The sequence below is a fragment of the Aegilops tauschii genome, chromosome 2, assembly GCF_002575655.3.
Source record: "Aegilops tauschii subsp. strangulata cultivar AL8/78 chromosome 2, Aet v6.0, whole genome shotgun sequence".
Lineage (NCBI taxonomy): Eukaryota > Viridiplantae > Streptophyta > Magnoliopsida > Poales > Poaceae > Aegilops > Aegilops tauschii.
The window spans coordinates 401,964,260-402,036,348 of NC_053036.3; the positions used below are offsets into that span (position 1 = coordinate 401,964,260).

A 72,089-nucleotide genomic window follows, 5' to 3' on the forward strand; every position below is an offset into this window, starting at 1 on the left:
GTAAGCCTCTAGTTGACTAGCTCGTTGATCAATAGATGGTTACGGTTTCCTGACCATGGACATTGGATGTCGTTGATAACGGGATCACATCATTAGGAGAATGATGTGATGGACAAGACCCAATCCTAAGCCTAGCACAAGATCGTGTAGTTCGTTTGCTAAGAGCTTTTCTAATGTCAAGTATCATTTCCTTAGACCATGAGATTGTGCAACTCCCGGATACCGTAGGAATGCTTTGGGTGTACCAAACGTCACAACGTAACTGGGTGGCTATAAAGGTGCACTACAGGTATCTCCGAAAGTGTCTGTTGGGTTGGCACGAATCGAGACTGGGATTTGTCACTCCGTGTAAACGGAGAGGTATCTCTGGGCCCACTCGGTAGGACATCATCATAATGTGCACAATGTGACCAAGGAGTTGATCACGAGATGATGTGTTACGGAACGAGTAAAGAGACTTGCCGGTAACGAGATTGAACAAGGTATCGGGATACCGACGATCGAATCTCGGGCAAGTACTATACCGGTAGACAAAGGGAATTATATACGGGATTGATTGAATCCCCGACATCGTGGTTCATCCGATGAGATCATCGTGGAACATGTGGGAGCCAACATGGGTATCCAGATCCCGCTGTTGGTTATTGGCCGGAGAACGTCTCGGTCATGTCTGCATGGTTCCCGAACCCGTAGGGTCTACACACTTAAGGTTCGAAGACGCTAGGGTTATAGGGAATAGATATACGTGGTTACCGAATGTTGTTTGGAGTCCTGGATGAGATCCCGGACGTCACAAGGAGTTCCGGAATGGTCCGGAGGTAAAGATTTATATATGGGAAGTCCCGTTTTGGCCACTGGAAGAGTTTCGGGCGTCACCGGTAATGTACCGGGACCACCGGAGGGTTCCGGGGGTCCACCGGGAGGGGCCACCAACCCCGGAGGCTTGCGTGGGCCAAGTGTGGGAAGGGACCAGCCCCTAGGTGGGCTGGTGCGCCTCCCACAAGAGGCCCAAGGCGCAGGGAAGGGGGAAGGTGGGAAACCCTAGGCTCAGATGGGCCTAAGGCCCACCTAGGGTGCGCCCCCCCTCTCTCCCCCTCTGGCCGCCCCCCTAGATGCATCTAGGGCTGGCCGCACCCCTTTGGGGGAACCCTAGATGGGGGCGCAGCCCCTCCCCCTCCCCTATATATAGTGGGGCTTTTGGGGCTGCCACAGACATGAGTCTCCCTCTCTCTTTGGCGCAGCCCTACCCCTCTCCCTCCTCGTCTCTCGCAGTGCTTGGCGAAGCCCTGCTGGAGTGCCACGCTCCTCCATCACCACCATGCCGTTGTGCTGCTGCTGGACGGAGTCTTCCCCAACCTCTCCCTCTCTCCTTGCTGGATCAAGGCGTGGGAGACGTCACCGGGCTGCACGTGTGTTGAACGCGGAGGCGCCGTGGTTCGGCGCTTAGATCGGAATCAACCGTGGTCTGAATCTCTACGAGTACGACTCCTTCATCCGCGTTCTTGCAACGCTTCCGCTTAGCGATCTACAATGGTATGTAGATGCACTCCCCTTCCTCTCGTTGCTAGATTACTCCATAGATTGATCTTGGTGATGCGTAGAAAATTTTGAATTTCTGCTACATTCCCCAACAGTGCAATGATCTAGCGTAGCAAAGATATCAAAAACGGATAAGCCATGAAAATATCATGCTAGCTATCTTACGATCATGCAAAGCAATATGACAATGAATGCTCGAGTCATGTATATGATGATGATGAAAGTTGCATGGCAATATATCTCGGAATGGCTATGGAAATGCCATGATAGGTAGGTATGGTGGCTGTTTTGAGGAAGATATAATGAGGCTTATGTGTGATAGAGCGTATCGTATCACGGGGTTTGGATGCACCGGCGAAGTTTGCACCAACTCTCGAGGTGAGAAAGGGCAATGCACGGTACCGAAGAGGCTAGCAATGATGGAAGGGTGAGAGTGTGTATAATCCATGGACTCAACATTAGTCATAAAGAACTCACATACTTATTGCAAAAAACTATTAGTCATCGAAACAAAGTACTGCACGCATGCTCCTAGGGGGATAGATTGGTAGGAAAAGACCATCGCTCGTCCCCGACCGCCACTCATAAGGAAGACAATCAATAAATAAATCATGCTCCGACTTCATCACATAACGGTTCACCATACGTGCATGCTACGGGAATCACAAACTTCAACACAAGTATTTCTACAATGCACAACTACCCACTAGCATGACTCTAATATCACCATCTTTATATCGCAAAACTATTGCAAGGAATCAAACATATCATATTCAGTTATCTACAAGTTTTATGTAGGATTTTATGACTAACCATGTGAATGACCAGTTCCTGTCATCTCTCTAAATAGATATAAGTGAAGCAAGAGAGTTTAATTCTTTCTACAAAATATATGCCCACGCTCTAACAAATATAAGTGAAGCAAAAGAGCATTCTACAAATGGCGGTTTTCTATGTGAAGAGAAACAGGCAATCTAAACTTCAAATGATATAAGTGAAGCACATGAAGCATTCTATAAAGCCATACTCAAAAGATATAAGTGAAGTGCAAAGAGCATTCTATAAATCAACCAAGGACTATCTCATACCAGCATGGTGCATAAAAGAAAAATGAAAACTAAAGCAAAAGACGCTCCAAGATTTGCACATATCGCATGAACGAAACGAATCCGAAAACATACCGATACTTGTTGAAGAAAGAGGGGATGCCTTCCGGGGCATCCCCAAGCTTAGACGCTTGAGTCTCCTTCAATATTTACTTGGGGTGCTTCGGGCATCCCCAAGATTGAGCTCTTGCCTCTCTTCCTTCTTCTCACATCGAGACCTTCTCGATCATCGAACACTTCATCCACACAAAACTTCAACAGAGAACTCGGTAAGATCCGTTAGTATAATAAAGCAAATCACTAATCTAAGTACTGTTGCAAACCAATTCATATTTTGTTTTGGCATTGTAGCTACTGTAATATAACTTTTTCATGGCTTAATCCACTGATATAAATCGATAGTTTCGTCAAAACAAGCAAACTATGCATCAAAAACAGAATCTGTCTAAAACAGAACAGTCTGTAATAATCTGAACATTCACCATACTTCTAATACTTGAAAAATTCTGCCAAAATTAGGAAAAATAAAAAATTTGTATAGAAAGACAGTGAAAAAAGAATCAGAACCGTTTGACATTCCAGTAAAAAATTAAAAATCGTGCACTACAGCCAAAGTTTCTGTCCTGCAACGTACGAACCAACAAGCATTGTAAACATCCTAAAGGCAAACCTTGGCACATTATTTTTATAATACAATGGAATTGTACAAGGGGATAATTATTTTTGTTGAGAAGTTTCTGTAATCAAGATTCACAAAGTTTCCGTGAGCATGAACAAAGTTCAAGGCTAGCTCCCACTTCAACAATGCTTGTCTCTCTCACTTTCACTTTCCTTTTTGAAAAAGATTTAGGTTCCCCACTTTATTTTTGTTGTTTTTAAACTATATAAAAGCACACAACAGAAATAAATGACTCTCTAAAACTTCCGGGTTGTCTCCCTGGCAGCACTTTCTTTAAAGCCATTAAGCTAGGCATATAGTGCTCAAGTAATGGATCCACCCGGATCCCAAGGTATATCAAAGCCAATTTTAATTAGCAATGATTTGGCATTTAGTAGTGAGCACAAGGCAACATATATCATGAAACAACGAAGTCTAACTCTCTTCCTATGCATCGGCATGTCATAAAAGAACAATTCATGCACACAAATTAAAGGCCAATGCATAGTATAAACAGTTTCTTGCAATTTTATCGTGTGGGAAACATAGAGAGGTGGAGATATAGTTCCTCTCTCATAATAATTGCAAGTAGGAGCAGCAAGCACATGCATATTATATCTATCAAAATCATCATGTGTAGTAGTAAAACGCAACCCATCAATATAATCCTTAATAAGCACAAACTTCTCCGATATAGTGTAGTCGGGAGAATTCAAAAAGATAATTGGACTATCATGCGTGGGTGCAATAGCAACAATTTCATGTTTAACATAAGGAACTATAGCAAGTTCATCTCCATAAGCATAATTCATATTGGCATCTTGGCTACAAGCATAGCAGGCATCATCAAAAAGGGATATTTCAAAAGAATCAAAGGGATCATAACAGTCATCATAGCAATCATCCTTCGGTAAGCACGAAGGGGAATTAAACAATGTATGAGTTGAAGAGTTACTCTCATTATAAGGTGGGCACGGGTGATCAATCCGCTCTTCCTCCTTTTGTTCTTCGCTCTCCTCCTCATCTATTTCATCCAATGAGCTTACAGTTTCATCAACTTCTTCTTCCATAGATTCCTGCAAAATATTAGTCTCTTCTTGGACAGCGGAGACTTTCTCAATAAGTGCATTAATATCGGAATTGTATTCATAATTCTCATAGCAATATTTGAGGATAGCTAAATTTCAGGTCTATAAACAACATCATCAAAATCTTCAAACTCTTTAAACATAGATTCAATTTCATAAGCACCCATAAAAGCAACAAATTCTTCTATTTGTTCGACATCATAGTAATCATATATACCATTAGCATAAGAAGCCAAGGTTTCATTATCATTAAATTTGCATGAAAAGGGAAGGTGTGGAGCCTTCATCCTAGAGCAACAAGTATAATCATATCTCAAGCATAGTTGCCTAGCATACCAATACAACATATAAATTTGATCCCATAATAGTTTCCCTTTTTGAGTCAAGCGATAATCCTTAAAGTATTCACGTTGATCCAACGTTACTCCCATTACCAAATTGAATGGGGTTTTCTCTGGATTATCAAAGTAGTACATAATATCTGTCACATAACGAGCATCGAGGGTTTTAGGAGGTTCCCCATCTCCATGAGCAGCAAGTACACCTAATTTTTTTGGTATTTCGTGTTCCATATCCATAACTAAAGATAGAGAACAACTAAGAACAGCAAATAAAAATTACTTAGTGATAAAGCAAACAAGCACACACAAGAATATTCACCCCACGCTATTGCTCCCCGGCAACGGCGCCAGAAAAAGGTCTTGATAACCCACAAGTATAGGGGATCAATTGTAGCCTCTTTCGATAAGTAAGAGTGTCAAACCCAACGAGGAGCTAAAGGTAGAACAAATATTCCCTCAAGTTCTATCGACCACTGATACAACTCTACGCACGCTTAACGTTCGCTTTACCTAGAACAAGTATGAAACTAGAAGTACTTTGTAGGTGTTTTTGGATAGGTTTGCAAGAATATAAAGAGAGCGTAAATAAAAAGCTAGGGGCTGTTTAGATGAAGACACAAGTAAATTAGTTTTAGTAGAGAGCTTTTTGTCACGCAAAAGTTATTTATCCCTAGGCAATCGATAACTAGACGGGTAATCATTATTGCAATTTTATTTGAGGGAGAGGCGTAAGCTAACATACTTTCTCTACTTGGATCATATGCACTTATGATTGGAACTCTAGCAAGCATCCGCAACTACTAAAGATCATTAAGGTAAAACCCAGCCATAGCATTAAAGCATCAAGTCCTCTTTATCCCATACGCAAACAACCTACTTACTCGGGTCTGTGCTTCTGTCACTCACGCCACCCACCATAAGCAAATCATGAACATATTGCAAACCCTACAGCGGGGATCCCTCACGCTTGCGCGACACGGAGAGCACCATAGGACAGCACCAATAATAAAACATGCAACTCAAACCAATCTTGATCATCAAATAACCCATAGGACAAAACAGATCTACTCAAACATCATAGGATAGCCATACATCATTGGGAAATAATATATAGCGTTGAGCACCATGTTTAAGTAGAGATTACAGCGGGTAAGAGAGAGGTTACACCGCTGCATAGAGGGGGGAAGAGTTGGTGATGATGGCGGTGAAGTTGTTGGTGAAGATTGCGGTGATGATGATGGCCACGGCGGCGTTCCGGCGCCACCGGAAGAGAAGGGGAGAGGGGGGCCCTTCGTCTTCTTCTTCCTTGACCTCCTCCCTAGATGGGAGAAGGGTTTCCCCTCTGGTCCTTGGCCTCCATGGCGTGGGAGGGGCGAGAGCCCCTCCGAGATTGGATCTATCTCTCTATCTCTCTTTGTTTCTGCGTTCTCTCTCTGCTGCCCTTTCACTGTTTCGTATATATATGGAGATCCGTAACTCCAATTGAACTGAAACCTTCGCCGTGATTTTTTACCAAAAATTAGCTTTCTTGCGGCCGAAGAAGGGCATCAACCGCCTTACGGGTGGCCCACGAGGGTCAGGGGCGCGCCCCCTGCCTCGTGGCCACCTCGGGCACCGTCTCGCATTGATTCTTCTTCCGGAATTCACCAAATATTCTCCGTCTGTTTTTATCCCGTTTGGATTCCGTTTGATATGGATATTCTACGAAACATAAAACATGCAACAGACAGGAACTGGCACTGGGCACTAGATCAATATGTTAGTCCCAAAAATAGTATAAAAAGTTGCCAAAAAGTATATGAAAGTTGCATAATATTGGCATGGAACAATCAAAAATTATAGATACGACGGAGACGTATCAGTCATATACATTGAAGTGGAATTCAAACCTATAGCAAATTCCAACTCCAAAACTAATTACCATTTATTCCATAATCATGAATTGTCCTATTCAGTGAGGTTAACTTGTTCAAACATGCATGAAAATGCCATATTCAGATTCTTTGGATTTTTTTGATCATTTTTCATATATAAAACTTTTCAATCTGAGTTATAGATTATTTACTATGAATTTTAGAAGTTTTAACTATTTTCTGGATTTTCCTGGCTATTTTAAATTAGACTAAAACCAGAAAATGCATTACTGCGTCAGCATGACGACTGCACGACGTCAGCAGGTCAACAACGCCAGTCCAGGTCAAACCTGACGGCTGGGACCCACACGTTAGTGTCTCAGGGCTGGTTTGGGTCGATGACAGGTGGGCCCGATCAACGCTGACTAGGCCATGGTCAGAGCTGACACGTGGGGTCCACGGCATTAGCACTAATCTAACAGAAAAATTAGACTAACCTAATTAGGCTCAGGGGCCAACATGGCAGTGGCTCAAGGGGGTGTTTAGAGTGGTCATTAGCAGCTAATGAGACTGCCACGTCAGCATTGCCGGAGCTCAACGCCGGCGACCTGGAAACGCGGCGGTGATGATCGGGGCGGCGGCTCCGGTGACCAAATCGATGGCCGAGCCCATCTACGAGGAGCTGGGGCTCGTGCGCATCCAACGGTGGCAGGGGAGGGCGCGAGGTGGCCGGAGTTGGCCACAGCGTCGACCTCGGCGGCGGCCGGAGCTCGGCTGTGCTCGGGCGAGGTGTTGCGGCTTGCGAGCGAGCAAACTGGAGCACTGGGCAATATCTACGGGGCGTCAGGAGCTCGTCCAGGTGCTTGGCTTGGTCAGCAGGGTGACCAGCATCGGCGAGCTTGGCGGCGGCGGCTGCGAGTGCTCGGCCATGGCGGGGCCGCGGTTAGCGGACGGAAACAGAGGGGGCGAGCACGGGAGGAGGTGTAGGAGCTCACGGTGATCCTGGAGGGAAGCTCGAGCGGCTCGGGGGCGGCTTGGTGACGACGGAACGGCGGCGGCGATCTTGGTCGGCCGAGCTTGAAGAAGAGGGCGATGCAGGCGCTGCGGTGCGTCCCCGGTTGCGTGGGGCATCGAGGAGGAAGACGGAGCCGAGGCGGTTCTCTTGGTCACGCTGGGTTGACTAGGGAGGGCCAGTGGCCGCGGCAACAGCGAGCGGCGGCGACGGGCATGCTCGGTGGCTGCGTGCGAGAAACAGAGGAGGGGAGAGAGGACGGGAGTGAGCGGGTTGTGTTCGGGGAAGGCGTGGCGACGTCCTGGCGGGTCGAGGCTCAGGCAGGCAGGGTGGAGGTGGTCAGGCGCGTGCCCGCGCGCGGTGGCCACACGCTCTGCCTACTGGCCTGGGGAGGAAGACGACATGGAGGAGGAGGTGGGCTGGGCCGATTCTGCTGGGCCACCAGGTAAGTGGGCCTCGGGTAAGTCTCTGCTTCCTTTTTTATTTCTGTTTTCTGTTATTTGCAGTTTGTTTTGATTTGATTCAAAAACCAGATCATTTCATAAACTTCTGAAAATTATTATGTGGCCTCTTTAAAAAGTATTCAAAGCCACTCACAAACTTTCAGAATTATTGGAGTTATATTTAATATATAAAAAATATAAATCCAATGCAAATAATTATTGAATTAACTCAAATGTCCAAAATAGACATTTCTCAAACTCCAAAAATATTGGTTTGAATTTTACCTCTTGCCAATATTTTTATAGCTTAACAGGAACATTTTCTTAGGTTTATTTGAAGCAATTTTTAATGTTGATCATTTTTAGAAATGATTTCTGAGGCTTTCCACTTTCCCCAATTCAACTTTCATGAATTTAAACATGATGCAAGATGATTGATGCAAGGACAAGCAGTGACTAGCTAGGGATGTGACAAAAATTGATGGAGTTAGTATTTTTGTGGGATGAGGGATGTCAATAGCTTCAAAACGAGCTAAAGAACGTCAAAATCGGAGTTCGGATGAATTAGTTATGGCCGAAACAAAATCAGCCGAAGTTGATATCCACAGGTGTCGGACGTCCGAGAAAAGTCGGAAGTCCGAGGGCTGGAGCTGGATGGACGTCCGGAAGTGACCGGAAATCCAAGGTTTTTGTTCTAGATCGGGGGTGTCGGACGTCCGGTAAGTGTCGGGCGTCCGGTGGTTCCAGGGGCGTCGGACGTCCGAGAAAACGTCGGTCGTCCGGTGGGCCTGGGTTAACTCAGGATTTAGATCCGGGACGCGATTTTACGCCGAAATTGGTGATTTGGGGGGTCAAAATTGATGAGATTTCGTCTATGGAAAGTGGGTAAACTTTGGGAGATGCTACATCCACTTGAAACCAAGCAAATCCATGGATCAAATTCAACAAAACAACATCAAACCAAAAAATCACAAAAAAAATTGGGGCTATTTTTGGTGGGGAATTTTCGAATTTGGGGAAGAACACAACAAAACAAGGCTAGAAAACAAGGGTAGGGGCTCCAATTTCGTGATCAATGTGGATCATGATACCAAGATGATGTAGGGTAGAACCCTAGATGCCCGATCTTTCACGATTGGAGCGGATCCCAAGAAGAACGCAAAGAACACGAGGGGGAAACACGAGGGGAAACACGAGAGGATTCACTCAAACCAACAAGATTCGATTACACATGTGCTAGATCCTCGAAACACAAAGAGATACACGATCCAAAGACAACAAAGAAAGATACAAAGGTAGCTAGTTCATCTCCGTGAGGAGGTCTTGAGGGGTCTTCACGTGAGGGGTCTTGAATCCACTTGGGGGATCTTCTCCGAAGAGGTCGTGAACTCCGATGGAGAAGGTATCAAGTGGATGAGCAAAGCTCTATCTCTAAAATGAGCTATCACATTGCTGACCCTCAAATGGTGGAGGTGGAGAAGTATATATAGTCTAGGGCCACGAAGGGGTAAGTGAGGGGCGAAGGGGTACATGGGCCTCGGGCCCATTACACTGTGCGCAGACAGGCGTCGGACGTCCGACGGGTGTCGGTCGTCCGGTCGCTCGCGGGCGTCTGGTCGTCCGGAGGACGACGGACTTCCGATGTTTCGGCTCGGTTGAGGTGGCGCCAGATTTCCGGACGATGTCGGTCGTCCGGTCGTCGGATGCCCGGCCTTGGTCGGTCGTCTGGCCGTTGTAGCTTTCGCCGGCTCGTCCGTCTGGCTGGTGGAGACTCCAGGCGTCGGACGTCTAGTAGTGTCCAGTCGTCCGGTGGCTGTCGGACGTCCGAGAGTTGTAGCTTCCTGGCAGCTCCTTCTCTTGCTCCTCGTGCTTGGTGTACTCGTCGTCTTGTCCATGTTCTTCCTCTTGGTTCCTGGTCATGCATAGCACATATGTTTGAGGTAGTAGCTATGTCTCACATGTGGAAAGTGATGGTTCGGAGAGGAGCGAGTTAACCCTGTGTCCAATGGAGTATACTTGAGGTCTCGTCTTATGTACTCTTGGGGCTTGGAGAGTAGACGTAGTGTAGATGGGGATGATCGTAGGATGCTCCGCATCAGTGTTTCCATTGAAGAAGAAAGAAAATAAAATAAACTAAAACAAAATCAAAATAATGAGGTTTTCTATGTAAGAATTAATTAGTGGCTTTTGGTATTACCCTTTACGAAAAAATAAAATGAAGTAAAAACTAAAACATAATCAAATTAATGATGTTTTAGAAGAAAGAATTAATTAATGACATTGGCATGCCCTTTAAGAAGAAATAAACTGACAAATAATAAAATAGATATTGATAAAATTTGCACACAATTCATATAGAAATTGTGCTTTTTTATAATATGCAAGAATAATTATATAATATTGAAATTTTCATAAAAATGAAGTTTCCTAGAAAGAAATGACTTAGTTGCATTGGTATTACCAAATGAAATAAAATAATAAACAAAATCAAAATAATGAAATTTCATAAGATAGAATGAATCGGTGGCTTTGGTATTGCCCTTTAAGAAGAAAGAAAATAAAATAAAAACTAAAGCATAATCAAAATAATAAAATTTTATAAGGAAGAATGAATTAGTGGCTTAGTGTTACCCTTTAAGAAAAATAAATAAAACGGAACAAAACTTAAAATAAACAATGACAAAATTTGCGTCTTAGAGCAGTAATCAACGGTCAAAAAAAGTGCAGCCCAATACGGGACAACACAGAACAGAAATATAAATCAGCACGCATCTTGGAGCAGCAATCAACAGTTAGAAAAATTGACTGACTCAAATTTAAAAATCAGGCAACTTACATATAGCTAAAGTGAAAAAGGTAATCTGTGGTACATATAATTGAGGAGAGTAGTGATGCATCAGCAAACAAATGGAAACTGTTTCGTGTAAACTTGTCTGAATGATGTGTCCCATAATTGCAGCATACTAGCTAGAGGGAACCGCAGTCGAAGTTGCTGTGGCTGTCTGAATTTCCTGTGAAGAGAAGCGCCAGGGCAGCTCTGATCAACGCCTTCATGAGCTTCGACGATGCGACGATGAGTTGCCCGTTGAGGAACGCCTGCACGGACAGCCTCAGGCCTCGTTTGGCACAGAGGGATTGTGGAGGTTTGGGGAGAGGGGGATTTCAGAGAATTGGGTGAATCCCTTCCTTCCACCCAATCCCCTCAAAACCCCTTGAAACCTTCAACCCCCTCCAGCCACAATCCCCTCCATATCGAAAACTTGTTTGATAGGCAGGGATTATCCTATTCAGATAAGATAGTGCAAATATCTAAAAATGCAATCTTTACAAGATAAACAATATCCTATCACAATCCACTGAGCCATCTCTCTCACTGGACAGCCATGAAAACTAAACTATGTATATATGGCACCAAGCAAGCTGTTCTGAAAATCACAATCCACTAAGCTCAACTCATGACTGAGAGTGGAAGATTGAAAATAACAAGAGAAACATCATCATACAGTACAGAGCAATAGCTGAGTGAGGTGGTTTTCAGATGTTTCTCATGCACGCACCTAAACAACAACCACCTTAGACTAGGAAGTGAGGTACCATTGGTCGAGAGCACACCCTACCAATCATGATGGATGGGTTAATCACACATAATCTGCTAGCTCAACACCAAAAGCCAGCAAGTAGACAAAACAAGGCCGCCGCCGACTAGACGAGTTCAGTTTTTCACCAAACCACGCAGGAGCTGTCAAGGTACTGCTGCTCTTGTGATGGACGCAGCGAACTGCTGCAGAACTGTCACAAGAACTCCTGCTGCGAACTGCTACAGAACGCAGTGAACCTCGGGAGGGAGAAGTTGTCCGGCCGTGGCCCTAGGGTTTGCAGGGGAGGGGTGGAGTAGTGGAGGAGAGGAGAGGAATCTCCTCGGGAAGAACCAGCGGAGGGCAACATCGACGCTCTGGTGGCGGCGGGGCGTTCAAGATTTGGCGGCGAGGCACCTGCTCTCGGTGGCGACGGCGGAGCTCGTCCTCTCGGTGGCGGCGGTAGGGTTCGTCCTCACCATGGCGGCGGCGGGGTGTTGAAGATGCAGCGACCGGGCTCGTCCTCTCGGTGGCGGCGGGTCGACGCTCTGTCTTGTGCGTCTCGCCCGTCCCGTTCCGCGCGGGTGCCCTGGAGGCTCGCCAGCCGCGTGGATAGGAGGGGGAACGAAGGGGATCAAAGGGGATTGGGCTGTGCAAACCCGGTGAAACAAATGGGCCCACGAGGATTAGCGGGGTTTCTGGGCCCCGCGGGGTTAATCCTCAGCAAACCCGGTCGATCCGCTTGTATCAAACGAGGCCTCAGGATCCTCGCCTTCCTCTCCTGCACGTACGACCTGAGTGCCTCTTCGACGCTCTTCGCCGGTCTGTGGTCACCATCGCCAGCGGTGTTGGAACTAATCTTGTTATTGGTATTAAGTTCATAGGATCAGATTATGTTTATTTCATAAGTAATGCATGTCGTCAAAGCTGCGGCCGTATATGCACGCAGAGTTGTGTTCTGGTGCACAAGGCAAAGCTAATTAGGTTGTATTAGTTAGCTGCATGCATTATGTTCCGCAGGAGTCCGAGCGGCCAAGTCGCGTAGCAGATAGATATGGAGAAAGAAGTGGGCGTAGTAGTTGTGGCATGCGCAAAGTGAGCTCCTAGTTTGTTATCTGCGTAGACTTGCAAGTGATTCAAACATGTACGTGTAGCTAGCTAAGTGGAGTAGTAATCGGATCTAAGCCGATGTGTGTGGCTGGACCGTTGTGTGTGCATGCATGCATGCAAATAGTGGGTGCGTGTGTGCATGGTAGTTAGTAATGGGTTAGTGGCTGCGTTTTAGCCGTGAGTGTCCGGCTATTTAAGCCATGTAATCGCATCTGGTGAAAGCGAGAAGAAATACAAGAAAAGGCACAAGATGTGTGCGTGCCAAGCCTGCGTGTGTGTTCTTCTACCTCTACTGTGCGTGTGTGTCCCTTCTTCCCTGGAGCAAGGCCAACACTTGGTATCAGAGCCATGGCCGGAGAAGGATCGCGCACTCCGTCACGCTCGCCGGGTCGCCGGAGGGGCTCAACCTCACCCATACGGCGTGGGCGGCATTCTACGCGGCGCGGCTGCCGCGAGGCCCTTGTGTGTGGAGGTCCGCTTCTCCGTCAAGGTCAAGCTACGTCACGATCGATGGAGGACATGCTGCCCGGTAAGTTTTGCCACCCGCGGCAAGGAGTTCGCCATCAACGTCGGTGTCGTCGACAAGGTGTGTTGTCGGCGACGAAGATGGTGAAGGCGTATAGGCTTCTAGAGAAGAATAAAGCATAACAAGATTAGAGAGGTGATTGTTGGAACTAATCTTGTTATTGGTATTAAGTTCACAGGATCAGATCATGTTTGTTTCATAAGTAATGCATGTCGTCAAAGCTGCGGCCGTATGTGCACGCAGAGTTGTGTTCTGGTGCACAAGGCAAAGCTAATTAGGTTGTATTAGTTAGCTGCATGCATTATGTTCCGCGGAGTCCGAGCGGCCAAATCGCGTAGCAGATAGATATGGAGAAAGAAGTGGGCGTAGTAGTTGTGGCATGCGCAAAGTGAGCTCCTAGTTTGTTATCTGTGTAGACTTGCAAGTGACTCAAACATGTACGTGTGTAGCTAGCTAAGTGGAGTAGTAATCGGATCTAAGCCGATGTGTGTGGCTGGACCGTTGTGTGTGCATGCATGGATGCAAGTAGTGGGTGCGTGTGTGCATGGTAGTTAGTAATGGGTTAGTGGTTGCGTTTTAGCCGTGAGTGTCCGGCTATTTAAGCCATGTAATCGCATCTGGTGAAAGCGAGAAAAAATACAAGAAAAGGCACAAGATGTGTGCGTGCCAAGTCTGCGTGTGTGTTCTTCTACATCTACTGTGCGTGTGTTCCTTCTTCCCTGGGGCAAGGCCAACAAGCGGCGGACACCGTTCGGGCCAAGCACCGGGCGACCACGACGGCGTCCTCGAGGCTGGACGAGCCGCCCTGCCCGATGAAAGGCCCCATGGCGTGCATGGCGCCGCTGGCGACAGTCACCGTGCCCTCCTCGAACGGCTGGAACACTAGGTGCCACGGCGTCCGGTAGCAGAGCTGCGTCAGGCTCATGGATGACAGGTCGCAGCTTCGCACCACGTCGAGGACATCCTCACGGTACCCCTGCATTGCCTGCAGCCTGGCGACTGTGGTGTTCATCGGGCGGGAAGGTCCGCTTTGATAGCCGAGGCGGGGCGGTGAGCGGCTGGGACGCATGCGGTGCCTGCATGCCGGGCGATGCGTGGCGGGAGTGAGCGGGGCACGCGTAGCGGTGTCTTAACTGTGTCGCCCGTGAGGCATCAATGGAGGCTGATGGACGCGGCAGTGCGGCGGGCTTGTCATTGATACTCACGGAAACCAAGGCGATGAGGACGACGAAGCGGCGTATCGCTGACTAGGCGTGCCCATTCCGTTCGCGCCAAAAACGCTTTCCTGATGCCCAAGGCGCCCCAGCACGTCGGGTTCGCCCTGGGTCCGCCGACGCCAGTTTCGGTTCAAACCAGCGAAAAGCGGGCTCCTGGAAACGCGACTGGACCGTTTTTCGGATGCCGGCGGCAAAAAATGGCCTCAGGGGAGCCTGTTGGGAACGCAGCTGGAGATGCTCTCAAAGACACAAAACCAATATGTAACAGTAGCTTCTAGTTGGATTTACAGATTTCTAGTAATTTGTAAGGTTGGGGGCAGTAGTCTCTCCTGAACTACATGTAGCTCCGCGGGTGCTGGCTAGTCAAATTAGTGTTGTCATGTCCGTACTCACCTGTATGAAACCTTACCAATCAGTGAAACCAGAGTTGTCAGCATGAAAACAACGGAACAATCAATAGCTTCGAAACATAGTTTCTGCTCGATAACACTCTGCCTGTCAAACATGGCCATTGTCTGCCATAATTTGTGACTAGTTAAAAGTTCACAGCAACAGCAATCAGGCTCAGACATACCCAGTAAGATTTACGGCCAGTTTTCGCAGCTCCTCGCCAACCTTCAGCTGCTCAAGCGCACGCCATCCATTGACATTTATGCTGATTCCTGCCCCCGTTGCCCTCAAGCTCTCGGCCTTCTCGAGAACAAGGCTGTCTATACCTTTTCTGCATTTGACATTTTCGGCTAGGCTACTGAAATACTCCAACACTATTCCTAATCTCATCGAGTAAAAGAAACATACTCCCTCCGTTTCAAAATAGATGACCCAACTTTATACTAACTTTAGTACAAAGTTAATATAAAGTTGGGTCATCTATTTTAAAACGGAGCAAGTACATGTGCAGAGCAAGCGCAGTTGCGAGGCCACAGATTCCGCCGCCGACGATTAGAACGCCGTTAAGCTCCTCTTCTCCAGTTGCCATCTCCTTCGGGACTGCCATACAAGCTGCAAGCGAATCAAGAAAATTAATGGAGTTCCGTAGGTGGGCAGTGGACAGTCCGTAGTGTGGCACAGCTTCAGAGTTCAGACTAGCTGTGAATGATGCAAAAATGGGGGAAATTGTATGCCTCCTTGACCAGATCAATGACGGATCAACCACAGTGAGCATGTGACCATAGGTTGTCGCCATCTCGAAGGATTCCGCTACTGACATAAAGCTACCAATCTCAAGTCAAGATCCAATTTGATTGGATGCAGTGACAAAGCCAGCACGAGGCAAAAGCGGTCTCCACTATTACGGATCCAAGAACAGGCTACATATTCCATAACTTACTTGGATATTTACTTCTACTCATCAAAGCCAAATGGCTCGAACTAAACAGTACAAGTCGATAATACAGTACTTCCTCCGTCCGGGAAAAGTTGTCACGCGCACAGTACACTGGGTTTTTTGCAAGAAAACCCTCGTCATTTTAAAACAGCAACAAACAGGACCCCTTCTTCCTCTGTCTGTCGCCCGCGCGTCGCCGTGGGATTCCGCCGCCGTGCTCCGGCGCTCGCAGCGTCCCGCGACCACCCGCCGCCGCCTACCCGCCACCAGCTGCCCGCCTCCGCCGCCCACCGCTGCGACCACGGAGGCGAGTTGGTCTTCGATCCGCTAGGACCAGCCGGCGCCCAGCTACGCAATTCCACCGCCCAGCCGCCGCCCATCGGCGCGTCCAGCCACCGCGGCGCCGCCCACCTCCGCCGCCCACCTGCGGCTGCTCTGCTCCGCAGCCTCCGCTGCTGCGAACCTGCGCCGCACGGAGGCGAGCTGCCCCGCCGCCCACCTGCGGCTGCTCCTCCAAAGCGACCACTTCGACGGGCTTTCGTCAACTAAATTTTCTTGATGTTCTAAAGATCAAGGACTGCTAATTAAACTTCTTGATGTGACATTATCACCACTAAGATCATCTTCACTAAAAAAATTGTTTCTCAACTGGAGCATTAAAATGATCATGGTCTAAAATGGGAGAAGGAAAACAAAATATGGATGTCTTAACAGTTTGTTGTCAATTTTAGACTGAATTTTACTGAGCATAATCCATCACTAGTGACTGAATTTTTTATTTTATTTGAATTTATTTGGATTAATATCAACAGGGATACTACAAGGACTAAGAAGAAGCTGCTCCTGTAGAATAAAGATCAGGAGCAAATATGCTCCTACAGAGAGAAAAACAAAAATAAGCATCAATAATTGGCATGTTCTGGTATTAATCTTAGCTTATTTGAATTAGCTAACATTATGAATTATACTCCATATTATGAGTAGGAGTAACTGGATTCTGTTGTAATCTGAATTATATTTGGCCACACTTAATTTAAATGAATCTATACTTATGTTCACCAATACTGAAAGCATACAAAGTGCAAGGCTAACTGAATTTATACTGTATGTTCATCTCAAGTACTCCATGGCTAACTGAATTTTGTCAGTACTGTACTCGTACTCACAATACTCCATGGCTCACCTGCACCAACGGAAGCAGCATCCGTTCCTCTGCAGTACTCCATTGCTCCTCCAATCGCTGCACAAACCAATCGCTGCACAAAATCAGCTCACCTGCTTGCTTCAACAGACAGACATCACCTGTAAATTCAGAAGACAGACCTGCGCTGTGTGCAAGCGGGGAGCAGAAGCAGAAGTGGTAGCGGCAGCGCCGGTGGAGCCAAGAGTGCAGGTCCTCCATCATCAGCCCGCCAGCTCGAGGAGCAAGGCGAGCACGGGGCAGTGGCATGTGGCTGGAGCAAGTCTTCGTCTTCCCCATGCCCTGGTCGTCTTTCCCACGCCGCCGCCGCCGGAGCTCGAGGTCTGGAGGATGTGCTCGAGGACGAGGAGCGGGTCATTGAGCGCCGCCGCCGGAGTCGGCAAGGCACGGCCTTTGCAGAAAAGGGGATCCCTTCCCTCTTGATCTCCTAGTGCGGACGGAGAGAAGCGGCGAGACGAGGGGGAGAAGGCAGCCGACGTGCGGCGAGGCGGCGGAGCATGCGGAGAGGCGACAGAGTAGGCGGCGAGGCGACGGAGCAGGCTGCCGGCGCTTGGCGAGGCGACGGAGCAGAGAAGCAGTCGGAAGGAGGGCTGCGTAGTTTGTCGGAAGAAAGGGGAGGTGCTTTTTGCAAAATGTCGTTGGGGACAACTTTTCCCGGACGGAGGGAGTAATACTTACCGAAGAAAAGCTGCTCTCTCTGGCCGACGTCCCGGATGCGGGCCGACGCCCGGCTTCCACACGCAGGTCCCCTCTGCCCCGTCTTGCCGTACTCTCTATCTTTTTCCCAAGAAAGATATAACCTGGATTTGAAATTTTAAACTCCGGAGAGCATGGGCATCCACCTTAGATTTGAAGTTCTAAAACGAAATTGGCAAGGATTCACAAAGCCTTGCTTTTGTGGTAACGAAGGAGTCTTAGAGCATGTATTTGTTCACTGCCCACTTGCCAAGCTATTATGACAATCTATCCATATAATTTTTAATCTAACTCCATCCAGAGTAGTACGGATATGTTTGGACATCGGTTAGTTGGGGTGCCTCAAGGCCCCTCTGAGAAAACACCCCGGCATTGCCCTCCTTTGGCGACATGGCCACCGAAACACCCCGCATTCCAGCCCAGAGATCAAGTCTTATGAAATACGGCATTGCTCAGCATAGAACAAATCAGCTCTTATTACAAAGCATAAAGGATACAATAGTATGATATTACAAAAGATCACATCAACACGACGACACTACGTCTGCTAAGATAGTTCTATGCTAGCAGCGGAATAACTCGTAGCAGTGGAATAACTTCTAGCAACGGAACAACGACGACCATGGTGAACTCCACTCCGCAAGGACTCTGGCTGGGACACGATCTAGCTCGCACACACGGTAACCTCAACAAGCAATCAATCAATCACGGCATCACCTGCAATCTGGCATTATATGCCAGGTCAGTACATTGAATGTACTTGTAAGCTCACAACAACCAAAAGTATCAAGGCAAGATAATAACATAGCATTAACTTATTAACAACTACTCCCTCCGTTCCTCAATATAAGTCTTTATAGAGATTCCACTATAAACTACATACAAATGTATATAGATGCATTTTAAGTGTGGATTCATTTATTTTGCTCCGTATGTAGTCCATCTAGTGAAATCTCTATAAAGACTTACATTTAGGAACGGAGGAAGTATTATGAAGTGAAGGCGACTATAAAGCATGATAAGAAACTACTAAGATTACTGCTGAACCACTGTCTCAAGAACCATCTTACTCTTGACTATCCGACCAAGCAATAAATCACCTCGATCACCTCATGATCAATACCTTCACATGATCACCGCGTGAACATATCACAAACTGAATGATCATCCTCGAGATCATCCCAATATCCTCACCATCATCCTGCCAAGCTGTACTGCTCAAATATATTAACATATAAATCACCTATAAGTCATTCCGTCATGTGAGTGTTGATCAAACGGTGTGACCTAGTACGAACTTGTGCCTATGACCGAGGACGCGGCTATCGATAGATTAAACACACACTCTGCAGAGGTTAGCACACTGTACCCATATCACAGAACCCATGGCCTCTTGCTCCCATTTGGGTGGACCAACGGCGTTATGAGAAAACCAATCTACTACCATGACACTCCCTCGCCCTGGTGCTCCGTTGGCCCTCGAGCAGATCGGCGATCCTGCCCTCCCCCACCGCGCGCTTGTTGAGAATGCAAACGCCTTCGCGTACCGCCCGCCAGGCCTCTTCCCCGTGGCTCTGAACCTAAGCTCATTGCCCTACGGCCCGCACCCCGATGCAACCTCACCGCCGAGACATTTCACCCTTCACACCTCGGTGACCTCGCGCCATTGCAGCGGGAGGCCATCCAAGGCCTCGTCGCCTGGCTTGTCCGCCCAGGCCCCGAGCCAGGTGGTCGTCCGCGATCACCTCTACGCCGCCGTGTTCGCGCTGGTGGCGCGCGCGTGCTTCGGCGACGGTGTCGACGAACGCCATGTGAGCGCCAGGCAGCGCGTGATACAGGAGTTCGTCGTCACCGCCGGGGAGCTCAGTGGCATCCCCCTCGGCTCCAGGCTAGCCAAGCTCGTCCACCGGAGGCGACTGCGCCATCTCTTCGCCTTCCGTGGCCGCCAAGCCGAGCTGTTCCTCCCTCTCATCGCAGCACGGCGGAGGTCTCATGCCCGCCATGGCGGCGTCCGGCGTCCATACGTCGACTCACTCATCGATGTCCGCGTCCCCAGTGACAACACGGGCAGCAGGGACATCGATTGCCGGCGCGCTCTTAGAGACGACGAGATGTGGAGCCTTGTGTCAGAGTTCCTCGGCGGCGGCGCGGATACGATCGTGGCGATCATCGAATGGACACTCGCTCACCTCGTCATCCAGCCAGAGGTCCAAAGCGAGCTGCGTCGCGAGGTTGACGCCGTGGACGCGGCCTCCGACAAGAGCCTCCGCAAGATGCCGTACCTGCACGCGGTCGTGCTGGAGAGCCTCCGGATGCACCCGTCGGTGCCGTTCGTCCCACACCGAGTGCGGGCCGAGGACGCTACGTTGCTGGGCGAAACCACCGTACCGGCCGGCGACTTCAACGTGCGGTTTGTCGTGGGGGACATCGGGAGAGACAGCAAGGCGTGGACGGATCCTGACGAGTTCCAACCCGAGCGGTACCTGGCTGGAGGCGAGGCGGAGGGCGTCGGGCCATCGGCAGGTCCCAAGGAGATGAAGATGATGCCGTTTGGTGCGGGGCATAGGTTCTGCCCGGGCATGGGTATGGCCGTGGTGAACATCAAGTGCTTCTTGGCCGCGCTCGTGCGCGAGTTCGAGTGGGCGCCGCCGGTGGAGGGCGGCGGCGGGGTCGACATGACTGACCTCAACGTCTTCTTCAAGGTGATGAAGAAGCCACTTTCCACCCGTGTCACACGACGCACCCGTTCCGTGTAGAGTATCAGCTGCACATGTGTGTTCTCGATGGCTCATCAGCTAACCTACTTTCAGTTCGCCAGCTAGCTTCTCGATCATGAGATGTGCCAGTGTCATGTTCGTTCTAGCTAGCGGCACGTGCAAAGATACCATATCCAACCCCCCCCAAGGCTCCACTATCTCCCACACAGGCACACCAAATTAATTATCTGTGTTCCTGCCTCCGGGCATCATGCTTCTCCAAAGAAAAAGATTGATTAGTTTCATCAGCAAAATGATGGGATGCTATTTGCTCGCATAAACTTGTCAGTGTGCACTACATTGAACCGCAGCTGTAGTGCGAATGCCTGTACGAACTTCCCGGAGAGCCCCCATGGGCGCTCTGGTTGGCATCTTTCGAGTTCTTCTCTGCCGAGGAAAACGTTGCACACACGGCCTGAGGAGGACCCTCGCTCCCCTCTTGTTAAGAGCAATGTTTAAACGGAAGTAGTAGTATATCTTTCTTCCAGCTCATATCTTGACGGACTTGCCCACAAAATTATTCATCCCAGGCACATTTGTGGTGGCTCCAAACAAGAGCGTGCATGCTAGACTCGAATACCTGAAACTGAAAGCATCGGACCAAGGTAAGCACGATATTGAAAAGAACGATACTGAAAAGAAGATGCATCTTTTTATATGATGAAGGTGCAAATATAGTTACCTGATGCAGGCATTGGGGGAATCAGGTTCCTAGGGGGCATCGGGGGCCTTACGCGAACCGGTTTGCTTTCTTGCGCCTCCACGATCACTACATCGGAGGTGAGAAAAGACTTGGCAACAACAGCAGAATGCTCTATGCAACACCTCACAACCTGACACATTTGTGCAGGGCAAACGAATTGCAGAGTTAGTGATGCCATTCGACGTTACTAATTGGCTTATTTTGAGAGACATAGGATTATTCTAACCATCGTTCCATGAATGTTTCACTAACCTTTGATGGGTCCAATATTCCAGAAGCCATCAGGTCTTCATAGCAGCCGTTGGCAGCATTGTATCCATAACTTGCATTGTCATTTGACAGCACCTTCAACAGCAGCAGTCAAATGCATGTTAGCCAGAATTTATCCTCAGGTACATCACAGTTTTCCAGACAAACGTGTAACATGTAACTGAATCAAAAGAGCTACTGCTTGCTATTGATAACCTTTTCGATGACGAACTTGCCACTCATCCCGGCATTATTAGCTATTAGTGTGGTAGGGTAGCTCAGAGCATGTTTGAAGATGTCAGCACCAATCTGAGCATGGAATGAAAGGAGTTATGGCTCAAGAACGAAAAATCAGTGCATTTATCAGTGTGGTAAATGGCCATCCAAACTATATATGTATTGCTGCAGTATCCATGGATCAAGAAATCTGTATTTTCGATAAAGCACAAGCACCTTGACCACTAAAAAAGCATAGTTGCACCAGTAGGCCAGGATTGTGGTGAACTCGAGTTGGGCCTGTGGATTGCAGTATATGTTTTATTCTTGAATATATGATGAATTATAGATATAAGGAGACAGAGTAGGAGAAATAAATTAATGGATTTTTTATGTGTGTCATTCACTCTGTTTTTATAAGGGCCAATATACTAATATCAAGATGACACCAAGTACACCCGGTCTCTGCAACAACACAATGTAAAGAGCTAGTCAAGACATCGAGATTGCACACAGCCAAATCATTCACTACTTGGTGGACAAACGAAATCCATGTGTAGTACGGCATTTTGGAATACTGATTGTCGTATTGTGAGTTGTTGCCATTTTCTTGTTTCTTTATTGTGCACTCGGGTACTTCCCTATAAACATTTTATGTTTGTCGGATGGGGTAATTGTGCAATGAAATCGGGATGATGTTGTCCTCTCATATGCCATGGTTTGTTCTCAGATTTAATATAGATCAAGATTTAGATTTTTGCTCTCCAGAAATTAGCAAGATGGATATTATAAACGTTTAATAACGTGTGCTCATTAGATCATCTACTCGGTAGTACTATAGTCCTTCCAGTGGTAATTAGGGCCACATGCTCATTATTTCCCTAGTTGCATTTTGCACCGCAAATGAAACCATAGTATGTTACCTTCTGCTCTAAATTATCCAATGATTCCTTGATTATGTCAATCTTCTGGGATAATCTTAGTAGGCTGCATCCACCACCAACTACAACACCTTCCTCAATAGCTGCCTGAAATATCCAAAATGTGGTTATGAAATAGGAAAATTGTACTTCACAGAACCTCGCATAATAAGATTGTAGATTGGTTAGTGATACCATGGTTGCATTAAGGGCATCTTCAATTCTCAGTTTCTTATCTTTCAGCTCAATGACTGTTTGAGCACCAACCTGCAATTAACTTGACGCCAGATTTTTAGAATCATGCAGTCCAAACGGCACAAAAGGCTAGTTACTAGTTAGTTAAAAATACTTGTGACACCTGATGACCTGAATGATTGCAATTGCACCAGATAACCTTGCAATCCTCTCACCCAGTATCTTTTTCTGGTACGTCTCCTTTGAGTTCTGGAAATTAGAATGAAAAATATGACCGCATTAAGATGACCATATTCATAGGTCCATGGTAGCTTCAAGAAGCTTTAAATGCAGTTTCTCCAGTACGTACATATAAAACGTCACATGGGCTATTCCATGTTTTGCATCAAACTATTGGGCTATACCTCAACTTGGCCTTTTATCTGAGCAACCCTTTTCTCAACTGCATGAAGGGTGCTTCCATCAGTAACAATTAGTGTTGAATCTTTCTTGACTATTACTTTAGAAGCAGAGCCTAAGAACTCTTTCCCTGCCTCTTCTAGTGTGTATCCCATGTCATCTCTCACTACTGTACCTGAAAACCAACAAGAGATGTTGATGACTGGAGTTGCATCAGTTGATTCGTGACCCAGTTATGTACCTCCTGTTATGATTGCAATGTCTTCTAAGCATTGGGTTTTTTGTTCACCGAAAGAAGGAGCCTTAATTGCTGCCACTTTGATCATCCCGGATAGCTTGTTTCTCGTCAAAGTAGCCAATGCTTCTTCTTCGACATCCTCAGCAATTATTAATAATGGAAAAACTTCTTTTACAGCACTAAAACATACCCTTAAAAGTTCCCTTGGATCAGAAATTATCTTGTCAACCAACAGGATCTACAAAAAACAAAACATAACTCTTGAAATTATCCAGCAGAGTGATGTGTGTGCATCTTCCGATGCAGTGGCCTGGGGAGACATGATGGAGATATCTGCACTACCTTACAGTCAGTGTACTCCGCGGACATATTCGCATGATTAGTCACAAAGAAAGGTGAGAGGTAACCACGTTCAAACTGCATTCCTTCAACAACCTCCAAACTGTTTACAGTGCTTCTCCCGTTTTCAATCCTAACCATGCCTTCCCTGCCTACTCTTTTAAAAGCCTCAGAAATCATGTTTCCGACAGCGTAATCATTTCCGGCGCTAACTGCAGCCACGTGTGCTATTTCATGATCTTCAATCTAGAAGGCATCAATTTACAAAATGTTACAATATCTTTGGTAAGACCATACAGAGACATTCATAGTCATAGATTAACTGATAAACCGTACCTCCCGTGACATCAACTTGAGTTCAGAAACCAAAGCATCAGCAGTCCTCCCAATGCCACGCGCAATTTGAACCGGATTCATTCCAGCAGCAAGAACCTACTTTTTGAAAATATTCAGATGCAGGTTTAGGTTTCAGAATTGTTTGCGTCTGTCAATGTTCATTATACCAAAAACTTCTCCTGATCACTTTCCAAACCAAGAAATATAGAGAACTAGAATACTGTATCAGCTACCTTCATTCCTTCAGCAATCAGGCCTTGAGCAAGGATTATAGAAGTGGTACACCCATCGCCGGCAATATCGTTCGTCCTGGCGCCGGCCTGTCTGACCAATTTAACTCCTAGATTTTCCAGCGGATCCTCCAACTCGATCTTGTACAATACAGTAGAAAAAACAAATGAGTTTACTGAAAATTACAATCACTCCAAAAAATTGAAAATTACCCCAGCATTGCAGGAACATGTACTGAATCTGAAGAGCAGGCCAGCATGAGGTGAGTGGGAGTACCTCCTTGAGGACCGTCTCCCCGTCGTTGACGATCTTGGGAGGGCCATACTTGTTGGCGAGCACCACATTCCTCCCCTTGGGACCCAGGGTGACCCCCACCAGCCGCGCCACCAGGTCCACGCCAGCCTGCAGAGCGCAGACCCACCCAATTGCCACCCGTCGCAAGAAGCTAAATTCAGAACCCACCATGGTTGAAGCGTTGCTGCGTTACCTGCAACTTCTTGGTGGCGGACAGGTCGTGGTTGAAGTGCAGGTCCTTGTAGACGGGCATCGGCGGCGTCTTCTTGGGAGAGAAGGGCAGGGTGGGGGGCTTGCTGGAGAGGGAGGGGGGAGGGGACGGAGGGAGCGGCATCCTCGATATGGTGCCTCTCTGTGCAGAGGTGAGAGGTTGGAGGGGGTGAAGACAACGATAAGGCTGCTGTTGCTGGGAGGAAGGCCGTGGATACGCGGTTGCGTCGCGCCAAAAAGCGTCCTTGAAAGAAATATCTACTCTGCCAGTCCCGGCCCGTCCCGGCCCGTCCCGGCGTCCCCGCCAATTGGGCGACGGCGAGGACGTCGAGGCAGCAGTTGTTTGCGGCGGAGGAGCTGGACGAAGCGAGGCCCCGGCAGTTGCTGGGTTTTCTTCAGCCCGCGTGGGGAGAGACGGGTGGCTGCCATTGCGGGTAAATCCTATTCGGTCCCCTAAAAAAAAGGGTAAATCCTATTCGTCGCTATAAGGGTAAACGTCTTTTTTTTTGTCTTTTTTTTTTTGCCAAGAAGACATTGGATCTATTAATCAGGAACAGACATTACAAAGCACCCCTTAACAAAGACAGATAATACAACAAAGTCCTCAGGGAGCCAGCCACCGTCTTCCACCCGCACGTACCGATGGCGCGCCGCTGCTGCCCCTCCTCGCCGGAGCCGGGCTAACCTTAGTTGTTCTCGCAGACGGGAAGTCATCGAAGCACCAATCCTTCCGGACCATCGCCCTGGAGAAGAGGTCGCCGATGCCGCATCCGAAATCAAAGGTCCATAAACTCGTATGCCGGTTACGCCGGCGCACCTCCTGAACAAGCAGCCGCCAAGCCCAACAACGGCCGTTGGGACACCGCTGCACCAAACCTCACCAACCCCATACCACCGCTGGAGGAGACGGCAGTGCGACGCCAAAAGGGCCGGAGGATAGCATCCCCGCACACGAGCAGGCGTCGTCGACGCCTCGTCGGCCGCCCAGAGGGCACAAAGTCTCGCCAGAGCTACAGATCCACGAGGATCGAACGCCACCTACTCCCTGACGAAGCAGCAGAGCACGCCAGAACGTCTTGCTACCATGCTTTAGTTCTTCATTCACTTGTCGTTTCCACCACCTAGCTAGAAGTACTTCATTTTAAACAAAGGGATAGAGAGAGTTTAAAAGATGCTTAGTATACAAATTGTAATGCTCAAAATTGGTCTATTTGTAAGCAATCTAGCATAATTTAAAAAAAAAATTATGTTGGTGTTACTATTTGGTATAGATTTGTTCTAAATAATACCACTGGAGAGAATTTTTTGGCTAGTTATGCCCTAGATGCCTTTAATGCTATGGAAAATTTAGTAGGATCTCCGCCACTTAAAGTTGATGAAACTGAAATAACTTTCAATCATCTTATGCAGAGATTTGATATAATTGAAAATAAAATGTCAACTAACCAACAATTGAAAGAATTAGATAAAAAGATGCACAATCAAATTACCAAGTTGGGCTCTACAGTAGGAAATGACTTAAAATTATTGAGGGAAAAAGAACCCCATACCAATAGAGTAGAACAAAGTCTTGCTAAAATAGATAAACTGGCAGAAGTTATAGATGTTTTGGGTTCAGCTTTTGCTTCTATAAAAATTAGTGAGGAGACATCTAAGAACAAGAATATAAAATTTAATTATGTTCCTAAGGTTCATAGATCCAATTTGGGTGCCTCATCTAGTAAGGAAAAAAGAGATTTAAAGATGAAAAGTGTGCATCTCACTTTTAGCGGGATAAAAAGGGAACCTACCTTTGACACTAACATTTTGGATTCGTACCTAGGAGTGTTATAATTAATAGAATGTTAGGAACTCCTCCTAAGAAATCACGTTGCTATATTGAGGAATTGAAAGATGATAAAACTTAATGCTTGCATTATGCCTAGCTAACACTACTAGGGAAAACTTTATACACAAAGTCTTAGCAGTAGCGCGGGTTAAAAAGAGACGCTACTAATAATTAGTAGCATCGCTTTCTAGTTTCGAGCGCTACTAGTAGGTGGTTAGTAGTAGCGCGTTCTGGAATACCACGCTGCTGTTATGGCCAGCCCGGGCCCAGGTGCCCATCCAAACTTAGCAGTAGCGCCTGTCTTGGACCAGCGCTACATCTATTGACTTTAGTAGTAGCGTTTTACCTAGAAACGCGCTACTACTAAGCCCAAGCTATCATCAGCCTCCGCGCCTGACCTCTCAGTCTCCCCTCCTCACTCTCCATCTCCACTGTCTCTCTCTCCCACCCTCGTCGACGGTGGCCTGCCCCCGCGCTGCTCCGGCCGCCCTCCCCGGCCCGCGCCCGCCCTCCTCTGCCACATTTCCGCCGTCGTCGCCGCCTTCTTCCTCGTCGGTAAGCCGCCTTCCTCCTCCCTCCTCCTGCTCTCTCCTTTCTCCTCCCTCCTCGGTCGTCCGCCCTCCTCCTCTCGCTCCTCCCTCCCTCCCCCTTCAGGCACCATCCTCCCTCCTCCTCTCTCTCTCTCTCTCCTCCCTCGCTCCCTCCTCCCTCCTACCTCCCTCCATGGCTCCATCCCTCCTCCCTCTGTTCTTGTAGAATGTAGGTTTTTTAATGTTTTTTACAAAAGAATGTAGAATGCAAATTTTAAGTAAATGTAGGGGTTATAAGATATTTAGTATTGTAGATTATTTGAATAGAATAGAAAATTTTCAATAATGTAGATTATTTGAATAGAATATAATTTTTTAGTAATGCAGGGGCAAAACAACCAAATACCTTTAAAAATTTAGTATTAATTTAGGTTATTTGAATAGAATAGAATAGAAAAAAATTAGTAATGGTTATTATGGTTCAAGAAGTAGACAGTAGGTAAAAACACCAGGGCATTTTTCTAGGGTTTAGGGTTTCACTAAACCCTAAAATGAGAATAATAATGTTTTTGTTTATATTTTGTTTTTGCAGAAATCAAGGACCCTGCATCATCCCCGTCGTCGTCCCCATCACCGACCTCCTCCGACCTCGAAGTGAGACCAGCCAAATCCCCATGTCGATGATGATGTATATGTTTTGATAGATGTAGTAGAGTAGTAGATGATGAGTAGTTGTGACAATTTCCATGGAATAGAAAATTTTCAATGTAGGTCTTTCAAATATGATGGAGATTTAGATATGTGATATGTAGTGTTGTGTGCTACAAGTGCTTGCCCAAGTGGCCTATGTTTGCTGGGAACACCTCAGAGTGGCCTATGTTTTGCCGGAGTGTTGATTAATTTCCATTCTGGCAAATTTCAGGCGCTCGATATATGTCCTTTTTAGCAAAGGTCATGCCGGATTTTTCCGTGAATTTTGGCATGACTTGTGCTAGGATATGTAGGAAATATCGAGTGGCCCGGATTTTCTAGACAGATAATTAAACGACATTTCGGGTTGACTTGAAGTCTATCGGGGCTCCATACATGACTGTCAAAAAATCAGTGAGGGAGAGTCTCCACCATATATATGAGAGAAGAAGAATCCCTACAATTGTTGTGAGGGAAGTTTCTTCTTCATTTGAAGGTGCTAGACATTTTGGTGTAATGCACTTTCAAATGAAAGTAGGAGCTTTCATCACCGACGGTCGCAAATATCAGAGAGGGTGTGCCCACCATATACACCACGTGAGATGAGAGTTTTCAACAAAAGTCTCGACTGACTGAAATTCAACCCGTGATGAATATTAATGATCGAATTAAGTTTTTGCAGTACATATATTGAAATTCAGAAGTTTAATCTTTCAATTTTGAACATAGGACATGTCTGATGACGATAGGATCCCGGAGTGCGATTACTGCTACGATGACCGGGGTTTGTGCGATAGGTGTCCTCACCTGCAAAATGATAGGTTTTTCACCGTGAAGCTGGACGAGACCTCTGATGTTTGTACGGTACGCAACGACAAGCATTTCATCGTAATCAATATCATCACTTGTGCTTCTTTTGGTCAATGTGTAATTTTTGGATTTTTTCAATTTGATTAGTACATCTCGTGCCATGCAAGACCATATGTATTGCAGAAGCTCGGTTTCAAAGACTCTGAGAATACGGAGACGAGGAGGGCTCACTTAAGAACTAAACATGGTTATGTGTTTCTGGTTAAGCTGTTCAATATGGACAATCACTCCCATTTCGGTTGCTCTAATTGGGAAGCTCTCTGCAAGGCATATGGATTTGACGAGGGTATGCAAATAACATTTTATATTCGTCCCGAAGATGATGATGATGATAATATCGATATCTTGGTGGATGTGGATATGCCTCCAGTTTTGCCTAAATGTGAGTTTGTCAAACTAATTTGTTAAGTTAAGTAATTTATATTGTTAATTTAAAAATATTTGGTGTTCATCGGTACTAAACATCTTTATTTATAATTGTCAGCTTATTTCTTATCTTCCAAAAATACTCGGAAGGTTGTAGACAGGACATACTACAGTTATGACTCCGAGCTTAATTGTGAGGAGAAAGGTTATCTTGTCTCATTCATAGATGATGTTGAGGCCTTTAAAACCAATCATTCTATCCTCCCAAATTTTACTGGATACGTGCCACTAGTCCATAAATTGCATGATGGTAACTTCATTGCCAAAAACTTGGTAAGATTTTGTTAATGATGGTAACTTTATTGCATACATTTTTCTTAAGTATATAAACTATATTGCTAACTATATATCTTACTATTACATTTTTCAATAGAGGCTCCCGAAGGAGGTTGTGCCTTACATGCTGTTTACCGAAGGTTATATGCATATGGTTAGCTTACGACCAACTCCTTCGAAGGCTTACTATACTACATACTCGATTTCAAATGATGGAAGGCTCAAAATCAAAGAATGGAGCAAAGTGATGAATGCGCACACGCAACTAATTGGAGACAACATGAATGTGCGCAAGCCACAAGTTGGAGATAGGTTTATCTCCATTCTTCATTATGGAGATGGACCGATTTATCTCTTTTATGGTATTTTACCTAGGAAAGAGGAGTAGGTCCTAGGTTTTAAGAACAATTAGTTAGTGCTGATTATGACTATGATGATGATGAGAAGTTGTTATTATGTGCGAAAATGATGATGATGAGAAGTTGTTATTATGTCTCATGGACGAAAATGATGATGATGGGGAGTTGTTATATGACAATCATGTATTATGATGATGACGACGATGATGATGATGATGATGATGATGAGTTATTATATCATTGGGTGAAAGAACCGCAGATTAGTTTCAAGTGGATGGATCCAAAGTGACCAAGTCATGCATGACTTGGTCACTTTGGATCCATCCACTTGAAACTAATCCGCGGTTGTAAGGGCATATTTATCCCTTAGTAGTTTTGGTGATTGATGACAATGCTTTTGCGGACTAATCGTGTGGATTGAGCATTTCAGATATATCATGTCTAGGCACAAGACAATTTGGTGCCCCTCGAAGACTATTGAAGACGGCGTTTCTTTTCGGTGGATTTGAGTCGTAGGTAAGCCGTACTATTAAGAGGGGTCCGCGCTGGAAAGGTTTGGGTGGAATCAACACGTACACGGCTATTCCTTTTTGCACCACCTTTCCTTTAGCTCTTTGGAGCATCCTCCGTCTCTCCGTGTCTCTGCAAAATGAAGGACTCCTAGTGTTGCTGAACTGGGGCATGCGGTAGTACTGCTCTTCGGAGCGGTAGTACCGCAGGCCCTTGCGGTAGTACCGGCCTCGGGCGCGGTAGTACCACAGGTGCTCATGGTAGTACCGCTCCTTGGGAACGGTAGTACCGTTGTCTCAGGCCAGGCGTAGCAGCTCAAGCGGTAGTAGGGGCGGATGTAATTTTTTACATCCGCGCCCTATGCGGTAGTACCGCTCCATGGATGGGGTAGTACCATGGGCTCTGGCCAGGCTCAGCAACATGAGCGGAAGTAGGGGCAGATGTAATTTTTTACATCAGCGCCCTACACGGTAGTACCGCTCCAAGCTTGCGGTAGTACCGTGTCGGATTTTTGCATAGATCAAAACTCAGTGGAAGTAGTCACGGATGTATTTTTATATGTCCGTGCCTTCCCAACCTAGACGATTCCTGCCTTGCGATAGTACCGCAAGGGGGTGCGGTAGTACCGCGCCAGCGGTTCTACCGCTCCCTGCCTTAGCGCATCAGGACTGGTTCTAGCCCCTGCCGTGCCAGCGGTAGTACCGCAGTCCATCGCGGTAGTACCGTGGGCTAGTGCGGTAGTACCACTTCTATGGTGCGGTAGTATCGCGTGTCGCAGGGTGAGTTGGTGGATAACGGTTGGATTTGTTCCTTCACTATAAAAGGGGAGTATTCTTATCCGAGTTGACCACCTCTTCCATCCCCAAGCTCCATTGTTGCTCTAAGCTCCATTTTCGCCCAATCTCTCTCCCTAGCCAATCAAACTTGTTGATTCTCTAGGGATTGGTTGAGAAGGCTCCGATCTACACTTCACCAAGAGAAATTTGATTTCCCCCACTAATCCCTTGCGGATCTTGTTACTCTTGGGTGTTTGAGCACCCTAGACGGTTGAGGTCACCGCGGAGCCATAATCAATTGTGGTGAAGCTTCGTGGTGTCGTTGGGAGCCTCCAATTAAGTTGTGGAGATTGCCCCAACCTTGTTTGTAAAGGTCCGGTCGCCGCCTCCAAGGGAACCAATAGTGTAATCACGGCATCTCACATTGTGTGAGGGCGTGAGGAGAATACGGTGGCCCTAGTGGCTTCTTGGGGAGCATTGTGCCTCCACACCGCTCCAACGGAGACGTACTTCTCCTCAAAAGGAAGGAACTTCGGTAACACATCCTCGTCTTCACCGGCTCCACTCTTGGTTATCTCGTACCTTTACTTGTGCAAGCTTATATTGTGTTGTATCCTTTGCTTGCTTGCGTGCTTGTTGTTGTTGCATCATATAGGTTGCTCACCTAGTTGCATATCTAGACAACCTACTTTGATGCAAAGTTTAAATTGGTAAAGAAAAGCTAAAAATTGTTAGTTGCCTATTCACCCCCCTCTAGTCAACTATATCGATCCTTTCAATTGGTATCAGAGCCTCGTCTCTTTATTAAGGACTTTGCCGTCTGAAGAGTATGGTTGACACCGTAGACGGTGGGGAGGAGCACTCCGGTGTGAATTCGTTCTCGTCTACAGCCGATGGGGCAACCGCGGTCGCTCGTGAGGAGTTCAATGCGGCTTTGGACACATTGAAAAACTCCATGACGTCTGAGGTCAAAGGCATGTTTAAGAACTTTCTTGATGGTCTCAAACTATCCACCGCGCCGTTGGAAGTGGTCGATCCCACTAACAAGGTGATGGATGATAACTCCGACAAGGGGGAAGCTACTAGTGAGAAAGTTCCTTTGTCTAGTGGTAAAAATGGTAGTGGCATCTTTGCCCATGTGGAACCACCTCCTACTTATGGAGGACCTATTCCCTCCACTCATTTAAATCATGCCGGCCCTCCTCCTAAGATTGTGAAAAATGAAGATTTTGATGCTTGGGTATATCGCTTTAAACGACATTTAAACCATGTTAATACTAACCTTTGGAGAATCATTGAGCGAGGTTTTTATCCTCATGACCCAAGCAACTTCACCCCTAGAGAATCCGCGGATCATCAATTCAACGAGAATGCTCTCTTCATCATCCAAGATGCAATTCCATCCGAAGATCTTGCACATCTCCGACCTTTCACCATGGCCGAGGAAGCATGGCACCATGTTGTCTCCCTTTACAAGGGAAGCGTAAGAATTCAACGCTCCAACTATGAAGTGGTGCAAGATGAAGCCGATGAGTTTGCAATGAATGAGGATGAAGAACCTCGTGAGCTTTACCGGAGGTTAACCACTCTTGCGGTCTCACTCCGAGATCATGGGAGCAAGGATACGGATGACAATTGGATCAAGCGCAAGTTCCTCAAGGCCATGATGCCTTATCACAAGGCCATGTCCTCCGTCATCCATCAAAGACCGGACTTCCACACCTTGTCCTCAAGTGAAGTGTTGGATGAGTTTGTGGCAATGAGGATCTTGGACAAGACCGCCGACAATGCGGTGTTGCGTTCTCAAAGAGCTAAGAAGCCCAACCTTGCTTTGAAGGCCAAGGTTAGTGTGGAAGAAGAGGATGAAGAGGAAGAAGAGGAGAGCAACCCCGAAGATACAAAATATGCTTATCATGAGCACATGGCTCTTGCTTCAAGGCAATTTTGGAGCAAGAAGAACTCAAGGCCCAACTTCAACAAGAATAACTCAAGTGGCACGAAGAGCAAGCAACGAGTGAGGACTTGCTATAATTGTGGCAATGTGAGTCACTTTGTCGCGGAGTGTCCTTATGAGAAGAGGGAAGACAATGGTGGCAAGCTCATCCGAAAAGACAAGGCCAAGTCCTTCCCCAACAAGAGCAACTTCACCAAGAAGACTCCTCCCAAGGGGTTGGTGGCACAACAAGAGTACAATGAGGATGATGATGATGATGAAGAAGACAGTGAGTCGGTTGCCGTGGCCTCCGTTGCCATTACGACAACTCCACGGGTGTCTCTCTTTGACTCACCCAATGAGAACATCACCGCCAAGTGCATCATGGCTAAAGCCACCAACAAGGTAACCCCCAACATTAAAACTACCATCATTACTAATCCTTCTTTGAGGGATTGCATTGATGAAAGTGAGGGGTCCAATGTGGAGGAAAATGAATTTGAGTCTTTTATGAGTAAGCTCAAGGGTAAATCCAAGAAGCACTTCGTTGCTCTCTTGGAACAACTTGGTGAAGCCAATGACATGATCGAGGCTCACGAAGATACCATCCCTAAGATGGAGGGGCATAGTCGTGACTATGCCGATGAGATTTCGGATCTCTCCAATGCTCTTGAGGAAGAGCGCGGTCATCGTTTGGCTCTTGAGGAGTCATACAACGGGGACCATGATAAATTGAAGAAAGATCTTGATCATTCTCTTGTTGTATCTCGTGTGCTAAACTCCAAGAAAGCCAAGCTTGGGGTTGATCTTGCTAGACTCAAAGAGGAGTTTGATTTAATTGACAAGGCTCACAAGGTCTTGAAGGGTGCTCATGCTAGCCTCAAAGAGTCTCATGATTAACTCCAAGTAAAGCTAACTAAGGAGAAAGCCACTTTTCCTCATATGGTCTTAATTGATAATGCAAATGCTACTAACCCGTGTTGTGAGCATGTGCATCTTGTTGAGGAGAATGCTAAGTTGAAGGAGTGATACGTCTCCAACGTATCTATAATTTTTTATTGTTCCATGCTATTATATTATCTGTTTTGGATGTTTAATGGTCTTTAATATACCTTTTTATATTATTTTTGGGACTAACCTATTAACCGAAGGCCCAGTGCAAATTGTTGTTTTTTGCCTATTTCAGTGTTTCGCAGAAAAGGAATATCAAACGGAATCCAAACGGAACGAAACCTTCGCGAGGATCTTTCTTGGAACAAACGCAACCCAGGAGACTTGGAGTGGAGGTCAAGGAAGCAATGAGGCGGCCACGAGGCCGGAGGGCGCGCCCCCCACCCTCGTGGGCCCCTCGTAGCTCCACCAACCTACTTCTTTCGCCTATATATACTCTTATACCCTGAAAACATCCAGGGGAGCCACGAAACTACTTTTCCACCACCGCAACCTTCTGTACCCGTGAGATCCCATCTTGGGGCCTTTTCCGGCGATCTGCCGGAGGGGGATTCGATCACGGAGGGCTTATACATCAACACCATAGCCTCTCCGATGATGTGTGAGTAGTTTACCACAGACCTTCGGGTCCATAGTTATTAGCTAGATGGCTTCTTCTCTCTCTTTGGATCTCAATACAAAGTTCTCCTCAATCTTCTTGGAGATCTATTCAATGTAATTCTTTTTGCGGTGTGTTTGTCGAGATCCGATGAATTGTGGGTTTATGATCAAGATTATCTATGAACAATATTTGATTCTTCTCTGAATTCTTATATGCATGATTTAATGTCTTTGCAAGTCTCTTCGAATTATCGGTTTAGTTTGGCCTACTAGATTGATCTTTCTTGCAATGGGAGAAGTGCTTAGCTTTGGGTTCTATTTTGCGTTGCTCGATCCCAGTGACAGAAAGGGAACCGACACGTATTGTATTGTTGCCATCGAGGATAAAAAGATGGGGTTTATATCATATTGCTTGAGTTTATCCCTCTACATCATGTCATCTTGCCTAATGCGTTACTCCATTCTTATGAACTTAATACTCTAGATGCATGCTGGATAGCGGTCGATGTGTGGAGTAATTGTCACAGACATGATGCCTATGTTCATGATCATGCCTAGATATTCTCATAACTATGCACTTTTCTATCAATTGCTCGGCGGTAATTTGTTCACCCACCGTAATATATGCTATCTTGAGAGAAGACACTAGTGAAACCTATGGCTCCCGGGTCTACTTTACATCATATAAGTTTCCAATCTATAATTCTAGTTTACTATTTATTTTGCAATCTTTACTTTTCCAATCTATACAACAAAAATACCAAAAATATTTATCTTATTATCTTTATCAGATCTCACTTTTGCAAGTGGCCGTGAAGGGATTGACAACCCCTTTATCGCGTTGGTTGCAAGGTTCTTGATTGTTTGTGCAGGTACTAGGTGACTTGCGTGTAGTCTCCTACTGGATTGATACCTTGGTTCTCAAAAACGGGGGAAATACTTACGCTACTTTGCTACATCACCCTTTCCTCTTCAAGGGAAAACCAACGCATGCTCAAGAGGTAGCAAGAAGGATTTCTGGTGCCGTTGCCGGGGAGATCTACGCCAAGTCAAGACATACCAAGTACCCATCACAAACTCTTATCCCTCGCATTACATTATTTGCCATTTGCCTCTCGTTTTCCTCTCCCCCACTTCACCTTTGCCGTTTTACTCGCCCTTTTTCCATACGTATCTTTTCGCTTGCTTCTTGTTTGCTTGTGTGTTGGAGTGATTGTCTGTCATGATGGCTCAAGATAATACTAAATTGTGTGACTTTTCCAATACCAACAATAATGATTTTATTAGCACTCCGATTGCTCCTACTACCGATGCTGAATCTTGTGAAATTAATACCGCTTTGTTGAATCTTGTTATGAAAGATCAGTTTTCTGGCCTTCCTAGTGAAGATGCCGCTACCCGTCTGAACAACTTCGTTGATTTGTGTGATATGCAAAAGAAGAAAGATATGGATAATGATATTGTTAAATTGAAGCTATTTCCGTTTTCGCTTAGAGATCGTGCTAAAACTTGGTTCTCTTCTTTGCCTAAAAATAGTATTGATTCGTGGAATAAGTGCAAAGATGCTTTTATCTCTAAGTATTTTCCTCCCGCTAAGATTATCTCTCCTAGAAACGATATTATGAATTAAGCAACTTGATCATGAGCATGTTGCACAGCTTGGGAGAGGATGAAATTAATGATACGTAATTGCCCTACACATGGTTTGAATATATGGATGATTATACAAAAAAATATGCCGGATTGAATTTTACTTCTAGAAACCTTTTAGATTCGGCCGCGGGAGGCACTTTTATGGAAATCACTTTAGGTGAAGCTACTAAACTCCTAGATAATATTATGGTTAATTATTCTCAATGGCACACCGAAAGATCCACTAGTAAAAAAGTTCATGCTATTGAAGAGATTAATGTTTTGAGTGGAAAGATGGATGAACTTATGAAATTGTTTGCTAATAAGAGTGTTTATTCTGATCCTAATGATATGCCTTTGTCCACTTTGATTGAGAATAATAATGAAGCTATGGATGTGAATTTTGTTGGTAGGAACAACTTTGGTAATAACGCGTATAGAGGAAACTTTAATTCTAGGCCGTTTCCAAGTAATTCCTCTAATAATTATGGTAATTCCTACAACAACTCTTATGGAAATTTTAATAAGATGCCCTCTGATTTTGAGACTAGTGTTAAAGAATTTATGATTTCACAAAAGAATTTCAATGCTTTGCTTGAAGAAAAATTGCCTAAGATTGATGAGTTGGCTAGGAACGTGGATAGAATTTCTCTTGATATTGACTCTTTGAAACTTAGATCTATTCCACCCAAGCATGATATCAATGAGTCCCTCAAATCTATGATAATTTCCATTGATGAGTGCAAAGAAAGAAACGCTAGGATGCGTGCTAAAAAAGATTGCTTTGTAAAAGCGTGTTCTTCTAGTTTCCATGATAACAATGATGAAGATCTAAAAGTGATTGATGTGTCTCCTATTAAATATTTGTTTTCCAATATGAATCTTGATAAAGATGGGACTGGAGATGATTCAACTTTAGTTAAAAGGCGTCCCAATGATTCGGAGTTTTTAGATCTTGATGCAAAAATTGGTAAAAGTGGGATTGAAGAGGTCAAAACTTTACATAGCAATGAACACACTATTTTGGATTTCAAGGAATTTAATTATGATAATTGTTCTTTGATAGATTGTATTTCCTTGTTGCAATCCGTGTTAAATTCTCCTCATGCTTATGCTCAAAATAAAGCTTTTACCAAACACATCGTTGTTGCTTTAATGCAATCTTATGAAGAAAACTTGAATTAGAAGTTTCTATCCCTAGAAAACTTTATGATGAGTGGGAACCTACTATTAAAATAAAGATCATGAATGCTATGCTTTATGTGATTTGGGTGCTAGTGTTTCCACGATTCCAAAAACTTTGTGTGATGTGTTAGGTTTCCATGAATTTGATGATTGTTCTTTAAATTTGCACCTTGCGGATTCCACCACTAAGAAACCTATGGGAAGGATTAATGATGTTCTTATTGTTGCAAATAGGAATTATGTGCCCGTAAATTTCATTGTTTTTGATGGAGATTGCAATCCTACATGTCCTATTATTCTTGGTAGACCTTTCCTTAGAACGATTGGTGCAATTATTGATATGAAAGAAGGAAATATTAGATTCCAATTTCCATTAAGGAAAGGCATGGAACACTTTCCTAGGAAGAAAACTAAATTACCTTATGAATCTATTATGAGAGCCACTTATGGATTGCATACCAAGGATGACAATACCTAGATCTATTCTATCTTTATGCCTAGCTAGGGGCGTTAAACAATAGCGCTTGTTGGGAGGCAACCCAATTTTATTTTTGTTTCTTATTTTTTGTTTCTGTTTAGTAATAAATTTTTCATCTAGCTTCTGTTTAGATGTGGTTTTATGTTTTTAATTAGTGTTTGTGCCAAGTAGAACCTTTGGGAAGACTTGGGTGAAGTCTTTATGATCTTGCTGTAAAAAAACAGAAACTTTAGCGCTCACGAGATTAGCTGCCATTTTTTAATGGAGAGTGCTTTTTAGGTTGATTCTTTTTGCAGATGATTAATAGACAAATTACTCACGTCCACCAATTTATTTCAGAGTTTTTGTAGTTACATAAGTATATGTTTGATACAGATTACTACAGACTGTTCTGTTTTTGACAGATTCTGTTTTTTGTGTGTTGTTTGCTTATTTTGATGAATCTATGGCTAGTATCGGGGGGTATGAACCATAGAGAAATTGGAATACAGTAGGTTTAACACCAATATAAATAAAGAATGAGTTCATTACAGTACCTTATGGTGGTGATTTGTTTTCTTATGCTAACGGAGCTCATGAGATTTTCTGTTTGAGTTTTGTGTTGTGAAGTTTTCAAGTTTTTGGGTAAAGATTTGATGGATTATGGAACAAGGAGTGGAAAGATACTAAGCTTGGGTATTCCCAAGGCACCCCAAGGTAAAATTCAAGGACAACCAAAAGCCTAGGCTTGGGGATGCCCCGGAAGTCATCCCCTCTTTCGTCTTCGTCCATTGGTAACTTTACTTGAGGCTATATTTTTATCACATGATATGTGTTTTGCTTGGAGCGTCTTGTATGATTTGAGTCTTTGCTTTTTAGTTTACCACAATCATCCTTGCTGTACACACCTTTTGGAGAGACACACATGTATCGGAATTTATTAGAATACTCTATGTGCTTCACTTATATCTTTTGAGCTAGTTAATGTTGCTCTAGTGCTTCACTTACATCTTTTTAGAGCACGGTGGTGGTTTTATTTTATAGAAATAATTGATCTCTCATGCTTCACTTATATTATTTTGAGAGTCTTTTAGAACATCATGCTAATTTTCTTTGGTTATAAAATTAGTCCTAATATGATAGGCATCCAAGATGGGTATAATAAAAACTTCCATATAGAGTGCATTGAATACTATGAGAAGTTTCATACTTGATGATTGTTTTGAGATATGAAGATGGTAGTATTAGAGTCGTGCTAGTTGAGTAATTGTGGAATTGAGAAATACTTATGTCGAGGTTTGCAAGTCCCGTAGCATGCACGTATGGTAAACGTTGTGTGACAAATTTGAAGCATGAGGTGTTCTTTGATTGCTTTCCTTATGAGTGGCGGTCGGGGACGAGCGATGGTCTTTTCCTACCAATCTACCCCCCTAGGAGCATGCGTTTAGTGCTTGGTTTCGATGACTTGTAGATTTTTTGCAATAAGTATGTGAGTTCATTATGACTAATGTTGAGTCCATGGATTATACGCACTCTCACCCTTCCATCATTGCTAGCCTCTTCGGTACCGTGCATTGCCCTTTCTCACCTCGAGAGTTGGCGCAAACTTCGCCGGTGCATCCAAACCCTGTGATACGATACGCTCTATCACACATAAGCCTCCTTATATCTTCCTCAAAACAGCCACCATACCTACCTATTATGGCATTTCCATAGCCATTCCGAGATATATTGCCATGCAACTTTCCACCGTTCCATTTATTATGACACGCTTCATCATTGTCATATTGCCTTGCATGATCATGTAGTTGAAATCGTATTTGTGGCAAGGCCACCATGCATAATTTTTCATACATGTCACTCTTGATTCATTGCCCATCCCGGTACACCGCCGGAGGCAGTCATATAGAGTTATATCTTGTTCTAGTATCGAGTTGTAATCTTTGAGTTGTAAATAAATAGAAGTGTGATGATTATCATTATTAGAGCATTGTCCCGTCAATAAAAAAAGAGAAAGGCCAAATTAAAAAAAAGGAAGGCCCCAAAAAAGAGATAAAAGGGACAATGCTACTATCCTTTTTCCACACTTGTGCTTCAAAGTAGCACCATGATCTTCATGATAGAGAGTCTCTTATTTTGTCACTTTCATATACTAGTGGGAATTTTACATTATAGAACTTGGCTTGCATATTCCAACAATGGGCTTCCTCAAATGCCCTAGGTCTTCGTGGGCAAGAAAGTTGGATGCATACCCACTTAGTTTCTTTTGTTGAGCTTTCATACATTTATAGCTCTAGTGCATCTGTTGCATGGCAATCCCTACTCCTCGCATTGACATCAATTGATGGGCATCTCCATAGCGTGTTGATTAGCCACGTCAATGTGAGACTTTCTCCTTTTTTGTCTTCTCCACACAACCCCCATCATCATATTCTATTCCACCCATAGTGCTATGTCCATGGCTCACGCTCATGTATTTCGTGAAAGTTGAAAAAGTTTGAGAATACTAAAGTATGAAACAATTGCTTGGCTTGTCATCGGGGTTGTGCATGATGAGAGCATTTTTGTGTGACGAAAATGAAGCATGGCCAAACTATATGATTTTGTAGGGATGAGCTTTCTTTGGCTGTGTTATTTTGATAAGACATAATTGCTTGGTTAGTATGCTTGAAGTATTATTATTTTATGTCAATATTAAAGTTTTATCTTGAATCTTTCGGATCTGAACATTCATGCCACAATAAAGAGAATTACATTAAAATTATGCTAAGTAGCATTCCACATCAAAAATTCTTTTTTTTATCATTTACCTACTCGAGGACGAGCAGGAATTAAGCTTGGGGATGCTTGATACGTCTCCAACGTATCTATAACTTTTTATTGTTCCATGCTATTATATTATCTGTTTTGGATGTTTAATGGGCTTTAATATACCTTTTTATATTTTTTGGGACTAACCTATTAACTGAAAGCCCAGTGCAAATTGCTGTTTTTTTTTCCTATTTCAGTGTTTCGCAGAAAAGGAATATCAAATGGAATCCAAATGGAATGAAACCTTCGCGAGGATCTTCTTGGAACAAACGCAACCCAGGAGACTTGGAGTGGAGGTCAAGGAAGCAACGAGGCGGCCACGAGGCAGGAGGGCGCGCCCAGGGGGTAGGTGCGCCCCCACCCTCGTGGGCCCCTCGTAGCTCCACCGACCTACTTCTTTCACCTATATATACTCTTATACCCTGAAAACATCCAGGGGAGCCATGAAACCACTTTTCCACCGCCGCAACCTTCTGTACCCGTGAGATCCCATGTTGGGGCCTTTTCCGGTGATCTGCTGGAGGGGGATTCGGTCACGGAGGGCTTCTACATCAACACCATAGCCTCTTCGATGATGTGTGAGTAGTTTACCACAGACCTTCGGTTCCATAGTTATAAGCTAGATGGCTTCTTCTCTCTCTTTGGATCTCAATACAAAGTTCTCCTTGATTTTCTTGGAGATCTATTCGATGTAATTCTTTTTGCGGTGTGTTTGTCGAGATCCGATGAATTGTGGGTTTATGATCAAGATTATCTATGAACAATATTTGATTCTTCTCTGAATTCTTATATGCATGATTTAATAACTTTGCAAGTCTCTTCGAATTATCGGTTTAGTTTGGCCTACTAGATTGATCTTTCTTGCAATGGAAGAAGTGCTTAGCTTTGGGTTCAATTTTGCGGTGCTCGATCCCAGTGACAGAAAGGGAACCGACACGTATTGTATTGTTGCCCTCGAGGATAAAAAGATGGGGTTTATATCATATTGCTTGAGTTTATCCCTCTACATCATGTCATCTTGCCTAATGCGTTACTCCGTTCTTATGAACTTAATACTCTAGATGCATGCTGGATAGCGGTCGATGTGTGGAGTAATAGTAGTAGATGCAAAATCATTTCGGTCTACTTGTCATGGACGTGATGCCTTTGTTCATGATCATGCCTAGATATTCTCATAACTATGCACTTTTCTATCAATTGCTCGGCAGTAATTTGTTCACCCACCGTAATATATGCTATCTTGAGAGAAGCCACTAGTGAAACCTATGGCCCCGGGTCTACTTTACATCATATAAGTTTCCAATCTATAATTCTAGTTTATTATTTATTTTGCAATCTTTACTTTTCCAATCTATACAACAAAAATACCAAAAATATTTATCTTATTATCTTTATCAGATCTCACTTTTGCAAGTGGCCGTGAAGGGATTGACAACCCCTTTATCGCGTTGGTTGCAGGGTTCTTGATTGTTTGTGCAGGTACTAGGTGACTTGCGTGTAGTCTCCTACTGGATTGATACCTTAGTTCTCAAAAACTGAGGGAAATACTTACGCTACTTTGCTGCATCACCCTTTCCTCTTGAAGGGAAAACCAACGCATGCTCAAGAGGTAGCAAGGAGCAACTTGAGAAAGGCCTTGTGTCGTGCATACAAGGTGAGAAGAACCTCAACGACCTTTTGAGCAATCAAAAGGAAATTGTGGCCAAGGAAGGGATTGGGTTCACACCCAAAACCAAGAACAAGAAGAAGAATGAAAAGGCCAAACGACCTCCTCCTCTCAAGCAAACCTTTGTGAAAGAGGGAGAGGGCGCTCCTAAGGAGAAGAAGAACAATGTGAAGGGTGGTGGTGTCAAGAAGGGCAATGCCGCCCCTTCCAACAAAGCCGGCGACTTTAACCCTTCCTATGTGTTATGCCTTGCTAGTGATGGGCATGTTTATGCTAAATTTGTTGGTTCTCCTTATGAGTAAATTGAATGGTATATTTGGGTTCCTAAGACCCTTGTCACTAACATCAAAGGACCCATTACAAAATGGGTACCTAAAACCAAGCATTGATCTCTTGTAGGTGTTTGCTTCCGGTGGGGGGTCATGGTTGCTCGATAGTGGAGCCACTAATCATATGACCGGAAGCAAGGACTTGGTGGTGGACGTGCACCATATTCCATCTATGACCACCAATGTCGAGTGGGGTGACGCCTCATCCTCTAAGGTATTGGGACTTGGCAAGGTTGTCATTTCTCATGATCTCACGATCGAGAAGGTCATGCTTGTTGAGTCCCTCGCATACAATTTACTTTCCGTTCGTCAACTTGCAATCATGGGCTTTGCCACTTTCTTTGATATTGATACCGTGGCCCTCTTGTGGAGCAAGACTCTTAAAGTAGCCTGTGTTGGGCATGTCGAGAATGGTCTCTATGTGATTAACTTTTCGGAGCGACCCACTAAGACCGCGACATGCCTAATGGCTAAAGTTGACGTGCGATGGCTTTGGCATCGCCATTTAGCCCATGTCAATATGAGATCTTTGCAAAGTCTTCTCAATGGGGACCATGTTCGTGGACTAACAAATGTTAGTTTTGCCAAAGATCGTGCTTGCAGTGCTTGTATCGAAGGAAAGCTACATGAGAAGGCTCACCCTCCCACGACTATCATCTACTCAAAGAGGCCTTTGGAGCTCCTTCACTTGGATCTCTTTGGGCATCCATCCTTTGCTAGTCTTGGGGTTAGGAAGTATTGCTTGGTGATTGTGGATGATTATTCAAGATACACTTGGGTATACTTCTTCAAGAGGAAGAGTGAGACCCAACAAACCATCATTGACTTTGCAAATGAAGCCCAACACCAACACAATGCAAATATATTGACAATAAGAAGTGACAACGGCACCGAGTTCAAGAACTACACCTTGGATGAGTTTCTTAGTGATGAGGGGATCAAGCATCAATATTCCGCACCTTACACCCCTCAACAAAATGGTGTAGCGGAGAGGAAGAACCGGACGTTGATGGATGCGGCAAGGACCATGATGGCGGAGTTCAAGTCTCCATACAACTTTTGGGCCGAAGCCATCAACACCGCGTGTCATGCATCCAATCGGCTCTATCTCCGCAAAGGCTTGAACAAGACTCCATATGAGATACTCACCGGTAACAAGCCCAACCTCAAGTACTTTCGGGTGTTCGGGTGTAAGTGTTTCATTCTCAAGAAAGGTGTTCATTTGTCTAAATTTGAGGCTAGAGCTCAAGAGGGCATATTTGTTGGTTATGCTACAAACTCTCATGCTTACCGTGTCCTCAATAAGTCAACGGGACTTATTGAGGAGATGTGTAATGTGGATTTTGATGAGAATAATGGCTCCCAAGTGGAGCAAAGTGGCACTTGTGATGTAGGTGATGAAATTCCTCCCCAAGCCATAAGAAAATGGGTGTTGGTTTTATCCTACCCATTGAGGAACCCCTTATGGCCGAAGGAGAAGGACAATGTTCCACTCAAGTGGAACCATCACCAACCCAAGGACCACACACTTCCGAAGAACAAAGTGAAGGCCCTCAACCTCATGAACAAGACCAAGGGCAAGATCAACCTCAAGATGGTGTTGAACCACCAAGTGATGGCCAAGGTTAAGTTCTCTCCTCCGAGCAAGTTCAAGATCAAGAGCAAGCTCAAGATCAAGAACAAGTTCAAGACGACGCTCAAGATGATCAAGTAACTGCTCCTCAACTCACTCCTGAGGAGGAATTGGAGCGTCGTGCCGCCAAGATTGCATCAAAGCTCTCTACCAAGGGTCATCTCATGAGAAATGTGCTTGGAAGCATTCGAAAAGGGGTAAGCACTCGTAGACAATTGGCAAACTATTATGAACATCACGCTTTTGTCTCTTGTGTTGAACCCCAAAAGGTCTATGAGGCGCTCAAAGATCCGGATTGGCTTAATGCCATTCATGAAGAACTCAACAACTTCGAGCACAACAAGGTGTGGAGATTGGTGCCAAGGCCAACGGGGAACCATAATGTCATTGGAACCAAGTGGATATTCAAGAACAAGCAAGATGCTCATGGAATTATAGTCCGCAACAAGGCTCGTTTGGTAGCACAAGGCTACTCCCAAGTTGAGGGTATCGACTAAGGTGAAACCTTTGCTCCCGTTGCTCGCCTTGAATCTATTTGTTTGTTGATTGCTTATGCTTCTCATCACAATTTCAAGTTGCAACAAATGGATGTGAAAAATGCTTTTCTTAATGGTCATATTAATGAGTTGGTGTATGTTAAACAACCCCCCGGGTTCGAGGATCCCTATTTCCCCAATCATGTGTACCAACTTGATAAGGCACTCTATGGCCTTAAACAAGCCCCACGTGCGTGGTATGACCACCTTACCGAGTTGTTGCAAGATCGTGGGTTTGAAATTGGGAAAAACGACCCCACTCTTTTTAGTAAGAAGGTCAAAGGGGAGTTGTTTGTGTGCCAACTATATGTTGATGATATTATCTTTGGTTCCCCTAACAAAGCTTTCAATGAGGAATTTGACCTCAAAGTTCAAGATGTCCATGATGGGAGAGTTGAAGTTCTTTCTCACGTTCGAAGTCAAGCAAAGAAGAGGGACCTCCATCAACCAAGCCAAATACACTCAAGACATGCTCAAGAGATTCAAGCTAAGTGATGTCAAGCCGGCTTCCACTCCAATGCCCGTCAAATGCCAACCTGACATAGATCCCAATGGTAAAGCGGTGGATCAAAAGGTATATCGCTCCATGCTTGGCTCCTTGCTTTACCTTTGTGCATCTAGACCGGATATCATGTTGAGTGTGGGAATTTGTGCACGGTTTCAAGCCGCACCTAAGGAAAGCCACTTTGTGGCGGTCAAGCGGATCTTTCGATATTTGGCTCATACCCCAAACTTTGGCTTATGGTACCCAAGAGGAGCAAGCTTCAACCTTGTAGGTTATTCGGACTCCGATTGGGCGGGAGACAAGGTGGATAGGAAGTCATCTTCTGGAGGGTGCTAATTCCTTGGTTGCTCTTTGGTGAGTTGGTCTTCTAAGAAGCAAAGTTGTGTGTCTCTCTCGTCCACCAAAGCGGAGTATGTGGCCGCCGGTAGTTGTTATGCACAACTTCTATGGATGAGGCAAAATTTAAAGGACTACGGTGTCATTTGTGACAAAGTGCCTCTTTGGTGTGACAATGAAAGTGCCATCAAGATTTCTCTCAACCCGATGCAACACTTCAAGACGAAGCACATTGAGATTCGGTATCACTTCATCCGGGATCACATTAGGCGAGGGGAGATCAAGCTCAACTATGTCAACACTCATGATAACCTTGTAGATATCTTCACGAAGCCCTTGGATGAAGCAAGATTTCGCGAGTTAAGGCATGAGCTAAATATCATTGATTCGAGCAATGTGGCTTGAACCCTTGCACACCCCACCATACTCAACTTGTTATCTTGTTTAGGTGTAGGCATGGACATAGGGGGAGTGTTGTTCTCTCAATGAACTCTCCCTCCCCCATTATGCATAAATTGATCAACTCTTTCACATTAGCCATTTTTTATGTTACTTGTGCTTCAAAGACAAGTTTTGGTCATGGGCCCAAGGATAATTCTTCGCGGTGCCATACCAATTGACCCAAACATAGGTGGCTCCGGCCACCGCCCTCTCTTTGGAGAGGTTGTGTCACGTGTTTGGTCCTTGTTGTCTCTTGCCTTTCCTTCTTCGTGTCGAGCTTGTGTTTGAGTTCCTCGTGTGTTAGCTCTTGGTGTGTCCTTTCGCTTGAAGGTTGTATTGCAAAGGTTGTTTTCCTCTTTCGCGAAACTTGCATTTTCTTGGGTTTGCGGTACTACTGTGGCTTGCCATGGTACTACCGCAACCAGCACGGCAGTAATTTTTTACTGCCGCTGGATGAGCGGTACTACCGCCCCGTGTGCGGTACTTCCGCCCCGGCGGTACTACCGCGGTGACCCGCGGTACTACCGCGCAGACGCGAGCGCGTGGGGGTTAAGAGCGGGCAGGGGGAATTCCAACTCCCCCACACCCATTCAACTCTTTTCCCCCACGACGTCTCTCTCTCTCCTGCCCAAGAACGGCGCCGGAGGACCTCGCCGGATCTCCGTCTCCGGCCGCTCTCCTCGCATTCCGGCCGGTGGGATCGATCCCCACCTCGCCCTCTTGCCATGGAACAAGGTTTCTCTCCAAATCCCTCTCTCTTTGCCTCGTTGTCTTTAGGTTTTTGGGGAGATGCATGTTGTTCTTGAGATTTTAGGCCAAATCTTTGCAAGAGTAGGGTGTAGGAGAGTAGTAATGCGTAGAGATGCCATTTGGTATGTTGCTACTTGGTAGTTTTGATCAATCGTAGTACCGCTTCATTGTCACGGAGGTTCTCAGATCTGTTTTGTTTCTGATCTGACCCCGAGCGGTACTACCGCACCTCCCATGCGGTACTACCGCTCTCACCGTTTTCGCCTCCTAAGGTACTACCGCTCCTTAGGAGCGGTACTACCGCGCGAGGCGCGGAAGTAAAATTTTACTTCCGCTCCAGGCGCGGTACTACCGCGACTGGAGCAGCAGTAAAATTTTAGTTCCTCCCAATGATGCGGTACTACCGTTGTTGTCGAACCTTCCCTGTGGCAACTACCCAATGTCATGTCTACTTGTTTCATTTGTTTTGCTGTGGTCTTTGCATTGATCCTTCTCGCTTCTCTTGCATGTTCTTGTGTTGTGTGTCATAGGTGGTGGCTCCGGTTCCAATGTCCGTCGGTCGAATCCTGTCCGCGACACGGGCTCGAAGCGCCTGCGTAACCAAGATGAAGCTCCAGAGGGCTACAATGCCCCCAATGCAGAACCAAGACCACCGCCACCAAGAACAGGGAGCCCTCAATGGGCATGGATGAGATACCACTTGCTGAGTTTGTCACTCGAAGGAGGATCAACCCCTATATGAATCCCCATGCAAACTTCAGAGGAAATGATTTGTTCTGGACCAAGCAGCAGAATCTTATCTATTTGGATGTGATCAAGGCCAAGCAGAACATCTACGTGGACGTGCACTGGATTGACATGAATCATATGAGGCAGGATAAGCACCGTGGTGAGGCTTTGGACCTGGTGGAGCAGTTTGGCATTGAGGACGTGATCTCTTTCCACCTAGACTATGACCCTGAGATTGTGGCTCAGTTCTTTGCCTCGGTCCACTTCCATACTGATGAGGAACGGACAATGACATGGATGACCAATGGACATCAGTTGACCGCTAAGTGGAAGGAGTTCATGGATCTGCTATAGGTTCGCAATGAGGGGCTCAACACGCCCATTGGTGTTCGCCCTCATGCCAACCCCGAGTCCGCCAACAAGAACAAGCTTCAGCACTACTATGTTGAGAAGAAGCTGCCCAATGACAAGAAGGCATGGGTGCTGAACCCCTTCCTAAACATCATGCACTGGATCTTCCGCAACTCCCTCTTTCCGCGCATTGGTGACAAGGACAAGGTGCATGCCTATCTCGTGGATATGATGCTCATTTGTGAGGAGGCGCGTCTTGCTCAGACGGAACCACTTGATGTCTCACATATCATGTGGTGTGAGCTACGGTTTGCCATGTTCAACCATAAGGTACCCATCTATGGACCTTACCTGTTTCTCTTGATCACGAGGACTTGGGAGAAGCTCTATCCCAATGATGAGTTTGTTGCCCCTGACTGGATCCGTCACGACCCCATCAAGATCCGCATCAAGTCTCAGTGGGCTAACACCACTACCCGTGCTGAGGCAGAGGCTGCTCAAATGGACGTGGACAAGGATGAGATTGAGGAGGAGGAAGCGGATGAGGACAGCTCTGCTGGATATGCTCCTCCCTCTACTGAGCCTTCTTGGGCTAAGAAGCTGAAGAACAAGATGAAGGCTCTGTTCTGCATGCAAGCCAAGGGCCAGTACAGGACCCATGTTGCTTCCAAGGAGAGTCGCCGCCGCGACAAGAGGATCTTGAGGACGTTTGGCGAGGAGATATCCAGTGGGTTCGAGAAGCACATCACGCGAGAGGCAGAATGGATGACGAAGCAGGGCTACCAGTGGACTGAATCTGAGGAGGAGCCCATACCCACTGCCGAGTCCGACGAGGAGCGTGACGAGTGATCTATTCAGCTTGGGCTACCACCTGTGTCGTAGGTGTCCTCTCTGCCTTTTTGGTGTTTCGATGCCAAAGGGGGAGAGAGTGTAGGATTTGCGAGCGTGTCGTGTGTCGTGTTTGCTTTGTGTTGCTTTCATTCTGTTGGACTTCGTTTGCTTTGGTTTGGCTTGTCGTGAGTTGCTTCCTTATCATATGGTGTAAGACATATGCACTCTAGATTATCTTGTGGTCTTTATTGCTTAGTAGCCCGTGAGCTTATGCTATCTTGTGCCAGCTCTTTATGCTCTTGTTATTATCTTGCATCCAAACTTAGCATTAGTTATTTTATTGCAAGATATGCCTCATCTATAAAACATAGGGGGAGTGTTGATCCTAGCATGTGTATCGTCCAGTCCAAAGCACTTATTTAATGTGCACACATCTAGGGGGAGCCTGTCTATTTGTTATAGATGTTGGGTTTGCCTATGTTTCATTTTATATCCCTATGTGCAAATCCCGTATTGTCATCAATCCACCAAAAAGGGGGAGATTGTAAGGGCATATTTATCCCTTAGTAGTTTTGGTGATTGATGACAATGCTTTTGCGGACTAATCGTGTGCATTGAGAATTTCAGATATATCATGTCTAGGCACAAGATGATTTGGTGCCCCTCGAAGACTATTGAAGACGGCGTTTCTCTTCGTTTCTTTTCGGTGGATTTGAGTCGTAGGAAAGCCGTACTATTAAGAGGGAGTCCGCGCTGGAAAGGTTTGGGTGGAATCAACACGTACACGTCTGTTCCTTTTTGCACCACCTTTCCTTTGGCTCTTTGGAGCATCCTCCGTCTCTCCGTGTCTCTGCAAAATGAAGGACTCCTAGTGTTGCTGAACTGGGGCATGCGGTAGTACTGCTCTTCGGAGCGGTAGTACCGCAGGCCCTTATGGTAGTACCGGCCTTGGGCGCGGTAGTACCGCAGGTGCTCACGGTAGTACCGCTCCTTGGGAACGGTAGTACCGTTGTCTCAGGCCAGGCGCAGCTGCTCGAGCGGTAGTAGGGGCGGATGTAATTTTTTACATCCGCGCCCTACGTGGTAGTACCGCTCCATGGATGCGGTAGTACCCTGGGCTCTGGCCAGACTCAGCAACATGAGCGGAAGTAGGGGCGGATGTAATTTTTTACATCCGCGCCCTACGCGGTAGTACCGCTCCAAGCTTGCGGTAGTACCGTGTCGGATTTTTGCATAGATCAAAACTTAGCGGAAGTAGTCACGAATGTATTTTTATATGTCCGTGCCTTCCCAGCCTAGACGATTCCTGCCTTGCGATAGTACCGCAAGGGGGTGCGGTAGTACCGCGCTAGCGGTTCTACCGCGCCAGCGGTTCTACCACTCCCTGCCTTAGCGCATCAGGACTGGTTCTAGCCCCTGCCGTGCCAGCGGTAGTACCGCAGTCCATCGCGGTAGTACCGCGGGCCAGTGCGGTAGTACCGCGTGTCGCAGGGTGAGTTGGTGGATAACGGTTGGATTTGTTCTTTCACTATAAAAGGGGAGTCTTCTTCTCTGAGTTGACCACCTCTTCCATCCCCAAGCTCCATTGTTGCTCTAAGCTCCATTTTCACCCGATCTCTCTCCCTAGCCAATCAAACTTGTTGATTCTCTAGGGATTGGTTGAGAAGGCTCCGATCTACACTTCCACCAAGAGAAATTTGATTCCCCCTACTAATCCCTTGCGGATCTTGTTACTCTTGGGTGTTTGAGCACCCTAGACGGTTGAGGTCACCGCGGAGCCATATTCCATTGTGGTGAAGCTTCGTGGTGTCGTTGGGAGCCTCCAATTAAGTTGTGGAGATTGCCCGAACCTTGTTTTTAAAGGTCCGGTCGCCGCCTCCAAGGGCACCAATAGTGGAATCACGGTATCTCGCATTGTGTGAGGGCGTGAGGAGAATACGGTGGCCCTAGTGGCTTCTTGGGGAGCATTGTGCCTCCACACCGCTCCAACGAAGACGTACTTCTCCTCAAAAGGAAGGAACTTCGGTAACGCATCCTCGTCTTCACCGGCTCCACTCCTGGTTATCTCGCTCCTTTACTTGTGCAAGCTTATATTGTGTTGTATCCTTTGCTTGCTTGTGTGCTTGTTGTTGTTGCATCATATAGGTTGCTCACCTAGTTGCCTATCTAGACAACCTACTTTTATGCAAATTTAAATTGGTAAAGAAAAGCTAAAAATTGTTAGTTGCCTATTCACCCCCCTCTAGTCAACTATATCGATCCTTTTAGCGGTTCTTTCACCTAGTGATGTAATAACTCATTATGATGTAAAAACAATCTCTAAATTGCTACTGTATGAAAACTTGTATAATGGTGTATGAATACGACATAAAACAAAAAAGAAATAGAATACGTAATAATAGTAGTAGCACGGGTAGAGAGGCGCGCTACTAGGAACTATCAGTAGCGCGTTCCTCCAAAAGCGCTACTGCTAAGCAGGTATATCAGTAGCGCTGGTAAACCTACGCTGCTGCTACCCTTTAGCTGTAGCGCCGTAGCAGTAGCGCGTTCCCCCGCGCTACTGCTAGACCTAAAACCAGTGCTACTGCTAGGCTTTTCCCTAGTAGTGTAAAGGGCATTAAACAATAGTGTTTGTTGGGTGACAACCCAATATTTATTTTTATTTTTGCTTTTTGTTTTGTTGAGTCAACGTGATTATTGCTACTGTAGTATTGCGTTTATATCTTTTCTTTTAATTTTTGTGCCAATTTGAGCCATTGGGATGTTGCAAAATGCATGTTTGTTAGGTTCTGTGCAGAAACATAAACTTTTGCCTCCAGTGTCGAATGTTTATTCTGTACTACAACGTGTTAAAATCCTGAAATGTTTACACAATACTGCATTACAAATTGTCGGTCACATTCTAATTTTGCATATTTTTTGAGTTACAAAAGTATGATATTTATTTAGATCTTTACAGATTGTTCTGTTTTTTACTTGATATTTTGTTTTCATTATCTGCTTGATTTAGAGTTTTTATGGCTTATATTGGGGAATATGTATTGTGGAGATGGTAGGATGCAGTAGCTAATACCTGAAAAATAAATATGCATCTTGTCTTGACAGCACATGATTGGAAGATTTATTTTATATGTACTAACCTATCTCACGAGTTTTGCTGAGTTTTGTGTGGATGAATTTTTTAAAATTGAGGGGAGACATCGATATGACAGGAACAAGGAGAAGCAAGAGCCTAACCTTAGGGATGCCCAAGGCACCTCCAAGGTAATATCCAAGGAGACTCAAACATCTAAGCTTGGGGATGCCTCCCGGGTCAACCCCTCTTTCGTCTTTAATAATTATCAGTATGTCTCAATTGGACCCAAGTTTTTATTTGTTCACATGATATGTGCATTGCTTGGAGCATCTTTTGCTTTTGTTTTGGGTTTTTTTGTCGGTTTTCACAATCATTATGCTCTGATCACACTTCTTAAGAGAGACACACATTGTTCATATAATTTTTAGAATTACTCTTTATGCTTCACTTATACTTGAGTAGAGGCTCTTATAGAATTTGCACTTGTACTTCACTAATACATGTTAGAGTGCGGTGATATATTATGTTTTATAGAAAATATTATGACTCTCTTGCTTCACTTATATCCTTTTAGAGAGTTGAATATTAATTTCTAATTTGCATGAATTGTATGTTGGTCCTAAAAATAATGGTATATGACGGTGGTATAATAAAAACTTGCATAAAACTTATAGATCATTGAACAAGATAGGTTTAATTATTTGTAATAGTTTTGCTATATTGAGGTAGTGATGTATAGTTGTGCGAGTGAATCATCAACGTCTAGTATTAAATATTTGTAGTAAGGATCATGGGGTCGTACCTGCATTAGTTTACATAAAAATGAGAACCTCTAGAATGACAATGAGGTCTAACTAGTTGGCAACTTGAAGTAAACTTTTCATGTGTAGAAGGTCGGAGAGTGCTCGATGGTTAACTCCTCCCAACCTCTTTCCCTATGGGCGTGGTGGTTGCACTTGCTTTGGTTCCGTTGATAAATCTTTACAAAGAGATTTGTTTTTATTTGCACACTTCCACCTATCCATAGTTTTGCTAGCCCTCTCATCTCGAGACATGGCACATACTTCGCCGGTACATATAAATCCCGTGGGATGATTCACTCTCCTATACATAATCCATCATATATCTTCTTTAAAACAACCATCATACCTATCATGGCATTTTTATACCATTCTGAGATATATTGTCATGTAACTTTCATTGTTACTATTCGTCACTAAGTTTCATTTTCATTTTGCTTTGCATGATTATATAGAGCTAGCATGATATTTGTGGCAAAGCCATCATTCATCATTGTTTACATGTTATGCAAGATCATTGCATTTCTTGGTACACTGTCAAAGGTATTCATATGTAGTCATTTACATCTTTCGAGTTATGAGTAAAAAATGTAATGTAATTAGAGTGTGCCCCTGCCCGTGAGTAGTCCTGGCCATCTCCGACCCGGCCCTGTCGGTCCACCCAGGCCCGGCCCTAAAATCCAGGGCCTAGGCCCGATGGGCTTGCCCGTGGGCCAGGCTTGGGCTTGAGTTTTGAGCCCACCAGCAGGGCCTGGACGGGCTTGGGCTTGGCATATTGGCATTTTAAGGAAGAAGCCCAGCCCACGGCCCTAAGCCCTAAGGGCTTTTTTGGGCTTTTTACCAGATGGGCCGAGCTTGGGCTTGAAAAGTAGGCCCGATGGTAGGGCTTGGGAGGGCCTGGGCCACAGTTTTCTGCCGTGGGCTTTTTAAGGCCCGGCCCTGCCCGGCCCATGGCCAGGTATACCCGTGAGGATAAAAAAGGCCAAAGCACACATCGAAAGAGGACAAAAGGAGGCCAAAAAATGAGAGAAAAGGAGAGAGGGGGGCACTACTATCCTTTGAGTATACATTTGTGCTTCAAAGTAGCACCATGCTCTTCATATAGAGAGTTTTCATATTTATCATTGTCATACTAGTGGGATCTTTACATTATAAAACTTGTTTCCTCGGATGCTCGAGGTCTTCATGAGCAAGCAAGTTGGATGCACACCCTACTTTAGTTTATTTGGAGAGCTTTCATGCATTCATGGCTCTACTGCATCGGTTGCATGGCAATCACTACTCCTCGCACCAATATCGATCTAAGGCCTCTCCATTTCCTAAGAGTCAGCTGCATCGGTGTGGGACTTTCTTAAATTTTCACTTCTCATAAAACCTCCATCATTATTCTATTTGCCATTTCCTAAGAGTCAGCTGCATTGGTATGGGACTTTTAATGCAGCAAAACATATTCATGCTTGGGCCAAGCATAGATGCTACACCCGCCTTAAGACATCTACTGATCCCTTCACTTCTCAAATGTATCTATAATTTTTGATTGTTTCATGTTATTATATTATCACTTTTATATACTTTTTATAGCAAATTTTTTTTTCAAACTAACCTATTAATTTAGTGCATAGTGTGAGTCCCTGTTTCTGCCTGTTTTTGGTTTCACGGGAATCAATATCTACAGAGGTCAAAATCACTTGCGTATTTAATATGATTTTTTGGGCAACAAGGAACCCTGGAAGCTTCAGGAGAGGTCAAGACGATCAGTAGGGGGCCCACACGGTCACCCCGCGCGCCCTGAGGGGTAGGGTGCTACCCGACCATGTGGGGCCCACTTGCACCACCTTACATCGATTCCACCGCCATAAGTTCCTATAAATACCGAAACCCTTCGCCATATCTTCAAAAGAATTTTATCGCCACCGCAAGCTCCTGTTTTGCGAAGATCCCATCTGGAGGCCTGTTCCGGAGCTCTACCAGAGGGGGAGGCATTGTTAGAGTCTTCTTCATCAACCTTGTTGCCTCCATGATGATGTGTGAGTAGTTCCATCTGGACCTTAGGGTCCACAGTAGTAGCTAGATGACTCTCTCGATTTGGATCTTCGTTACCATGTTCCCTTGAGAGCTTCTCATGTGATCGGGATCAATTCGATGTAATCGGTGGTGTGTTTGTTTGGACATGATAAACTGTCACTTTATGAGCAGATTTTTCATTGAAATCAATTGATTCTTTTGAGGTTTTATTTACTTTATAATTAAATAGCTTTGCATGCTCTTCGATATATCCATCTTCTTTGGCCAAGTTTGATGGGGTTTTCTTCAGAGGGGGTGGTGCTTTGTAGTGGATTAAATCTTGCGGTGCTCTAACCAGTGACAATAAGGGCCAAAACACGTATCGTATTGTTGTCACTAAGGGTAAAACGATGGGTATTTGTCATATTAATTGGCTTTTTTCTATCTACATTATATCATCTTGCTTATTGCAATGCTCTGTTTCTTGCAAACTTATGTCCTTAAGATGCATGCTGGATAGAGGTTTTGGGGTGGAGAATTAGTAGTAGATGCAGTTGGATTAATGTTCTACTTATCACAAACTATAATTTGTTACCATGCCATTTGCTGTTTTCACAAGAGATATCACTAGTGAACCTATGCCCCCAGGTCTATTCTCCAATACTTGATTCTTCTACACAATTGCTATTTACTATTTGTCGTTTTCACTTTGCTACTATCAATCTCTATCACTTGTGTTTTACCTTGTGACTAGCAAGACAAGGGTCTTGACAACCATCTTGTTGTGTTGGCAACAAGCTTATTTGTGTCGTGTTCCGGTGCTATTGAGTTGTCTAGCTTGGAAGCTCCTACTGAATTGATAACCTTGGTTCTCCAACTGAGTGAAATATTTGCTGCTTACTGCTTCACCTTTCTCTGAGGAGAATCCCAAAAACTCCTAACGGAGTTGGCACGCCGCCGCCATGAAATCGCAACTAAGGTGGACGCATGGCGTGCATGGCGCATGGCCCGCATTACGAAGGGAGAGCCTTCGAGCTTTCCGCGGGAGGAGAGCTCGGACAAGGAGGACATGACGATGGAGGAGGCAGAGGAGGAGGAGGAGGATCAGGCACTCACGCTGGCTGCCGGGTTCCCCAGCTGCAGGCGGAGGCGTTGTACAACCCGTCATGGCGGAGGCACGACACGAAGAGTAGGTGCATACAATCTTCATCCTGTGTTGCAGGAGTAGCATCAATACAACCTGCAGCTCCTCAAGCACCACCGGCTGGCAGAGGCCAGATTGTCGGCGAGCAGGCATCCTAACAGGTCGTCCCGGCGATGCTCGCTGTGCATCCGAGCTTTGCGGATGAGGAGTAGCGGTGCTTGAGTCTGTACGTAGTGCCCGCGCCATTCGCCGCAAGCGGGAACCGCTCTGCATCAACGAGGCGAAGCGCGGCCATCTCTTTGAAGCGACCATGACGGAGGCGGAGGCCAAATTCGCAAGCTCCGCATCATGGCCGAGCTGCAACAATGACGAGACCGGAGCGCCTGGGTCGATTATCGACATCACCTCCACCGACGATGTCGGCGGCCAGGCGGTGCACTCCGAGGAAAAGTATGATGTGGGACACATGCCGACATCCGACAAAGAGTAAACTAGGGGCAGATCTTTTTTGTCATGTAAAAAATTTCAAATACTAATTAAAATCAGTTTTATTTGGTACATTGTGTTGAATGGTTCGCTCTCCTAAAGGTATCTACGAACATGTCCAAACGTATCCGCGAAAATTTGACATGTTTGTTCTGGGTGCACTGGAGCTCTCAATCCGATTCTCTGAAGATTTCCAGAGGGTTTCACGCATGATTTTTTTCTTTCTGGTTTTCTTGTTTTTTCTTCTGATTGTCTCCTTTATTTTATTTTATTTTTAAAATCATGAACCTTTTTTCAAACTCCCGAGCATCTTTGAATTTTTGAACAATTAATAAATTCATGTACATTTTTAAATTCGTGGATATTTTCAGAATTCACAAACATGTTTTAAATTGCATCAAGTTTACAAACATTTTTTCAAATACGCAAATATTTTTTAAATTTGTGGATCTGTTACAGTGCATTTCGCAAACGGGCGCCTAAAGCAGTCACAGCTCGGCCGGCCCATTCTATTTTTTGATCAAAACTTTTAAATTCGATGAACTTTTTGGAGATTTGGCTACTGTTAGTTCGGTCCGGGAGATGTGAACTATGAGTAATATAAAGATCGGCTCTTATAAAAAACAAATTCGGTTCGGGTTTCATCTGGGGTTTTCAATATTTTTCTTTTTCATTTTCTTTTTCTTTTTTCGCCGGTTTCTCTCTTTATGTTTTTCTTCAGTTTTCTGGTTCCTTTGCTTTTTCACTTGTTTTCTTTATTTCTTTTCTCGGCTTTTGTTGGTTTCTTTCTTTTCTGTCTTGTTCAATGATTTCTTTAGATTCTTTGCTTCTTTCTGGGTCTTCACCGGTATTTTCTTTTCTTTTCTTTTCTTTTTATCTTTGGTTTCTATTTCTTTTCTGGTTTTCTTCATTTGTTTTCACTATGTTTAGGCTCTTTTTTTCTTTTCTTGCTTTTTTCTTTGTTTTCTTTGTGTCTTTCTAGGTTTTTGCTGGCTTTTGCTTTTCTTTTTTTCTTTTTATTTGTTTCTTTCTTTTTGTTGTTTTGGTTTATTACTTTTCTTTGTTTTTGTTCATACAGTTTTTGTACACATCAGAACATTTTTATACACAAGTTTAACATTTTCCATATACAGTGTTAATGTTTTCGAAAACTTATTATTTATCCCGAACACATTGTACAATTTTGTATATATCAGGAATATTTTTTATGTACATGTAACATTTAGGAAACACGTGATTAACATTTTTTACACATATATTTTTAGGTCAACTTTTATGATAAACATTGTACATTTTTTGTATACATCAGGATAATTTTATATATACATGTCTAAAATTTTCCAAACACATGATTAACATATTTTAAAACATATAATGTTTATTACTATTTTTTTTCATGGACACAGTGCAGTTTTTGATACACCAGCAAAATTTTATGTATACACTTTTAACATTTGCTAAATACATCATTATATTTTTTAAGCATATATTTTTATTTCCAATTTTTCACACATTTTGCATTTTTCATATACATAAGGAAAAACCATTATACACGGTTTTAACATTTTCTAAATACATGATTAAATTTTTTGAAAATTTTAAAAAAATTATGTCTACCTTTTTCCCTACACATTTACATTTTTTGTATGCATCGGAAATATATATTTTGTACACATTTAGTATTGTGAAAATGCATGATCATTAATTGTTTTTTAAAAATAGAACATTTGGAAGTACAAAAAAAGTAACAAAAAATAGAAAAATGAAAATGTGAAAAATAAACAGTAAAGAATGAGCGTTTTGAGGCCATAGCCTCCTGTGTGTTGGGCCCGCCCATTTTGGCACTCACTTGAGGCGAGCCAGCCATATGTCTCGCTTGGCGCCCCTAAAAGCCTTCTTTTTTAGGGGTAAAAGCTAAGTTTTATTGATCAAAACCGTTTTCTTTGGTTTTTCATTACTTCCACTATGTTGCTTTAGTTTTCTCTGTTTTTCACTGCCTTGTACTGGTTTTAGTTTATCTTTACATTTTATTCGTCTTGGTTTCTTTCTCGGTTTTCTTCTTTTTGTACTTTATTTTCACCTCGTGTCTACTTATGTTCTACACATTGTACATTTTTTGTATATGATGGAATCTTTTTGTTCACGTTTAACATTTTTCCAAATACGTTATTGATATCTTTTCAAATATATATTTTGACATCTATTCTTTTATACACGTTCTGCATTTTTTGTATACATCAGAAATACTTTTTTACATGTTTAACATTTTTCAAATACATGAATGGAATTGTTTTTCAAATATACGTTTGGATGTCTACTTTTTTTTATACATGTAGTACATTTTTCTGTATACATCAGGAATATTTTGATACACATTGATTATTTTTCTAAAATACATGATTAATATTTTTAAATATACATGTTTGGAATTTACTTTTCATACATGTGTAGATTTTTCGTATTCATCAGGAACATTTTCTATTTATGTTTAGTTTTTTAAATACATTATTAACATTTCTGAAATGTCAGATGCATTTTTTAAATGTGTAAAAAATGTTTTTGTCACAAACAATTGTTTGCATGCTATCAACATTTCTTTAAATTGTACTAATAAAAAAATTAAACTGCATTAATATTTCTCAAATTCACAGTTTTTGAATTTATTCAGTCGAATTTATGTTTTTGGAAGATATGTGTGTAGAATATTTTTTGCAAATATAAAAAAACCAGAGGGAAAAAAGAACTAACCTGGAAACAATTTTCAGCGGCCATTAATAGTGAAACCCTAACGCAAGTGTACGCCCGATTCCGCAGTAAGCGGCGCATAGCCGCATGAGAGCGCCTCATCAATGCCTTATGCGCCGCTAGCGCGAACTGGCGCTCACGCGGCTCCCCTCGTCGATCAGCCCACCAGCAGACGAGCGCTGCTCGTCATGCATGGTTTTTTGGGTTCCCTGGTCACTCGGTTCACAATTGACCGATCATGGTTGACCTGTCCAATGTTGACCGGTGGACTATTTTTTTTTCAGATTTTCTAAAAGGAGTTTAACAAAAAAATTCACAAAAAGTTCAAAAAAAGTTCACGGATTTGAAAAAAAACTATAGAACCAAAAAAATTCAAAAAAGTTCATGAAATTTGGAAAAAACTCATAAATTTATGACGTCGATAACTCCCGACCGTTCAGTCTGGGAGAGCCCCAGACCGAACGAGTCGTTCTGTACTTGGTAGACATCGGTCGAACAAAAACGGTCGGGACCAGAAAGCCCCAGCGCGAACCCCATCTTCCAGGGCCCTACAGGCCTTTTTGCTTTGAATAATTATAAAAGAAAGAATAAAGCCCAATTTGGGCCATATTTTACTGTAACTAAAAAAGCGCACCTTCGGTTGTATCGTTCGATTCAGGCAAACAAAATTTGCAAAACTATGCCATCAATGAAAATGTCCATGGCAAAACTGGATGGGCGCGTGAAACAAACAAAAATTTGCCATGATCACACTACTTTGCCATGGCAACAAAATTTCAGAAAAATGCTATGTCATGAAGATACAGAAGAATAACGTACCATTGTACATGGCCAAATGTGTATGAATTCCTATGTAAATCATGGAAAAAATGCCATGGTGAAAAAAAAAACTAAAGTGAAGCACCAATTTGCCATGGGAAAATCATAATCAGTTGATGTTGTGTCGGTACAAAATTTTCCAGAATTGCCATGGCAATAAAATTATGTTCGAGAAATGTCATGGCAAAGAAATACAATGAATAAAATGAACATTACACAAACCAAATTTGCCATCTCTGTGAAAGCAAAATTGACATGGCAATAAAAGGTAAAATTGATATGGCAAAGCTAAAATGGAAAAAATTGCCATGGAAATCAAAGGAAAATTTGGCCATGTTACAAAGTAGATTTCTTAAGGTCTTTATAGGACCCGAATATGCCATGCTACAAAAGTAAAAATTGCCATGCTAAAGTAAATTTAACATGGTACCAAGAAAGCAAAAAGATACCATGAAAAAATATGAATGTAAAAATTGCCATGTATGTAAAGTAAAATTGGCCACAACAATGAAAATAAATTTGCCATGGAAAGTAAAGTTCAAAATTTGCCATGGTGATATAGGGAGATTTTCCATGCGAATGAAGGTAAATTTGCCATGGCAAAATAAAACTCAAATTTGTCATGCCAATAAAAGTTTAAAAATGACATGGTAGAAAGTGAAATTAGCCATGTTATTAAAAGGTAAAAAGTTATGATGATCAAATTTTCAAACATTTATCGTGTGACTATTCCCCCCAAAAAAGTTTCAAAATTTGCTATGATCTATGAGATATAATTTTTTTAACACACTTTTTTGCAATGGTATGCTTGATGAACTAGAACTTGAAAAGGCGTATTAAAAAATGAACAAAAATTGTCATGGCAAAAGCCCATGGCATTTTATCTTTAATGAAATTCTCATGCTTTTCTACAAAGGAAAAATTCCATGTATGTTAAATATAACTTTGCCATGACACAGAAAAAACTTGCCATGGTAATTGAATTAAAGTTGCCATGGTACATAAACTTAGTTTGCCATATTTCATAAAACTAATGTTGCCATGGTAAATAAATTCAAAAATAATCTACAAATGATTCTTCAGTAAAAATTGCCATAAAGCATGAAGAAGTATTGCCAGGATAGGGAAAAAGAGTTTGTCATGGTCCATGAACTAATTTTGCCATGATACTTGAAGTAAATCTGTCATGGTGCGTGAAAACCAAACATGACATGTTCGGAAAAAAATTGTCATGGTGAATAATTTTGCCATGGCCCGTAAACTAAATTTGCCACGTTCAGAAAGCAAATTTTCCATAACCCATGAAACTAAAAGTACAGTGGTTTAGTGAGAAAATCAATTCATAAAACTTGCCATGGGAGTGTTGCAAACAAAAACTAAAATCGCCATGTTTAGAAGACACAAAAATGTTATGAGTTTGCCATGTGAAAACTGGAAAACTTAGATAAAATTATATATTTGCCGTTGGTACAAAAACATGATTAAAAATGATCTCCAAACAAAATTCTGTTTTTTCTTTCCACATGTTGCCATGGATTAGATTAGCCAAGTATTAGAGACCATATATCTAAGTTTGGGAACATGGCAACTTTGGGAATATGTAATGATTACATGGAAAATTTAGGATTTTTAGGGATATATTTCTCTTAAACAATATGACATACTTAGTTGCCATGGCGAATTTAGATGTGATTGCAAAACCTATTTATCTGAAAAACATGGCAGACTATATAAATTTGTAATGAACACCGAGAAAGACACAAGCATGGCAGATCAAATGATTTATTCACCAAAATTGATTGTTTGAGTACAGCAGAAGCAACACTAAATTGATTCACTACAAACATGGCAATACGTTGGAAAAAACAGACAGCGTAGCATAAAATTAAAACAGCAAAAGCAAACACTAGATTGCCTTGACACTGGAGGGAAGAGAGGCACTCATGTCTGACGAGGAACGACGGCAACAACACTGAATTTTGTGGGTAAATATGACGACGAGCGGATGCGTGCTCTCCCACATGCGGCGATGGAGCAGGCAACCGCTAAAGGCGATATAGACTCTCCCGTGGCCCTCCTCGCGTGGCTGCCATGTTTAAGAAACTTTCAGAAATTGCCATGTATCAGAGAAGGGAAAAGGTACATTGGCCATTCGACGATGGTACCAAATTTACCATGCCAATACATGTTAAGTTACCATGGAAAAACACATCATAGTTTCGAAACCTATATTATAGTTAAGTTGTCATGGTGCTTGGATTAAAATTGCCATGTGACGATGGTCACAAAATTTACCATGGTTGCCATGGTGCTTGGATTAAACTTGCCATGTGACGATGGTCCCAAAATTTACCATGCTAATACATGTTAAGTTGCCATGGAAAAACATATCATAGTTTCATAAACACGATATCTACATTCATGTACTTTGGTGGCAACTTTTCCCTAGTTGTCATGGCAAAACAAATGTTTAGATCAGGAAAAAAAACCCATCAAAAACATCATGAACAAAATCAGCTACTTCCCCCCAGACACTGTGAGGCATCTACTCCAGCAACAAAGTGTGACCAAGCTAAAATTGGGAATAACCTAACACGACAGAGCGGATTTGATTTGTACCTCCGGGGGGAGAAAGCGTGGGCGCTCGGCTTGATTGGAGAAGAAGACGACGAAGAAGGCGAGAACGCGACCGTGGTGGGAGTTGAGCGTAGGATGGCGGCGAGGGGTCACCATGGGGAGCAGGCCCGCGTCACGCGTCCACCGCGACCACCCATGTCTTCTTTAATCGGCGACGGTCGCCATGGAAGCACGGCCGACAGCGTCCACCACGACCACAACGCGGCACACCGGAGTCCCCGCTAGCCTCAGAGCCGCCGCCGCCTACTTCCTTGTTGTAGAGAATGATTTGGTGCATCGATAATTGATTGATCGTGCACTAGGCACATATATATATAGGTACAAGGGGTGCGACCGGTATCTTGTCTCCTAAGATACACGTACATATAGAGGGAGACAGACACTACAGGTACTGCATTTGAAACCCAGACCTACGTACATGTACGCATGTTCAACACCCCCTGCAGTCGAAGCGTCGCCGGCGACGCAGAGACTGGACCGAAAACCCTCGAATGTCGAGGTGGGTAGTCCCTTCGTCATAACTTCGGTGAACTGCTGATCGGTGGGCACATGTAGAACTCGAACACGACCAAGTGTGATGTGCTCCCTGACGAAGTGAATGTCAAGCTCAATATGCTTCATCCGTCGGTGATGGACAGGGTTGGCAGCGAGGTACACCGCGGAGACGTCGTCATAGTAGACAAGCGTCGCCTTGGTAACCTCACATAGAAACTCCGGAAGTAGTTGTCGTAGCCAGGAGCACTCTGTGACGACGTTTGCCACAGCCCTGTACTCAGCCTCGGCGCTCGATCGTGAGACCGTGGGTTGTCGTTTAGACGACCATGAAATTAGAGAGGGCCCGAGGTAGACGCAGTAGCCAGAAGTGGAGCGTCGAGTGTCGGGACACCCAGCCCAGTCGGCGTCGGAGTAGGCGACAAGGCTGGTGTTAGGTGATGCCGTCAGGGTGAGACCATAGCTATGGTGCCACGTATGTATCGGAGAATACATTTCACCAGAGCCCAATGAGTGTCACGAGGAGCATGCATGTGAAGGCACACCTGCTGGACAGCGTACTGAATGTCCGGGCGCATCAGCGTGAGGTACTGAAGACCACCGACGATGGAGCGGTAGAAGGGAGCGTCAAACGCCGGAGAACCCTCGACGGCGGACACCTTAGCCTTCGTGCCGACAGGCGTAGGAGCAAGCTTGAAGTTAAGCATGCCGGCTCGCTCGAGAAGATCGTAGGCATACTTCAGCTGATGCAGGAAGAAGCCAGTGGCCCGGCGAACAACCTCGATGCCGAGGAAGTAGTGGAGAGCCCCCAAGTCCTTGAGGGCGAACTTGGTGCCGAGGCGAGCTGTGATCTGCTGAAACAACGCTGGCGAGGACGCAGTCAGGATGATGTCGTCGACATAGGGGAGGAGGTACGCGGTGGCAGTGCCCTGGTGATAAACAAACAGGGAGGCATCAGACTGTGTGGACTGGAACCCCTGCTGCTGAAGGAAGGCCGCGATCCGCTGGTACCAGGCCCGAGGCACCTGCTTCAACCCGTAGAGAGAACGGGAGAGCAAGCACACATGGTCCGGATGGTCGGTGTCGACGAAACCAATAGGCTGCTGACAGAACACCTGCTCGTCGAGGTGGCCATGCAGAAAAGCATTGGACATGTCGAGCTGGTGAACGGGCCAGGCGTGAGAAACAGTGAGCTGGAGAACAGCGTGAATCGTGTCCGGTTTGACAACCGGGGCGAAGGTGTCGATGAAGTCCACGCCGGCGCGCTGGCGAAAGCCGCGCACGACCCAATGCGCCTTGTAGCGCTCAAGGGAACCGTCGGGGCGAGTCTTGTGGCGGTAGACCCACTTGCCAGTGATGACGTTGGCACGGGGAGTCCGCAGGACAAGGGGCCTGTCACGCCCAATATGCGAGACTATCCTAAAGAGACTCGAAGGTCCCACCAAGGATAGAACCACATATTGATACGCTTTTGCAAGGTGGATATCATTACATCAACATTACATAATATATGGGGATACATACAAGGCATACAAATGCCGCAAGGATACAACAATACGTCATACATAAGATCAACATCCGACTACGGATGAAACACAAACAGAAGCTCAAACGACATCCACCCTGCTAGCCTAGGTTGCCGACCTGGAACCTATCCCCTGATCGAAGAAGAAGCAGAATAAGAACTCCAAAACAAGTAAACATCGCTCTCGCGTCATGATCATCGCAAAACCTGTACCTGCAACTGGTGTAGTAGTAAACTCTGAGCCACGAGGACTCAGCAATCCCATTACCATGGGTATCAAGACTAGCAAAGCTAACTGGGAAAGGAATGGATAAGGTGGTGAGGTTGCAGCAGCGACTAAGCAAGTATGGTGGCTAACTTACGCAAATAAGAGTGAGGAGAGAAGCAACGGAACGGTCGTGAAACTAGTAATGATCAAGAAGTGATCCTGAACTCCTACTTACGTCAAACATAACCCAGAAACCGTGTTCACTTCCTGGACTCCGCCGAGAAGAGACCATCACGGCTACACACACGGTTGATGCGTTTTAATTACGGTCAAGTGTCAAGTTCTCTACAACCGGATATTAACAAATTCCCATCTGCCACATAACCGCGGGCACGGCTTTCGAAAGATAATACCCTGCAGGGGTATCCCAACTTAGCCCATTATAAGCTCTCACGGTCAACGAAGGATATTCCTTCTCCCGGGAAGACCCGATCAGTCTCGGAATCCCGGTTACAAGACATTTCGACAATGGTAAAACAAGACCAGCAAGACCGCCCGATGTGCCGACAATCCCGATAGGAGCTGCACATATCTCGTTCTCAGGGCAACACCGGATGAGACAGGCTACGAGTAAAACCAGACTTCGAGTTTCCCCGAGGTGGCCCCGCAGACGGCTCGGTTCGGACCAACACTTAGAGAAGCACTGGCCCGGGGGGCTAAATAAAGATGACCCTCGGGAGCGCGACTCCCTAGGGAAAAGGAATAGGTGGTAGGCAAATGGTAAAACCAAGGTTGAGCCTTGCTGGACGAGTTTTATTCAAAGCGAACTGTCAAGGGGGTCCCATAAATCACCCAACCGCGTAAGGGACGCAAAATCAAGGAACATAACACCGGTATGACGGAAACTAGGGCGGCAAGAGTGGAACAAAACGCCAGGCATAAGGCCAAGCCTTCCACCCTTTACCATGTATATAGATGCATTAATTAAATAAGAGATATTGTGATATCCCAACAAAGTTCAAGATATCCATGTTCCAACATGGAACAACCTTCATCTTCACCTGCAACTAGCAACGCTATAAGAGGGGCTGAGCAAAAGCGGTAACATAGCCAAACAATGGTTTGCTAGGAAGGGTGACAAAGGTTAGAGGTTCATGGCAATTAGGGAGGCTTGAAGAGCAAGTGGTAGGTGACGCAGCATAGCGATAGAACGAAGCAACTAGCATAGCAATGATAGTAGTGAGATCCAAGGTGACGGTCATCTTGCCTGGAATCCCGCTAGGAAGAAAAACGAGTCCATGAAGAAGATGAAGCCACGAAGACGAACGAATCCTCACGATCGCAACGACACGGGAACTATCGAGAAGAAGCACACAACATGGTAAACACACCGCACATGAACAAGGCATGATGCTCAACCAAGTATGATGCATGACAAGGCTACATGAAGCTACTCATGACAAGAGATGATGCATACAAGAACAACACATCAAAGCAAGTTTAAATAAGGCCGGAACTAACATATAACAATTCCGGTAAGTCCTCATATGCAAATTTTGAAATTGGTCCAGAACTGAATAACCTTATGTTGAAGTTGTTAAATAGCAAATTAAAATGCATCAAGATGATCTACACGAAATTCTAGTCAAGTTACATATAAAGTTCATTTGATTCGGAGCTACGGTCTAGAAGATATGAGCAAAACAAGTTAAACATGGCATTGATGCAAAATACATTCAAACATCAAGCAAACACACTCAAGATAAGGATGCAACATGGTAATATGAAACTACATGCAATTCTAAGCAAGTTTCATATAGAGCATGCTCAAAACGGAGCAACGGGGCAACACATACACTCCAAACAAGATATAGCAACAATCTGCCCAACACAGCAACTAGGCATCTTGCAAGCAACAAAACAATATGATACAGCACCTCAACATGAAAACAAAAGGCATGGACATGATGTACAGGTAAAGCATGACAAAACATGAACACTGAGCTATCTCCAGAAATCACTAGAACATGCTCAAAAGGACATGGCAAGATTGCAAATAATAACAGATTCACAGACTTAGCAGAAATTACTGGACATGACAGAAATAACATCAGGTTGCAAAGTTTAGAGCTATCAATAAACATGCTACAGGAACAAATCATAGCAAACAAAGGCATGGCATGAATCTACTAATTGCATAGAACAAAAGTACCTTACTGATCACGTGCCAAAAAGGCACAGAAGATATGATGGCCCCCATGTAAACATAGCAAGTAATATGACAGATTCAGACTTGGTGAAAATAACAGGACATGGCAGAAACAACGATAAGTAGGCATATTGATGAGCTTGAACCACTCACTACAGAGCATTACATGGCATGGAAAGGTAACCAGCAGTAAGAAGGCATAATTATGAAGCTAATCATGGCAATAGCATAGTCATAGGGTGCATGGATCACTAGTAACAACCATGGAAAAATTGATTAACATGTAAACAATCTGCCAGGAACATTTTATAGCAAAAGTAGAGCAAGATTACAACAATCTACAGCAGGCTATAAATGCAAACAAGGGTATGGATGGATATATCATAACATGTGTAACAAAACATCCTTAGTGAACATCTCCAGATTATGCATAGAACTCATGATGGCAGCAGGTTTACATGGCAACAAAATATAACAGACTCAGACTTGGTAGAAATTACTAAGTCACAGAAATCAGCGACATCACGGAGGCTACTTTGCATTCTTGTGCTAGTCACCGAAGAGATCCTAAAAATACAAGACTAGCACCACTGTGAAGATGGCATGATGTAGTTCAAAACACATGTAGACATCAAGCTCATAGGATGCACACGCAAAATGCAATGAAAAAGACAAATCACCAAGTTCTGTAAACAGACAGCAGTTAACAGCATATAGCACTCTTGCAACGAAGATTAGGGCATCAATATTAACTCAAACAAGCATGGCACAATGGAACAAAATGAAGAACATCTCCCAATGAACATTTGGATATAACATATGCATGAAACGGAGTAGCACACATGAAGTTATGGCATGATGAACATGGGTACATAAAGCACAAATCTCAGGGACTTGGGCAAATTTTCACCTCGCAGAAAACGGGACGGGGTGGTTCGGGGACGAGCAGATCCGGGTACGGGGGAGGTCTTTGGTTTGGCATGGTGGTGGATCTCATCCACCCCGGTGGATCAGGCCGGAGAAGACTCCGGCGAGCGGCGGGGCGGCTCCGGCGAGCTCCCGCGACGACGGGGAGGCGCGGGAGGCGGCCGACGACGACGGGACCCGGCGGGGGCGCGGCGGAGGAGCCGCGGCGAGGCGCTGGCCGGCGCATCAAGGCGGCGGCAGGTGTCCGACGGAGCGGCGGCGGCGGTTGGCGCGGCGGCGGCGAGGCGCGTGACGACAGCGAGGAAGCCGAGCGGCGCGGTCGGGAGGCGGACGGTGGCGCTCGGGAGGCGCGGTGTGGCTCGGCGGCGGAGGGAGAGGCGTGGCCGGGCGGCGGTGGTCGCCGGGGCCGGGCAGCGAGGTGGCCGGCGGCGGGGTCAGGCGTGGAGGCGGCGCGCGGGGCGCGACCCGGGAACGACGGCGGTGGAGCGGGCTTCGTCGGGCGGCGGGCCTGATCTGGCCCGGGGCGGGCCCGATCTGGGCTCCCTCGGGCCGCGGCGGCGGTGGGTGGTGCTGGGCGACGTGGCATGACGGGATTCGCTGGGGCGGCGGCTGGATGTGTCCGGCCTTCGGCGGGCATGTCCGGCGGCGGGAGGAGGAAGAAGACTAGGGTTAGGGGTCTATTTCATCCGAGATTTGGATGGGGGAAGGCTTATTTATAGGTAGAGGGAGTTAGGAGAGTCCAAATGAGGTGCGGTTTTCGCCCACACGATCGCGATCGAACGACCGAGAGCATGAAGGGGGGTTTGCTGGGTTAGAGGGCTGATTTGGAGGGGTGTTGGGCTGCAAAGAGAGAGGGGTTTTGGGGGCACGCGGTTAACCGGTTGGGCATCAAACGACCTCCAAATGGAACGAAATTTGACGTCTACCGGTGCTATACCAAGGCCACTCGGCAAATCTCGGCCCATTCTGAGAACGTTTTTCTCCCTCTCACGAAACAAGGTCTGAGGGGGGCGACGGGCGCGGTGGGAGTGTCAGATCGCGAAACGGACAACGGGGAAAAGGACCGGATGCAAGTTTTGGAAAACATGCAGATGATGACATGAAAAAATGCAACACGCAAGCAAATGACATGGCAACGACGAAGAATAACTGGAAGACACCTGGCGCATCGAATCCGGGGCGTTACAACACACCTCCACTAACAAGAGATCTCGTCCTGAGATCTTAGGACCGAGACGGAAGGAAAAAGGGATGAGGTGAAATAAGAACAAAATAGTGAGGATGAACAAAGTCAAGACCACTTGAGTGGAAAGAGGAATGTTGAATGAGACAAGAAGCAAAAGCTCAAGGAATAAGGCTGAATTTGAAACCACTCCGGTTAGGACAAGATAGAAAAGGAATAATAACGAAGGAATTTATGCAGCACTCCGGCTGCACAAGGAAAGAATAGAACATAAACTTGAGAAATGGAACGATACTTGACTTGAGGCAACACAAAACCTCCGGAAGACTTGAACGAGTGGAATGAGAAGAATGGGGAGGAAGATTACAACTTCTACCAAGAATGAGATAGAGAGCATCCTTAGAAGGAAAACATTGAACGGAGTTGTTGGAAATTCAACAACAAAAGAATAAGCTTGTTGTGGACTTATGGATAACATCTCAAAATTATGAGGTGGTAACCTACCACAAGCGGAAAAGATTGAAAAGCTGAGAAGAACGAGGAAATGCAAAACTCCACTTCAGAAGAATATGGAGAGTTAATTGCACTTTGAGAAGCAAGAAGAAGATACTTGAGCTACGCGTACAAGAATCTTGATGAACACTTGAAGAATGACTTAAATCATGACGAGCCACCGTGATGAACTCCGGTAACAAAAGAATGACGAGATAAAATTGAAGGATGAAAGGGATAATATTAAATCCTTGCGATGATTTAGATGGAGGTTCGCGACGAAATCGGTGAGAGCTTGGAACTCCGGATAAGAAAAAAAATGAAAACACTTTGAACCGAGAATGTGATAAGATGAACAATCTCCGAAAAGAAGAGATAAAACCACTTGAAGAAAGAAGAATAAGGATTACGTTATGCTTATCCTCCACCAATTAAATTGATGAGAAACAATGGATATGCATAACCACTTATTCACGTTGGAAAAGATTAAGGGGGGATATAGCGGAAAACTTGAGAAAGTATTCATGAACCACCGGTAGGATTTGGAAAGAACGAATGAATTGATATGATAACAACAGAAAGAATCTTGAACGAGCCACCGTAGGAATTGAAACGAATGACGAGAAGAGAATGAATCACCGAAAAGAATTAGAAAAGCACGAAGATACTTGAAAGAATCTAGAGACAAGAGAACGAAGAGATCGCAAACTGATTAAAGAGCAAAACACCAGAAGAATATGGAGACGAACGAAAAGGCATGAATATAGAATAATCGGAGAACGGATTTGAAAACTTAGGACGAAGAAATCTTCTGAAAAGATGGCCTTCAGATGATCGAGAGAGAAAACAACTCCTGAAATACTCCGGATGGATGAAAAGAATTGCACGACTAGAAACAATTTGAGAGGATAACATCAAGCTAGCGCCACAAATCTTCAGGAGAATGGACAAGATTTAGGAAAAACTCTACTTCGATCTTCACATGTTGAGAATGACGACGAGAAATAACACCAAAATTGTTGAGATACTCCGGGAGAATGAAAGCGAAGAGGTTGAGCCAACAATGAAAATATTTTGAAATCGATCTTGGAAAGGCATCTGACTGATGAAATTCATTCTTACGTCAACTTTGAAAAGAATTTGAGAATAACTCCGGGAAAATTAGAAGAGTCAGGTAAGATCCTGGGAAAGACCTGTGGGTTAGGGCCCACTGAAAAGAAACACCGTAGGAAAGGATTGTCGAATGAGAAATGATGCACCAGAACAACTGAAAGACTTGAATGAGGAGACGACCTCGAAATGATTGAATGCAAACACGAATCTTCTGAGATGTCTTCATCACTCCGGAACGATTAAATGGCGAGAGGCGAACAAGCAAGGGGAAACACTTGAGGAATATGATCAACCCGAGAACTTGAATTTGATCCATCAGAAGGAAAAACGAGACGAACAATGATTAACAAGACGAGAATTCACCGGTTGAGACAATTGAGGAAAGACTGAAGATACTCCGCACTAATGAAATTGATGCTCAAAAGAGACTCAAACGCCGGGAATAAAAGGGGATGGGAGGGTGGGAAAAACAACGGCACTTGGAAGGGGAAATCGACGAATAGCTTTGAAGAGAAAACGCCAGTTGAAATCATTGAGGAAAGAATGCAAAGACTTAGCACGAGTAGGATGGGTACTCGATTACGGACTCCGGTTCCGAGAAGAAAATGGGTGGGCGGATGGGAAAAAGAAAGACAACTTCGGGTGGGGAAAAACAACGTCGGAAGAGAAATAACTGAGGACTGATCTCGCAAAAGATGACGAGGATCGAAAACACTCGAAGAGAAATGCGTCGGATTGAAAAGGGGATGGACAACGAACAAAAACTAACCGCGTGATCCTGAAGAAAATTTTGAAGGGGAAGAGAAGTAAGTCGAAACACCTACGTCCAGATATCTCACCAGAGCGACGAAGGGGCTGGGGAGTAAAAAGAATTCCTACTCTCCGGTATAACTAGACTCAGAAAAAAAATTCTTCTAGACTCAACAACGGCCAAACTACACGATCAATCAAGGGGGGCTCCTAAGGTCGGTCGAGGCTCTGATACCTACTTGTCACGCCCAATATGCGATACTATCCTAAAGAGACTCGAAGGTCCCACCAAGGATAGAACCGCATATTGATACGCTTTTGCAAGGTGGATATCATTACATCAACATTACATAATATATGGGGATACATACAAGGCATACAAATGCCGCAAGGATACAACAATACATCATACATAAGATCAACATCCGACTACGGATGAAACACAAACAGAAGCTCAAACGACATCCACCCTGCTAGCCTAGGCTGCCGACCTGGAACCTATCCCCTGATCGAAGAAGAAGCAGAAGAAGAACTCCCAAACAAGTAAACATCGCTCTCGCGTCATGATCATCACAAAACCTGTACCTGCAACTGGTGTAGTAGTAAACTGTGAGCCACGAGGACTCAGCAATCCCATTTCCATGGGTATCAAGACTAGCAAAGCTAACTGGGAAAGGAATGGATAAGGTGGTGAGGTTGCAGCAGCGACTAAGCAAGTATGGTGGCTAACTTACGCAAATAAGAGCGAGGAGAGAAGCAA

The 72,089-nt window shown here is 44.7% G+C and overlaps 2 protein-coding genes and 1 pseudogene across 2 annotated transcripts; 1 reads left to right on the forward strand and 2 right to left on the reverse strand.

The window, feature by feature from the left end:
• Positions 1-10,634: 10,634 nt before the first annotated feature.
• Positions 10,635-17,724, reverse strand: LOC109740507 (monooxygenase 1). Its single transcript, XM_045233532.1, has 8 exons — positions 17,119-17,724; positions 16,979-17,035; positions 15,362-15,470; positions 15,043-15,189; positions 14,862-14,999; positions 13,998-14,327; positions 12,374-12,469; positions 10,635-11,149 (listed from the first exon to the last, which is right to left on the reverse strand). Exons 1-8 carry the CDS (start codon positions 17,273-17,275, stop codon positions 11,008-11,010), a joined length of 1,176 nt encoding a protein of 391 aa, XP_045089467.1. The 5' UTR covers positions 17,276-17,724; the 3' UTR covers positions 10,635-11,007.
• Positions 17,725-19,040: 1,316 nt separating this feature from the next.
• On the forward strand, positions 19,041-20,567 carry LOC109740531 (cytochrome P450 89A2-like; annotated as a pseudogene).
• A 65-nt stretch (positions 20,568-20,632) lies between these two features.
• Positions 20,633-25,178, reverse strand: LOC109740506 (ruBisCO large subunit-binding protein subunit beta, chloroplastic). The gene is made up of 14 exons (XM_020299561.4): positions 24,762-25,178; positions 24,551-24,676; positions 24,277-24,414; positions 24,044-24,139; positions 23,711-23,953; positions 23,372-23,606; positions 23,136-23,305; positions 22,903-22,980; positions 22,732-22,803; positions 22,540-22,644; positions 21,617-21,709; positions 21,404-21,496; positions 21,131-21,281; positions 20,633-21,034 (listed from the first exon to the last, which is right to left on the reverse strand). Exons 1-14 carry the CDS (start codon positions 24,900-24,902, stop codon positions 21,015-21,017), a joined length of 1,761 nt encoding a protein of 586 aa, XP_020155150.2. The 5' UTR covers positions 24,903-25,178; the 3' UTR covers positions 20,633-21,014.
• Between the last annotated feature and the right edge of the window lie 46,911 nt (positions 25,179-72,089).

Excerpts from the sequence above, each read along its gene's own strand:
- LOC109740506 (XM_020299561.4), bottom strand. The coding sequence starts at position 24,902 with ATGCCGCTCCCTCCGTCCCCTCCCCCCTCCCTCTCCAGCAAGCCCCCC. Across the intron at positions 24,677-24,761 it reads CCGCCACCAAGAAGTTGCAG|GCTGGCGTGGACCTGGTGGC; the intron begins GTAACGCAGCAA and ends TGCGCTCTGCAG. Across the intron at positions 21,282-21,403 it reads GAATATTGGACCCATCAAAG|GTTGTGAGGTGTTGCATAGA; the intron begins GTTAGTGAAACA and ends CAAATGTGTCAG.
- LOC109740507 (XM_045233532.1), bottom strand. The coding sequence starts at position 17,275 with ATGGGGAAGACGAAGACTTGCTCCAGCCACATGCCACTGCCCCGTGCT. Across the intron at positions 15,471-16,978 it reads TGCTGCTTCCGTTGGTGCAG|CTTGTATGGCAGTCCCGAAG; the intron begins GTGAGCCATGGA and ends ATTCGCTTGCAG. Across the intron at positions 15,000-15,042 it reads CTGGCCGTAAATCTTACTGG|TCACAAATTATGGCAGACAA; the intron begins GTATGTCTGAGC and ends ACTTTTAACTAG.